The sequence below is a fragment of the Patella vulgata genome, chromosome 8, assembly GCF_932274485.2.
Source record: "Patella vulgata chromosome 8, xgPatVulg1.2, whole genome shotgun sequence".
In the NCBI taxonomy this organism is placed as follows: Eukaryota; Metazoa; Mollusca; class Gastropoda; family Patellidae; genus Patella; species Patella vulgata.
The window spans coordinates 54524733-54596821 of NC_065886.2; the positions used below are offsets into that span (position 1 = coordinate 54524733).

The following is a 72089-nucleotide window of genomic DNA, read 5'->3' on the forward strand; positions in this document are numbered from 1 at the left end:
GGCCGACAATATGATGAATTAAATAAAAAATATTCTAGTAATTCTAAACTTACTTGTTTATTAATGATCTAACTGATTCATATTGTCCGATACTAGAAGCTGTGTGTATATCTATTCTAACTGGTGAGAAATCATCCTTGTCAATTACACTTGGATTCCAACCCCTCCATACTGATAAACTTTTATCCAGAAGTTCATTTTCAGATGCTTCATCGGATGCTTCATAAGCTAATTCTGAAGCCATGTTGCATTTGTCACTTGACTTGATAATTTAACTCCACAATTTCCTAAAAAAACAACAATCTATTAATTAATAATAAATATGAACATTCTACCTAAGACTATTATTCAGCGGGAACTACCCTATCTTCTACTTACGTCTACAGTTATAGATCCAGCAGGCAGCAGATGTAATTGGTTTTGTTTTTGGGGATCCAGGCTCGGCCTGGGGGTCGGGTGTTCGATCCCTGCATTGGTCGAGAAAGTTCATCTAGATTTTCCGGTGTGGTTCCCCCTTGTCAGTGATGCAGGACGGTGGGACTGGCAAGGACAACTTTCTAGTCGTTCGTCGGATGGGACGGAAAACTGAGGTCCTGTGTACACATTGGGGTGCACATAAAAGATCCCTTGGCAGTTGGAATTCGATATAAAAGTTGGCCATAGCGCCACTGCCTGGGCAAATTTTCACTCATCATACATTGTATGGTGTATGCCCGTCTTCATTAGCCCACTCGGAGCAGAACAGTTTAGTTATCCAATCTAGATGATATCTCATCGACTCATCACTTGATATTAGTTATTACTTACAAAAATACAACTCATCAACTGATTACAAATATAACTGGTTTCAAAGGAATCGCAGAAAAACCTATCTCACTCATACCCAATATTTATATCAACCACGATTTTGGAGTAATATTTTAGATTTCAATAATCTTATTTATACAGTAATCAAACTATAATCACCTCAATTATCAAAGATCTGGATGAAATTGACAATTTTAGCCGCCATGACACAACACGGCTGCGGAGATGTTCAAGGGAGAAAACTCTAATTTACCATATTGGGTATTGAGAGTTATCCACCCTCTAACGTGAGATCAAATCAAAATGAAAAACTTGTGTTCTTTCTGTAGAGCATTTCTTGTAAGAAACTACAAAACTTCAAAATTTTATTTACCAAGGTTTGTAAAAGTAAATGCTCAAAATTACGAGAAAGTTAATGGTCAATAAAACAAAAATAACCCGATAAAATGGACATGTAATAAATTTCAAGCCATGTCAGTCTGTGGCACTGTTGGAATAAACTAAAAGCTACCGGGTACTACTTAAACTAGTACTAGTACTTTAGTACTTGTCACTAATGTCACAACTCTTCCCCCCGTGCTCGATTATCAGAATCCCGCATCCCCCACCTCCCCCCACCCCGCACCGTACTTCGAACCTTGCTTGAGCTTTACATATCGTGATTCACAACGACAAGAATTGAAAGAAAACTACTAAATCATACAATTCCTTTTATTAACTTTTATTTAATTCCATGATACAATATTTCTTATTCCTATGTTATTGGAGCTATGGTGGGTAAGACGCTGGCTCGCTAGTCTGGTAGTCACGGGTTGGCCAAGGAAGATCATCAGGATTTTCCGACGTGGTTTCCCCTTGTCATGGGTGCAGGATGGAGGGCCAGACAAGGACAGCTGTCTAGTTATTCAAATGGGACAGAAAACTGAGTTCCTGTGTACCCAATGGCGTGCACATAAAAGATCCCCAGACAGTTGAAATTTGATATAAGAGTAGGCCTCATAGCATTCTGTATGGCGTATGCTTGTCTTCATTAGGGGGGTTGGATGGTTGAATGGTTAGCGTGCGCACGCTGTATCATAAAGTCTGTCATTGAGTCGACTGGCGTGGTTTCGAATCCCCGGTTGTACGTGGTAAGGAGTAGGGTCGCCTGTCCAACCTGGTGGGTTTTCTCCGGGGCCTCCGGTTTCCTCCCACTGCTAAAGACCCCTACGCGCAAGCGAATTATGTAAATAAAATTAAACCATATGTTAGTCCCGAAATGACCTAGTTTGTGTCGAGTGGACGTTAAACCCCATTTCTCTCTCTCTTTTGTCTTCATTAGCCTAGTTCGGAGCAGAACAGTAGGATGTCAAACCCCATTTCATTTTATATTCCATGTTATTTGACATTCCTTGAGATTTGCAGTGTTAAATTTATAGTGTGATCTATTTTATTTCATGCTTGAAATGGGTTAAAATCGCTTGCATTCTACAATCTTCACCAAACATATAGCTCTAGAGGCTAATTGTAACTAAAACTTATCTTCTTATTTTACAGATATAGTTTTAATTGTGATAGATTTTATTCAACGGACAATTTTGGCAGCGGAAGAAAGGTAATACATCTTTATAATATTCAAAAATTATACTATAAGATAATATCGTTAATCTTATGAGTTGGCATTTTTCAAATCTAGTGTACCGGTACTTAACCCGTTAAGCGTGACATTTTTAAAACGTTAACTACCCCCTATTGTGTAATTAATTTGACGAAGTGACGAAGAACTATGTACTATGTTCTAAGAATAGGTTGGGGAAAATACCTCCAAGGTGTTATATTACGCCCTACACACAGTGAGTGGCAGTTGTCCAGGACGTAATATAACATCCTACACATGCTACGATCGTGGGGGAATTCCCCCAAGTGACGAACTATGTTCTAAGAATAGGTTGGGGAAAATACCTCCAATGCGTTATATTACACCCTACACAGTGAGTGGCAGTTGTCCAGGACGTTATATAACGACCTACGCACTTAACGTGTTAATTTAGGTAAATATTAACCAAAGTTTGAAAGACTCCTGACCAGTAAGTGGAAGAGTTTATGGGTAGTTTACAAAAAGAAACTTAGTGAAATTTAATGGTTAGAACAATTAAACTAAGCTTGTTAGAAAATAAACAAAGATTGTTGATTCATCATTTATTTAAAGGAATAAAAATATTCTGTTTCATATTAATTAAAGCTATTCTGTTTCAGATTTCTACAGATTTATCACAATATCCGGTTGAGAGAATCAGGAATTTTAGTATAATAGCACATATAGACCATGGTAAAAGTACACTAGCTGATAGATTACTAGAAATTACAGGTAATTATTAGAGATACTTCTATCTAAGAGATAGAATGGTCTAATTAAAGCCTGTCTTCATTAGCCCAGTAAAGGAGCAGAACAGTAGGACATTAAACCCCATTTCATTAGATTTTGTCTAACTAAAGCGCTACACCTCAGATCTTCTGTTACTTACCCAATAAGTAATAAAATGACAATTGATATAACGAAACATATTATCTAAAGCCTCCACAAGGTAGAAATACTCATACCTATAAAAATATGCTAGTTGTTGGGATGATACAAAAAGCAAGATCTGATAAGAAAGAAGTAGTACCACTGCCAGGACAAAATGTCCCTCGTATCACCCTGCATGTCATCTATCCTTCTGTTTTTATTAGACCAGGTGAGGTAGTTATTTGTTTTATTTTACAGGTACTATACCAAAAGATAAAGGTAATAAACAGGTATTAGATAAACTACAGGTAGAAAGAGAACGTGGTATAACAGTTAAAGCACAGACAGCATCATTAATATATAATTATAAAGGAGAAGATTATTTATTAAATCTTATAGACACACCTGTAAGTAGAATAGGTCTTAAAACAAGTTATCTCCCCATGTGTATTGGCAGATGTTTGACAATGGCTATATCTATTTGTTAAGGCCAGCTCAATTTTTCTCAGTGAGATGTAAATAAGGTTAGGACACGTGATTGTTGGTGAGATTGTAGGCTAGGGTTACGGTAAGCAAGGTCTAGGGTTAGGGTTGGGATTAGCGCTAGCCCTGTTTACATCTCGTGACCTATGTCAAAAAATTGAGCTGGTCCTATCATTTAGCACAAATCGTCTGATAATGGCATCTATCACGACAGGACCTCATTATTTGAACAAATGGTGGTGAGTTACCTTGATCTGGCAATCCCCAATTTCACATACTAGTAGATATACAACCACATAACTTGAGTCATGACATACAAGAAGACTTGATCGAGAGTTGTAATTCGTTGTAGATGTATTATGTCTGTATCCATTTTGCCTGAATTCTGTTTATTAAGCTTGAAGAGTATTGTGGTTCATCAATCGTTCATGAAAATATCAGAATATTCTCATAACATCATTGATTAGTAGAATTTATTTAAGTTTTTTTATTTCAGGGTCATGTTGATTTTAACTATGAGGTATCTAGATCGTTGGCAGCATGTCAAGGTGTGGTATTATTGGTTGATGCCAATCAGGTATGTATGGGCCATTGTCTTATATAGTTTCAATTTCTTTTAGATAATATTAACCTGTTTTGAAATGATGATTAATGTTGAATTATTAATATGATATTATTTTATGTGTTTCATTTATACTTGATTCCTGTTCATCTGTTCAATGGGATTTTCTGACGTGGTTTCTCCTTGTCCAAGGTACAGAACGGAAGACCTGACAAGGACAGCTGTCTAGTCATTCGGATGAGACAAAAACCCATATCCTGTGTATACATTAGCGTGCATGTAAAAGATCTCTTGGCAGTTGGAATTCAATATAAGAGTAGGCCATAGTGCTGCTGCCCGGGTAAAATTTCACTCATAGCACACTGTATGGCATATGGCCGTCTTCATAAGCCCGGTCGGAGCAGAATAACCATGTACCTCATTTCCTGTTCACCTGTGATATGTTCTGTATTTTGTATTGTTGACAACTGACCAGCTATTAATGATTTAATATATTGATATGTTTACAGGGAGTCCAAGCTCAAACAGTGGCTAATTTCTACCTGGCGTTTGAGAGTAATCTAGTTATTATACCTGTATTAAATAAAATAGATTTAAAAGGTGCTCAACCAGATATAGTAACACAACAGATGAAAACATTATTTGATATAGATCCACAAACTGTTCATAAGGTAAGATAGAGAAATGGGATTCAACCTCTACATGACACAAACTATGTCTATAGCAGTGGGAGGACACCGTAGAAAACCCACAAGGTTCGACGAGTGACCCTATTCCTTATCACATACAAGCTTGAAACCATACCATTTGACTCAAGCGCACCAATTAGACAACTAGGCCCCCCCCCACCTCCTATAAAGTAAAAAAGTTAATAATATAGATGGGTGGGGATGAATCTTTCCAACTATTATGGGTTTTGTAAGATTAGTCCATTGTAAAAAGAGAGAGAGATATTATCTGTTTTATTAAAATCATCTGTACATTGCCCTGACAGTAAGTAAACATAGGCCACTATTAAAATCATCTGTACATTCAAGCCTGGAAATAAGGCACCTGTCAGGCACAGATTCAGGCTTTGTCAGACACAAAACCTCTGGTGCCTGTCATTTTGTTTGGCACTGATATGTCTTTTTTATTGATATTATTAAGTTGAAAATATCAGGTACTATTTCATTAGTGTCTGACATTTTGTCAGGTACATCTAAAAGCGTTATTTCCAGGCGTGAGTACATTCCCTTGACAGCAAGTAAACATAGGCCATTATGAATATGTAATAGTGATCTTGTACTAAAGGAATGGCACATTTTTTTGGTTCCAATTTTTACCTTGAAGTTTATGTTAGAAAATATATACTTGGTTGATTTGGCTGGGTAGTTGATGATGATTTATTTGAATGTTTTAGATTTCAGCTAAAGCAGGAACTGGAGTAGAAGAATTATTACATACTGTAATAGAAGATATACCACCGTAGGTAAACAGTATCTTTATCAATAAAATAAATATATTTACATTCTCACAAATTACAATAGTTATGTTTCCTGCAGTTAGGTTTTTCTGGTTCTAGTTTAAGGCAAACAGACAATACATATAGTTAATAGATACACAAGAAAATAAATAAAGGTTTAATATTTATTTGAATATCATTGCAAGTTTTTCTAGACAGGGTTTAGCCTCTCTCTGCCTCCATATAGTCTGGTGTTTGGTATGCTGTCAATAACTTAGTACTATTCAGCTTGTTCTAAGTCGTATGAAAGCGTAGGTCCGATCTTTATATTCGACTGGTTTAGAAACTTTATAATTGTTTTTATTGTAGACCTAATGGTAGTAGAGAAGCTGTAACCAGGGTTTAGGACATTATTATTGTATTGTTTTTATTGTAGACCTAATGGTAGACGCTGTAACCAGGGTCTAGAGTATTATTATTTATTGTTTTTATTGTAGACCTAATGGTAGTAGAGAAGCTGTAACTAGAGCGTTATTATTTGATTCAACATACGATCAATATAAAGGAGTTGTTGGTTATTTCTCATTAATAGATGGTATGGTAACTAAAGGTAAGATAGAGAGTTAATCAACTCTATAAAGCTGCTTATCACTTCAATGTAAGCTAACGTTAAATAAAGCTATTTCACACACTTAGTTGATTACCCTTCCCTTGCATCATACCGTAGTGTACCGTAAGTATATTCAGACGTATGAATTATATTAATGGCTATGATTTATGCGATGGTTAAAGTGATGCTGCAGTATGTACTACAGGAAGCTTTCACAACAATATTCCAGTACGTTTCCAACTGACTAATGTTGTACATAATGTTGATATCTTGTTAATTTGTAGATGTGTACCAAGTTATTCATCTATACTAATAGATGTCTGTCTGTCTGTCTGTCTGTCTGTCTGTTCAAGGTTGGTAGCTGCACTAGGATAGACTGAAGTTTTGTGTATAGGGGTAGTTTGGACCAGAGAGTAGCATAGGCCAAGTGGCGATGCCAACCACTTCCAGTTTTCCTAGTTACATTACATCCGGTTCATGGTTATAACGCCAGGTCAAATGCTAGTTCATTCATAATATTTATCATCTGGTTCCTCTAACCGTATATAATTTACAGTAACAAAGTCTGTTGTTATTTCAAATTCAGTGAATCTGTTGCTATTTCGAATTCAGTATCTCTACGTGGAGTTTTTTTTTTTTTCAGGGAACAAAATAACATCATATCACAATAAAAAAACATATGAGATACAAGATCTAGGTTTTATGCATCCTCTAGAAGAACCAACCAATTCACTGTAAGTTTAATATCATTTATGGTTGTAGACCAGTGTTGTCTGTGTATTATATATTTATATCTATATACCATCTGTTGAGAAAGGTGTTTATATTGATATACAACAGTCTAGTTTGTATTATATACCCTGTTGTACGGGGAGAGGTCGGATGGCTGAATGGTTAGCATGTGTGCGTTGTATCATAAGGTCTGTCATTGAGTCAACTGGCCTGGTTTCAATTCCCCGGTTGTACGTCACATGGAGTAGGGTCGCCTGTCCAACCACATAGGTTTTCTCCGGTTCTTCTAGTTTCCTCCCACTGCTAAAGACTTCTACGTGCAAGCGAATTATTGAAATGAAATTGAACCATGTGTCAGTCCTGAAATGACCTAGTCTGGGTCGAGTGGATGTTAAACTCCACCTCTCTCTCTCTTTCTTTCCAAGGTAAATCGACTCGTTTTTTTTTTTTACATTTTGACTATTACCTGCATAGTTAAATGTGTATAATTATAGATATGCTGGTCAAGTTGGGTATATTATATGTAATATGAGAAATGCTAAAGAAGCACAAGTAGGAGATACGTATTATTTACAGAATACAGAAGTTCAACCTTTACCTGGTTTTAAAGCTTCTAAACCTATGGTACGATTAAATTATTCAATATACCTGTCAATTATTCAATATACCTGTTAATTATTCAATATACCTCTTAATTATTCAATATACCTGTTAATTATTTAATATAAATGGCAATTATACCTGTCAAATATTTAAACAGAGCTAAATCTGTCTATTGCAATTCTTTCTTTAGGCCTGAAATGTTATATAAATTATTAATTAGACATTAATTAATCAACTCTAGATGCCATCGGATGGTTCTGATTTTAAGTGGATTAAAATGATTCAGCCATTTAATAATTTGATTTAAAAATGGAGAAGCAAGGCTAAGACTCGAATGACCAGTACGGTAGTTACGATAATGCAGACATCTTGTCAAAACTACAACCATTGATAACTTGGCTCAAAAAAGAAATAAATTGAGCGAGATTTTCAATATATTCATTTTGCATTATCTATTTTTGAAATATTACAGCGAGAATGGTCAGCTCTTTTTCTAAATCTTACATAATGTATCTTTAACTGAATTAGTCTAGAATTATTTAACAAAATAGTGTTAGAAATTAATTTTGAGGCAAGTAATGTTAGAAATGGTCTTCTATGTTTAAAATTTATTTAAACTGTGTATTTATAGGTTTTTGCTGGTATTTATCCGTCAGATCAATCAGAATTTAGTTCTCTACGTAATGCTATAGAAAAATTAACATTAAACGATGCCAGTGTTTCTGTTCATATAGATAGCAGGTGAGGTATTGTTTATATAGCAGGTGAAGTATTCTCAACAGTTTAAAAATTTGATCCAAGTTGCACTATGGCCTACTTTTTTATCAAATTCCAACTGTCAAGGGATCTTTTATGTGCACGCCAATGTATACATGGTTCAATGGTTTTTCGTCCCATCCTGCATCACTGACAAGGGGAAACCACACCAGAAAATCCTGATGAACTTTCTTGGCCAATGCAGGGATCTAACACGCGACCTCCAGGCTAGCAAGCCAGTGTCTTAGCAACCATGGCTCCCCACATGTAAATGACATTTAGATCACCCTACAATACAATCACTGGTTTCACTGACATAGATCTATATTTACAATCTCTTTATAATTGGTTGGGATGGCCTAGTGGTCTAGAGAGCTACGCTTCGACCTCTAGCTGGCTGGTCACCACTGGCTTGCGGCTGTGTCGATCCCAGGTGTAAGTGTATGTGGCCTGGAGATAGGGGGAGCTTGTGGATTTACTCAGGATACTCTGAAAGACCCCTGCGTGTGTACTAAGATAATAAAGATGAAAATAAGACAACTTGTCTGTGATATCACCCTGTGTATATAGACGACTATTCACACTAGTCTTCATCCGCCAAGAATAAAGTCCTGTAGAGGTGTGGAGTTTTTTCTTTTACAAGCGTTGGAAAATATATTTTATAAAGATAAAGTTTATCAAATAGTTTTTAATTTCTTAAAAATAAGTTTTCACCCCTTGACATAAAATTCATATACTCAACACCTCATTAGAACAGGAAGGCATGAGTTTATATTTATTTAACTTAAATTTATTATTTATTTTAGTCCCGCTTTAGGTCAAGGTTTTCGACTTGGTTATCTAGGTTTATTACATATGGATGTATTTAGTCAGAGATTAGAACAAGAACATAATGCATCAGTTATAACATCTTGTCCTAATGTACCATATAAAAGTAAGTTATATAATATATAATACATCAGTTATAACATCTTGTCCTAATGTACCATATAAAAGTAAGTTATAAAATATAATATACATCAGTTATAACATCTTGTCCTAATGTACCATATAAAAGTAAGTTATATAATATACCATACATCAGTTATAACATCTTGCCCTAATGTACCATATAAAAGTAAGTAACACGTCCATATTCTAAATAACTCATTCTTCATCGCCTCAAACATTGCTGACGTTCTCTGCAACCTCGTGGATTTTATCCGGGTCCTCCGGTTTCCTCCCACTGCTAAAGACGCAAGCAAATTATTGAAATAAAATTGAACCATATGTTAGTCCCGAAATGACCTAGTCTGTGTCGAGTGGACTTAAACTCTCTCTCTCTCTCTAGGTAAAACCAACCAAACTATACTCCTGTTTACTAGTGGAACTATTATTAACAATGGGGTATAAATATCTAAAATTAATACTAAACCGATTAAACCAGATTGAAATAATGGACCATGTTTGTCTCACTGATATATGGAACATACATACAATTGTCTACATTATATTTACAGTAAAGATTAAAGGTGCTAAAAATATTAAAAAATATACAACAGATGAATTAACAATTTTAAATCCATGTCATGTAAGTATGGAAATTATTCTAGAATTATTAGTATATATTATTGTTAGGAACCTAAAGATATAAAGATGGTGGCATAGAATTAATAGAAAGCAGATATAGCTTAATAGTATGTGCAGAAGGACCTCACCAACATAGCAAATAAATTAACTCAAAACAACCTATTTAATAGTAGGAGACTTTGAAACCATTAGCCAACTATGTGCAGAAGGGTCTCACCAAAATAGGAAATGAAATAACTAACCTCAGAAAATCCTATTTAATAATAGGGGACTTTGAAACTGTTAGCCAAAGAAAACTATCAAACAAAGTAATTGGCTATCAGGGTTGACGACTCGGTCTGCAAGAAGTAAAATGTCTAATAGAATATGTTTAAAACACAGATTTTATTTCATTTCTTGTTTTCTGTTTGATTAGCCAATAAAATGGTCTTTTATTCAAACTTTATGTGAGATGTGTATGGAATTGTGGGAGATAATATTGGTTGGTCTATCAGGGCGCTTGTTAAAGCACTGATTCTGATTATGTTCAGCTACATGTACACGGTTCCTGGCTTAAACTGTATTGACAACTTGTTAGATCTGTATCTGTATTTTAATGTAAAATATTTATTATTGTATAGTTACCAGATAAACAGATAATAGATGAAATGAGTGAACCGATTGTAACCGGTACTATATTAATGCCTGATGATTATATTGGAGATGTAACATCTTTATGTTTGGTAAGCTATTTATATCCTAATTATTAACATTTAAAATATATGTGACCCACTCCCACGAGACCCGGCGCTTGTCGAGCAACTTCATTTTGTACTACGGGCACGGAAGCATAAACTGTATGCCTTCTTGTTGCTGTGAATGAGCCGAACTCCAGATGATACGACAAATTTAAAAAGAATTGCAGTTTTTGGAAAGCTTAGGCTGTGGACTATTTAAATATGCTGCCAGCTCTATTTTTATAAAAATGAACTAAAAGTCTGGTGTTGTGGGAGCAGCTCACATACAAGGTTAATCAGATCATCTGTTACTAACTGATTGCTATAGACAAAGTGATTACTGGTAATAAGCTATTTTAATCACACATTTTACAAGAGATTTTTGGTCGTTAGAACACAGTATATACGTGTAGATATATGATAACAAATATTGTTCTCTGTAGTTTTAATATATTTACTAGTGAAGGGTTTTAACCCTATTTTTAATATTTTTGGGGATATATATTAAGTTTATAAAATGCTTGAAATACTCCCCATTAATAGAAGTTTTAAGTAATTTAATATTTTTGTGCCCTTGTTGTTTTGTATATATTTATAATAGGAAAGAAGAGGAGAAATTATAGATCAATCCTATATCGATAATAAAAGAATAATGATCAAACTACAATTACCACTTAATGAAATATTGATAGATTTTTATGATGAATTAAAATCTTTAACTTCAGGTTATGCCAGGTAAATATAGTTTTTATAGACAGGTTTCATACTGGTTCATGCTGTAAATACTCTCATTTCTAACAACTGGGATGATTTCTATGTATGGCCCTGAAGATGATTTTACTGGTCGTCGTGAGAGTGGTAGCTCTCACCTGTCATCATATTGTCGCCCAATTAGCATCATCTTAGAGGGGTGTTGATTGGCTGAATGGTTAGCTTGTGCGCGCTGTATCATGAGTTCTGTCATTGAGTCAACTGGCGTGGTTTTGATTCCCCGGTTGTACGTGACAAGGAGTAGGTTCGCCTGTCCAACCTAGTGGGTTTTCTCCGGGTCCTCCGGTTGTCCTTAAACAATTGTTGACCGTAATTTTGTTTTAATCTTTTTTTAATTCAGTTTTGATTATGAAGATGCAGGGTACAAAGTTTCCACTCTTGTAAAGGTAAAATATAGATATAATTTTATTCGCCCACATTTTCATGTAGACGAATATTGTAGTCGCCTCTGTCCGTCTGTCCACAATTGTTTGTGAACACTCTACAGGTCAATGAAACAGGTCGATTGCAATGAAACTTGAAATATAGGTTTATCACCCTAAGATCTCAGTTCCTTTCGATATTGGCATGTATCGGACTGTAACTTCATGGATTAAGGCCCCTGATTGTATGAAAAATCACGATTTTAGCTTGTGGACTCTATAGAGGTCACAATTTTTATTCGATTTAAAAAAAAAAGTGTGAATATATCACCATTACACACAAAGATCTTGGTTCGAAAAATTGCATTTTTAGCTTGCGGATTCTCTAGAGGTTACATTTTTTTTCTGATTTTAAAAACCGTTTAAATACATCACCATTCCACCATAATGAAGGTTGAATTTGAATTTCAGGAAATCCTCCAGACCAGCATTCGTTATAATAAAAATAGAGAAAATGTGGTCTGGTATGATCAAGACTACATTTCACGTCTAATAATTTGACTATTTCAGGTTGATTTTTTTATCAACAATAAAGCTGTAGATGAATTATCAATAATATGTCATACAAGTCGAGCACGAGTCATAGCTAAAAATGTTTGTATTAAACTAACGGAGTCGATACCCAAACAGTTGTTTACAATCTCAGTACAAGGAGCAGTTGGTGGTAAAATCCTGGCGAGACAAGATATTAAAGCTTTAAGAAAAGATGTTTTAGCTAAATGTGTAAGTAAATAGAAACAATTTTACGTTAGTTTATAGAGGACTTTGACCCTGACATCATCCTCATGGGGAGTCCAGTCTCAGGAAGAATCTAATACTAGAACACTTATAGTTCTAAGGGGGAGGGGCGGATGACCGCATGTGTGTTGCATCATAATAATAATAATAACAATAATGGACATTTATAGAGCGTCACCATCCAGCTAGATTAGTTGCTCTGGTACTCTGTAAGATCTGTCATTGAGTCAACTGGCATGGTTTTGATTCCCCGGTTGTACATGACAAGCAGTAGGGTCGACTGTCCAACCTCGTTGGTTCTCTCCAGGTTCTCCAGTTTCCTCCCACTGCTAAAGACCCCTAAATGCAAGCGAATTATTGAAATAAAAATTAAACCATATGTTAGTCTTGAAATGATTTAGTTTGTGTTGAGTGGAGGTTAAACCCCATCTCTCTGTCTCTCTCTCTCATATGATACTTATATCTATAGGGTTTATTCCCATACACTTAGCTTGTATTTAATTACCTGTGTTGAAGGGGTCTTTCTTATTGTCTGTCCACATTTTATATTTAAGTTCTTTTAAAAAACAAAAAAAACAAATCCAGCCTTAATTTAGCCATATTTTTTCTAATTTTGTTTTTAGACTGTTAATAAGTAGGTATTCTGCAGGAATTTCGAGTCAGTCGAGGCTGATGATCATAAGTTTCCTTGTAATACATGAAAACAAAACCTGTTAAAAAGAATTTACTCAAATATTATTTGTCAAATTATTTTTACAAAAACTGATTTTGGCGTAATTTGGTGTTGAGGTAAAAGATGAAGAAAAATCAGTGGGAAAATGAACCAGTAAATTCTTTCAACATTTTTCTTTGTTCAATTTGTTCACATTTATAAAATGATAGATGTCAAATTAATAAAGTTTTATAATTCTTTTCAGTATGGTGGAGATATTACACGTAAAGAAAAACTTCTTAAAAGACAAGCAGAGGGCAAGAAAAAGATGAGGAAAATTGGAAAAGTAGAAATACCAAAAGATGCATTTATTAAAGCGTTAAAAAGATAGTTTTAACTATTATTGAAAATAGACTTATATCGTGAATACTTATTAATAAGGACAATAAAATACATGTGAAATCACTTATTTTACAATATTTTTTACAGAAATAAATTATTATAAAATATATCTCTGTGATTATGAAATGAAATGAAATGAGGTTTATCGTCCTACTGTTCTGCTCCGAACTGGGCTAATGAAGACGGGTATACGCCATACAGTGTGCTATGAGTGAAATTTTACCTGGGAAGTGGCACTATGGCCTACTCTTATATCGAATTCCAACTGCCAAAAGATCTTTAACGTGCACAATAATGTATACGTTGGACCTCGGTTTTACATCCCATTCAAATGACTAGACAGCTGTCCTTATCAGACCCTCCGTTGGAAAATTCCGATGAATTTCTTGGCCAATGCAGGGATCAAACACACGACCTCCAGACTAGTGACCCAGCGTCTTTTTACCCAATTAGCTGTGTGATTATGAAAATAGTGTTAACTGAATTTCCTTTGATATGGAACAGAATAAATACATTATTACCGGGGGGTGGGGGTGGCCGAATGGTTAGCATGTGCGCGTTGTAACATAATGTTTGTCATTGAGTCAACTGGCGTGGTTTGCGATTCAACGGTTTTACTTCACAAGGAGTATGATTGCCTGTCCAAGAATCAAGGAATTAAACTGATTATCACTTATACACTAAGTTTCATCACTTTTATCATATAGAATCAAGATTATCTCTCACTCTCTCTCACTCAAACACACGCACATTATTACCAGATTTTGATATGGCTTTATTCTTGGTAAAGATAGCGGTGTCTTGAAATTACAGGAAAAAATGAGGAAGGAAAGAGTAATCTGGTCTATTTATATTTTAATGGAATTATTCCATAATAATACACAAATTATAAAAAAATGTGAAAATTTAAACAAATACTAAACATAATTTTAATTCTTCAGTACATGTCATATCGTCCCTTTCCATACTTTACCATGTTTTTTTTTTAAAAATATACTCAATTTAATATTTTCACCACACTTCACTTACAATATTTAATTTAATCTCCACACACCATGTATATGTTTATAATATTTTCAACAGTGAATTTCTTTCAAATCACATCAATAATGATATTCGTCAAGAAATAAACAAAATAGTGGTCTGTTTATATAACTTTCTTTTGTTTCAACTACTGTTTACTGTACAGGATTGATTAGGATTAGGCTACTGTTTACTTCAACCAAGCAATGTACAGGATTGATTAGTATTAAGCTATTAATCAATTATTGAAATGTAGTAGTTACACAATTATTATTTCACGGGTGTAGTAAATCGAGCGTTAACGGTCCAGGACTAGTGGGACAAAATTTTATATGAAAACAAGCACTGCCACCTTGATTCATTTGTGAGAATGGTCAATGTTAAATATCAACTTTAACAAATTAATTTATATTCCCTTGTACATTGTACTATTTTTCATCACTTGTTTTCAATGAATTTTCACATAAATCATATCAATGATTAAATAATGTTGATGGAGATTGTGGAACACCAAACAATCTTACATTGTACTGTAATCAGTTCCTGGACTATCAATAATCATGGTGTCCCACAAGGGTCAGTTTTAGGACCATCACTCATTATAGCCTGATGTCTATCCTTTAATTCACACTTCAGTACCTCCAAAATTATATTTAATCTTGGTTGTGTTTTTTTTGGGGGGGGGGGGGGAGGATATAGTGTGTCATTAGATTCCAGATGCAACAACTATATGATACAAGTTCATCGTGCCTGTACTACCGATATTCTATTTGGTTTTAAAAAAGGTGAAACAGATAAAACCAGGATACACACAAATAAAATAAAGAGGTACGGCCAACTGAAAAAAAAAATTACAAAATTATTACATTTATTTGTTTGTTGGGTTTTTTTTTTACAAATATGCGAGTTTAAATTCCATGACTATGTTTCAATTTGAGTAAATGGTTGATGATTTCCAATTTGTTTCTGTATACATTTATCTTTTACAGCAAAACTTTGGATTTCCCTGTTCTATATGTTGAGACGCTTGGACGAAATCTTGGTAACACTCCCAGACTAAGCGCATTTTTTCTGCACAGCCAAATTAATGATAACGTTTTGACGCCAATCAGCCAAAATAGCAAAATTTTGTTTTCTTGGAAGAATTCAAGAGTTGGCAGCATTTGATTTAAATGGATGATTTATTTATCATATTAAGACATAACTAACATGTTTTAAACACCATAAACTATCATTTTAAACCAAATTTTCCTTGAAAATCACTTTCAATTTGAAAGTAGCTCACAATCCGACCATCTCTCATACACCCACTTTTATAGATGAAATAACCAAAATTGTTTAGACTTTCTCTATAGAGACCTTTAACAATTCCATACATCATATTCATGATTAAGGGTTTGGTATAGTGACCGCGGGGTCAAATGTCAACAAAAGTTACCCTTACCCCTAAAAGTAGTATTGATCTTAATTTGTTAAATTGGCCCAACATTGTATGTAAGTGTGGTATGAAGTTTTGGTATCTATACATGAGTTTTTAATAGCAAGCTATTCAGTGGGACCATATTCAACACCCTTTTATATTGACCTAATTTGCATAATTTCAAAATGGCCACCAAAACCTCCGGAGCATAGACTAACATTATGCAGTCGTTAATTTTTTGTGTCGCAAAGTCGTCCAAAGTCAAGAAAGAAACTTACTATTCCAGCCATTTTATATCTGAATAAGAAATCTCCTGGACGAATATACTGGAGCCATATTCTGAACAACAGTTTCTGTAAGTCTGGTTACCACAGCAATAATAATCATTCTTAGAATAAAGTTTTAATTTTAATGGACAAATAAAACCGGTGTGTAATTTACCACTACTGTCATTATACGGGGGACAATACTCTCCCATCTTGTATAACCTGAAAATATACAAATAAAGTTGTTAACGTCCGCACATCTTGGGACTAACATATGGTATATTATCATAGCTTGATAATGACTAGAGAAGCCTAGTCGAAACGTCGCTCAGTAAAAAGCAGTAATTGTATTCCATAGAATTGTGACCTGTATAATATGGTATATTGTTATAGCAATAAATCACTTAAAAAGTTGGAGAAAGCACGTGGCCTTGGAACATAATATTTCTTACGTTGTAAACGGCGATCAAGTTTTGGATACTTGTATGGTTTCTTCTTACGTTGTGGACGGTGGTCAAGTTTTGGTAACTTGTGTGGGTTTCTTCTTACGTTGTGGACGGTGGTCAAGTCTTGGGAACTTGTATGTTTTTCTTCTTACGTTGTAGACGGTGATCAAGTCTTGGATACAGGTATGGTTTTCTTCTTAGGTTGTGTATGGTGGTCAAGTTTTGGTAACTTGTATGGTTTTCTTCTTAGGTTGTGGACGGTGATCAAGTCTTGGATACAGGTATGGTTTTCTTCTTAGGTTGTGTATGGTGGTCAAGTTTTGGTAACTTGTATGGTTTTCTTCTTACGTTGTGGACGGTGATCAAGTCTTGGAAACTATGGTTTTCTCATATTTTGAAGATTTCCAACAGATCTATAGAGATGTTTAAATATTGACAATATTTTCATTGCGAAGATCGATTATCCACGCAATATTGATTGCTCTGTGTTTATCGATGTGGAAAGGAAGGGGAAATAATCAGTAAATTGAATTATTGATATATCAGATACACCGTCATTAATTCTTGTCACAAGCTCAAGAACCGTGACAAAAATTAAACATTTATCATTCCATTGTTGTATAGTTCCTTTTGAATGGATTTCTATCTTAGTTAAGATGAAGAAAACGGATTTTGATTAAAATTAAAAACTAACAGAGAATAACAGCACATTAATTAAGCTTTGACTGACGTTGTTTGAAAATGGTTATATGTTTGTTTACTAATCATAGCCGTTTTATCGTCGAAATTACTCTCCTCATCCCCTATATGTAATATTGTTTAAAGATAGATTGTCAAGGTAAACAATGATCATAACCCAGGACCGGACTTGTGGGCCAAATTATCAGTGGGCCCCCATATTTATATGAATGTTGGCGTGTTTCAGTAAGTATTTATGTGCCCTATACTTATTGTATAGGGATCCTTGTGGTTTAAAGATACATTATGTGAGATTAGATAAAGAGTTGGAGTTCTCACTATAATAGTTAAAAATCTAGATAATGTAGAGGGAATTTGTTGAAAATTTCAGTCAAATTGATCCACCCTGAACCGAGTATTTAGTGACGGAATTTTGGGCCTAGCCTCGATCATCATTACTAAAGTCGGTACGATAAAAAACAGTCTCGATTATCCAATTTATTTATTTAATCAGAAGCAACAGACCGGGTTCTAATCCAGTAAATATCGCAGGCTAGCGATGACATCGAGAGTTGATTATGGTCTGGATAAGTTAATTAATGTCTAATTAATAATTTAGATAAGATTTCATGCCTAAAGAAAGACCTGCAATAGGCAGATTTACCTCTTGAATAATGTATGTTTAACTTGGAATATTATATAACGAAACGATGTACACTTCGAACAAGGTTGGTTATACGCTGAGCGACATATTAGTTTCAGTGAGCCCCCAGAACCCTAATATAATACCCTACGATGCGTATTAGTGACCCAGTTCTAATATTTCTGTCAGTTATATAATCAGGTACTCTTTAAGTCCAATTGCAATATGTTCCTTATTTTGCTTATTTGCGAACGATGCATACAAATGTCATGTAGACCGACCATTTCTAACATGGGTAAAAATTCTGAAAAGTATTATCGACTGAAAATCATTGGATTCAAGTCCATTTTGAAAAATAGATTCAATTTGATATATTCTTGGTGAGTAACACAAGTTAAATGAAATAGAATTAATGGAAATGTTGAACTTTTTTATACGCCCACATTTTCATGTGGACGTATATTGTCTTCGCCCCTGTCCGTCCGTCCGTCCGTCCGTCCTCAATTTGTTTGTGGACTCTCTACAGGTCACAATTCTTGTCCGATTTTGACGAAACTTGAAATATAGGTTTATCCCCAAAAGATCTCGGCTGTTTTCGATATTGACATGTATCGGATCGAAACTTCATGGATTATGGCCCCTGTTTGTACGAAAAATCACGTTTTTAGCTTGTGGACCCTATAGAGGTCACAATTGTTATCCGATTTTTTTGAAACTTGAAATGTCAGTTTATAACCCACAGATCCCAGTTCCTTTCGATATTCGCGCATATCGGACTGTAACTTCCTGAATTATGGCCCCTGATTGAACGAAAAATCGCGTGGACCCTATAGAGGTCACAATTTTTATCTGATTTAAAAAAAACCGTATTACTATATCACCGTTACACTCTAAGGAAGGTTGAGTTCGAATTTCGTGAAAATCGGACCAAAATTGCCGGACAAAATGGCCTCCGTTTGTACGCGAATAGTGTAAAAAAAATATGGTAAATCAAGGCTGTGGACCCTGTATAGGTCGCAATTTTAATATTTTAATTCAATTTTGATGAAACTTGAAATGCATGTTTATAACCCAAAGATCTTGGTTCCTTTCGATATTTGCGCATATCGAATTGTAACTTCATGAATTATGGCCCTTGATTGTAGGAAAAATCACTCTCTTTTTAGTTTGTTCTCTATCCATCTCTCGAAAATGTGGGCGTATCCTGCCTGGCAGCCGCTGTTTTTTTTTTCGTATTAGAACAAAAGCCAGTCCTTTTTAAAGACATACAGTCACTGATGTACAAGCTCCGGCTTGTTTTCAGATCCCACAACTATATCGTGTACTTTTATAATATGTAACTTACCAACGGAGCCCTTTTTGATGAAGTGGTCCTGCAACAGCATTGAGTTAAACGGGATCCCCGATTGTGGACCGAATGAAGGCCCAGGGGATGACCTTTATCTCTCGGCCATCCAATGAAACTTTTGAAAGTGAGGGGGCCCCCTCAAATGTGTGTGTGGTTGGGGGGGGGGGGCTTTGTCCTACTTTTACCCCGCCCTAGACCCGGTACTGAAACTAGAGAGCGAGAGAGAAATGGGGTTTAACGTCCACTCGACACAAACTAGATCATTTCGGTACCAGCACATGGTTCAATTTTATTTCAATAATTCGCTTGTGCGTAGGGGTCTTTAGCAGTGGGAGGACCCGGAGAAAACCCACGAGGTTGGACAGGCGACCTTACTCCTTGTCACGTAACCGGGGAATCGAAACCACGCCAGTTGACTCAATGACAGACCTTATGATACAGCGCGCACGTGCTAACCATTCGGTCATCCAACGCTCCTGGTAGTGATAAGATTTAATATAATATTAAGCTCACTAATTATTAAAATGATCAATGGAATTATTCTGGACTATAATCTTACCTGTTTTAGTTGACTTCCAGAATATCTAATCAAATGTTACAAATTGACTCTAACACAAATCTCTTACTACGTTACAGCATACAACTAAAATCCCCACTGCTTCATGACGTAGCCTTCTGACTATATTTGAACTTCTGCATTTCTTATAAAATAACTCTTGATGAAGAAAAGAAAGCCCTTGTTATCCCCTGACCATTGATCTTCAAATAAATTTCGAGTGTTATTATACACGGTTATCAAACATAACAAGCACCGGCCATGTTTGATGGTTCCGACCAAGGCTACATTACCGGCAAGTTAGATCGATTCCTTTTCAAGGTACTATCAATTGTAAATTCTATCTATATTTTGATATTACTTAGGAACAATAAAATATAGATTAACGAACAAAATATATATTTACGTTGTGCCGTTCTTCAATCAATCAATAGTCACGTGTTTATGAAGAATGTGCATTTAAAAATAATAATGGAATTAAAGATGCAGTTTGTAAAATTAAATGGCTGATGATTGATTATATAAGTATTACGGTTTGAAAACAATTTTGATTTACATTGTTTTTTTTATTTGTTTGGTATTTCGCTGGTTTCATTTTCTTCATTTAAACGGGAGTATACGCCCACATTAAATAACTCCCACGGTTATTTATTGTTGATAATGAAGCCATGTATTGATATTTGGAATTTTTCTATCGCAAATCGCGGAAGCACTGGCAGTGTGAAGTTGAATCGTTTTTCGTTATTCGTTATTCACCAATAACGAATAACGAGGTGGATCACCTCGATCGTTATTCGCGAATAACAAGGGATACGCCACCTCGTTATTCGTTATTCAGCTTTTTATTCGTGATTCAAATATGCAGCTAGCCATGACTAGAATGATGCATGTCAAGTATCCCCCAGTAGTATAAAAGACAGCAAAACGACTTCTAGACGAAAACAATAAACATTGTTATTCAAGCAGCGAATAACGGAGTTGTTTGTTATTCGTTTTTCACCTCGTTATTCGGGCTTCACATATGAAGGGGTTCACGCATCTTTAATGAGGAAAATTCAGGATTTAATTTAAAACGATCACTATACAACAATAGAATAATGGATTGTAAAGTATCCCCTAGCAGTAGAAAACATATTAGAACACGTATAGTCGGTAAATAAACCAGATTGTTATTCAAGCGGTGAATAACGAATAACGAACTGTTTGTTATTCGTTTTTCACCTCGTTATTCGGGATTCACATATAAGGTATTCATGTATCTTTAATGAAGATATTTCAGGATTTAATTCTAAACGATCATTAGACAACAATAGAATAAAGTATTCCCTAGCAGTAGAAAACATATTAAATGACGCATAGTCGATAAATAAACCAGATTGTTACTCAAGTGGTGAATAACGAGCTGTTTGTTAATCGTTTTTCACCTCGTTATTCGGGATTCACATATGAAGGTGTTCATGCATCTTAAATGAGGATAATTCAGGATTTAATTGGTGAATAACGAATAACGAAAAACGATCCAACTTCACACTGCCGGAAGCACTCCGTCTTTACGTTCAAATTTATCCAATCTTGTGATACAGAACATATAGTTACGGTGGAATTTATGTAAACTTTGTGAGATTGTTCATTGGAGTAAAGTCGAGAATTTCAATTTTTTGGAAACCCTATCGAGGAACCCTATCGAAATTTATCCTTCCGTTGTCGGTCGTGGAGTTGTCCATTGGGGCATAAAGAACACCGTTATCGAATTTCGGATCGTAAACTTTAACTTTAATTCTCGATTGAATTGTAAAATCCGAGACATTTCCCGGTTCCTTTGATCTTTTAAATTTTTAAAATTTTTCCTTAAATCTGGTAGGAAAGTTGATTGATTCATAAAAAAAACAATGTAATACAGGACATAGATAGATTTAAAACAAAAACACACACACAAAAAAAATTACTCTATTAGCGCGGGCGACTTTGTTGCTGGTGGGATCTGACAAGCTCAACCTCTATCCAAATATTATTCATAATATTGGAAATTTAAAACACGAATTAGAATTTAATATTGATCCATTTCAACCAATAATTATGTTATTATCTTCCCGAGAAAATATGTGGTGATCATAATATCCAATATTTAAAACACAATGAACATTTTTAAATAACTACGCGACTCGCGCATTCTACAATCTGATCTATATTTCGTTTCGTTTTTTTTATACTTTCGATGGGCTACACCAAGTGTAGTTAAGACAAGTAAAATGAAATTTTGAACTATAAAAACGAAACGAAATAGGATCTGTGTTTTAACCAGATTGCGCATTCTATGGACATGATGATTTAGACCGCCATTTCTAAATCATAAGCCAGGCGGCAATACGGAGTTAATTACAGGGGAATTAGGGAAGATTAGATACACAGGCTTGACAGTTCTCGCTATGATAGTTAAAACAATCGATTATGAAAACAATTTATGTTTGAAATTTCAGTCAAATTACTTCACTCTGAACTGAGATATTACTCATTGAAATTTACTGTAGTTAGTAGGATAACAAACAAAGTCTCGATTATCCATTTTTATGTTAAATTATCCATCATAAAACGTATTCAAATCCAGTAAATATCGTATGTTAACAATGACATCGAGAGTTGATTAGGCTCTGGATAAGTTAATTAATGTCCAATTAATAATTTATATAACATTTCAGGCACAAAGAAAGACTTGTAATAGGCAGATTTAGCTCTTGCATAATGCACGTTTAACAGAACGGCTGATACACAATCCAAAAAACTTAAATCGTATAGTATGGTTATATCTATTGTAAAGTAATTATTTGCTGAATATCATTTTAAAAAAAACACATATTTCATAATAAAAGAAAAGAAAAATTATTAATATTGTTATTCTCTTTTCTGGGTCGAAATAATAAAATCACAATAAACTATTTATATGATTATTCAAAATAAATATACAGTGATAGATGTAGTACTGAAATGTTTCTGTTGTCATTGTCCATGATTCAAATATTCATGGGTTCTAAAACCAGTGCCATTATTAATTCTATACTGACAAAGAAAGTGATCGGGTAGGCGACCTAATTCTAACATGTTCGCCCGTTAATATCCCAAACACTTCGAGTTTATTTTGATCAGATCAGCTCGAAGCATGAACACTATGTTTTTAAAGATCGAAGATATAAAAGCAGAATATTCAGAGAGAGAGAGAGAGAGATGGGGTTTAACGTCCACTCGACACAAACTAGGTCATTTCGGGACTAACATATGGTTTAATTTTATTTACATAATTCGGTTGCGCGTAGGGGTCTTTAGCAGTGGGAGGAAACCGGAGGACCCGGAGAAAACCCACGAGGTTGGACAGGCGACCCTACTCCTTGCCACGTACAACCGGGGATTCGAAACCACGCCAGTCGACTCAATGACAGACTTTGTGATACAGCGCGCGCACGCTAATCATTCAGCCATCCAACACCCCCCCCCCCCGAATATTCAGAAAAATGTGTAACGTATGTATCGGTGGTATCGTGGCTACCGAATTTCTATTACCAATAAGTGTTTATGATCTCGATTTAGGTTATACCTCTTCACCTCTTCGATCCCCGAGGCAGATTAACAACTGTGAAACTTCTGGAGACTAGGGTTATAGATGTATTCCAATAAAAGTATGAACATTTTGGTATATGTCATAATATGGAAAGTATAGACTCATCCAATCTTGATAGAAAAATACCGGATTCATCGAAAAAACAGTCATGGGGCGGGTACATGAGAAAAATAAAGAGTTTCACAAACTGGCAGGAAGTACGCTTGTTATCTGCTATAATGGCTTAGTGCGAGCAAAGTGCGCTTTGTATGAATGGCTTAGTGCATGCAGGGGCGCTTTGTATATGAATAGCTAGCGACTGTGAAAACATATGCTTAAAACGTACAACAGATTCTACGATTAAACAATGGGTGCAATTGGACTGAGGAAAATCCAAGAATTTAATTCGGCTTTGACATCTATGGTAAATGGACAGCGAGTACAGACAAATACCAACTGAAATGGGTCTTTCCTAAACTTGGTTGGTTATTTCCTAGCGATTTAATTTAAATTAATCCACAGAGAGAAACAATAAGCTTATCAAGGTTCGTTAGACAACGCCTCGCTCACTTTGTAACACCATGTAAGTTATGCATGACATTTACTGCGGTTGTTACATTGTGGACTTTTATTAGCTGACATAGGCTGCATTGCAAACTAGCAGATAAAACAAAAATGTTGTCCCGTGGAAAAAGAGCTCATTTGAAGAAGTTCAATTCACCTTTGTAGTAGAAAATGGGAATTTTGTAGTCTGGGGCCAACCATGTTGAGGCTCCCTCGTGTTGTAAAAACAGCCCACCACCATTTTGTCGAATTTTTATTTTGAATGGTTTTATTATGCTGGTTTGTTTTCATGCTATTGAAGTCTTATGGTTGATAGTTAGTGCTAAATGATACGGCCAGGTCAATTTTTCGTCATAGGTCACGATATGTAAACAGGGCCAGCGCTAATCCTTAACCCTGGATTTAGCCCCAATGTTTACCCTAACGCTAACCTACAATCTCGCCAACAATCACGTGCCCTAAACCTTATTTACATCTCAGCGACCGTGACAAAAATTGAGCTGGTCTTAACATATAGATTTAGCCGACTAACGATTTGGTCGACTTTTTATTTTGAATGGTTTTATTTTGCTGGTTTTTTTTTATGGTTGATGTTACATAATCCCCAGGGTAAAATTGTTAATGATTCCCCGTCCATTGTATGCGAACGTTTTAATATAGATCGTTATTGAAGATCTAACCGGTTATCTAATAAATTACAAAACAAGCTTTCAATATTTTATGGAAAGCGAGGGCATTTTAAATATTTACACTACACTTTGTTATCTCTTCCCTGTCTTTCCAGATAATGTTTGAAAAATTAAAATCTATGTCATCTTGATAAATATGCTGACATTTATCAAATATTTGTTATTCCGTTTTAGCATTTTAAACGCACATAAAAACATTTTGAAATCATCGATTTTACTGCATTACCATTATATTCCTCTATGACACTTTCCGTTGACTGCTTTAAAAAAAATATAATATTCTGCATGTCTAATCGATAAAATCGAATAAAATTCAAACACAAGTATTATTACAGACCTCCTGCCTGTATTTATCGGCTGAATCAAAAATGTTTTAAAGAGACATTGGTGCTTTCAAGGTCTTTGTCGGTTGAAATAACAAAAAATTAATATTCGGTTTGTTATGATTTGGGCTACATGGGGGTGTTTAAATTAGATTGCATACAAAATTTGATTTCAGAAAATGACCGATGAAACTCTCGATTTACTCACATTAGGTTAGATTTTCAACAACTAAGTCAATTCTATTTACATGTATTAATATTACATTTATTTACCGGCTGAATGTATCACATGTCTGTGATAAAGAGAGATAACTACCTAAAAGTTTGGGAATTGCTGACTAATCTAGCAACGGCTAGATGTTGTAAAAATCGCAATATTTGCTTCTTGAATGAAAAGGAGATGAATGAAAGGTGATTTAAAGTTCTACTGTTCTGTACATCCGGGCTATATAATGAAGATGGTCATACGCCATACAGTGGGTCTACGGGCTATTCTTATGTCACATGTTCTTTTACGAGCATGCTAACATGTATATTGGACCTCAGGTTATCGTCCCATCCCAAGATACTTTCCTGGTCAACACCTGGATTGAATGCTCATTAATTCCAATTTTTTTAGGAAAAAAAAAATCAAAATTTGTGTGATTGTTCAGGTAATTTTGTTCAGAGATATAGCTCCTGTCAGCAAACCATGTAAATGCTTTAAATCTTTTAGAACTTACTGGAATTGTTTGGCTAGTTATAAGAATCTTATTAAAAAATGAAAAAATGTCTGTCTGGTAATATTAAAACAGTTCCATTTTTTCTCAAGTTAAAATATTTTCAAAAATCTTTACCAGGTATATATATATATATATATATATATATGACTGAAAACCGAACCTATGTTATATATATGTATGTAACTGAAAGTAACTGAAAACCAAACTTGTGTTTTATCATAGCCTTTCCGCAAAAACGAAAAAAACCATTGTATATACCGGTAAGCCTATTTTTCCTATTTTTCGGGTGTGCAAAATGACCCATGGGTCAGATCTAGTTACGGTAATTTTCCACAGCCCACGGTCTTGACCGGCATATATGGTCGTCGTGGAACCCATGCCGGTAACTCTGGATTCCTCAGTAGTCTCGGTCACCCAGAACCTCCTAGTCTTCAACATAGTCTTCTGGATGATAGAGACTTTATTCCTCGGTAGTGCCTTAAAGCTAATAAACATACTCAGGTTATATGTTTGATGTATAATCATTAAACTATTTAATGATATAAAATATTGTTTTATTTACTCTATTCCTATATATAACATTATATTAATAATTAATTAAATGAATAACATTTGACCAGTATTTAATCTTTAATCTTAAGAATACTTCGTTTCTCCAAGTCCTCCATTTCTTTCAGTATAAAAGCTACATTATACCGTAACTCGTGGAACTTTGAAGTTGGAACCTGAAATTAACATCAATCATAATAGTAAAATATGATCAAACAAATTCTTTAATCTTAAACATACATTATGCAATAGCTAAATCTGCCTATTGCAGGTCTTTCTTTAGGTCTGAAATGTTTTCTAAATTATTAATTAGACATTTATTAACCTATCCAGGCCATAATCAACTCTCGATAGCATCAGATTTCTCCGATATTAAATAGATAGATTAGAACAGTTCAGCCATATTTTGATTTAAGCTAAAAATGGAGCAGCGTGACTTAGCTTCGAACAAACAGTACAGTGGTTGAAATCAATAAATCATTGCACAAGTCTTGTCAAACCTTCAAAGGCTAATATCTTCGCTCACAATAGAGTAATTTGAATGAAATTTTCAAATTATTCATTTTACATTATCTATTTTCGAACTATTATATCAAGAATGACTAGCTCTTTAACTAAATCTTAAATAATGTATCTTTAATAATAAAAACAAGCCAACAGTGAGGTTGATATCCCCATAAAAACAAGTCAACAGTGAGGTTAATGTCCCCATAAAAACAAGTCAAGGGTGAGGATGATGTCGCCATAAAAAATGATAAAGTAATCAGATGACACACCTATTTTATAGTCAAGATATTGATGGAAATACGAATTATCCATCTTAGTCAGAGTGAAAATGAAATAAAATGGGGTTTAACGTCCTACTGTTCTGCTCCAACTGGGCTATTGAAGACGTGCATACGCCATACAGTGTGCTATGAGGGAAATTTTGCTCAGCAGCGGCACTATGGCCTTCTCTTATATCACATTCCAACTACCACAGGATCTTTTACATGCACGCTCATGTATACACAGGACCTTGGTTTTTCATGTCATAAAAACGACTAGACAGCTGCCCTTCCTGCACCACTGACAAGGGGAAACCACCTTAGTCAAGGTATTGATTTAACAATATATGCCAAGTTTAACCATTCTCACTCGATTAGAATCAAAGTTCTCAAGCTCCAAAGTCTCGACCAATCAAATTGCTCATCATTGAACTTAGTCAAGGTATTGATGTTATGATATACATATGCCAAATTTTACCATTCTCACTCAATTAGAATTGTTGTCTAAAAGTCTCGACCAATCAAATTGCTTATCACTCAGCTTAACCTAAGCCAAAAATGCTTCTTTATTGAACTTAATAGTATGCTCTGTTTTCTACAAAACGTTATCTGTTGATCTTCATGTTTAAAATCAATATTCATCGACATTTCTTTAATAGAGTTTACTAACCTCAAACGTTTTAATTGATCCATCACTTAACGTCATTTCCATTTGAACTGATGGCTCTAGTACTCTGTTTAGGACACTGAAACAATATATATATATATATATATATATATACTTTTAATGTAACCGCAATGCAAAGAAGGAGAATTTGTCCCAGGCAGTGTAAATTCTTCTCTGAATTCCAACTTATTTTTCTTCCAATTGGAATAACTAGACACAATTTGTTTTTTTAATAATAATACTCATGACAGAGTTATAAAATTGATATATATATAGAGAGAAACAGGGTTAAACGTCCACTCAACACAAACTAGGTCATTTCAGGACTAACCTATGGTTCAATTTTATTTCAATAATTCGCTTGCGCGAAGGGGTCTTTAGCAGTGGGAGGAAATCAGAGGGCCCGGGGAAAACCCACAAGGATTTACAGGTGACCCTACTCCTTGTTACGTACAACCAGGAAAACGAAACCACATCAACTAACTCAATGACAGACCTAATGATACAACACGATGCACGCGCTAGCCATTCGGCCATCAAACCCCCAAGAAATTGATATACATGTACATGTAAATAACACAGAGTTTTTGAGCATTGAGTAATAATGATATTCTGCCTAACATTCAACCAAAGAATTCATTTTTTTCAGAAACCTTTATTGGTTTTTAGTTTGTTATAACATGATATATTTGGGAAAGAAATTCATCATTCTCGACAATCTAGCTTGCTAACCTGAAATCTGTATACCCACGGAGTCAGATTATAATATGTTTAATTTATTGAATAACAGACAAGATAGACAAACTGCAGAATAAAAAATATAACAAGCAGTACATAAATAAAACACAGACAAAATGCTAAAGTGAACAAGCTGTTTAAAATACGAACTGGACACATCTCTCTCACCGATGAGAGCAGAGGTAAGTAAGTGTTATGCATTGTTCAAGAAAGATTAGCATGCCCTGCCCCAAGCACAACAAAACTACTGTTGTATTGTGGTGTGTTTTACCTGGTTGTATTGTGATGTGTTTTACCTGGTTGTATTGCGGTGTGTTTTACCTGGTTGTATTGCAGTGTGTTTTACCTGGTTGTATTGTGATGTGTTTTACCTGGTTGTATTGTGATGTGTTTTACCTGGTTGTATTGTGATGTGTTTTACCTGGATGTGTTTTACCTGGTTGTATTGTGGTGTGTTTTACCTGGTTGTATTGTGATGTGTTTTACCTGGTTGTATTGTGGTGTGTTTTACCTGGTTGTATTGTGATGTGTTTTACCTGGTTGTATTGTAATGTGCTTTACCTGGTTGAAATAGCTACATCTACTCTCCATTTTAAATTTTCTAATCGAGCGAATCTCGGCCGACTATCATTGGAATGTGAATCAATCTTTGGTCTCCTGAAAGAACAAGAATAAAGTTCAAGGTACTCCTCTTTGTCTTCAAAGCACCAACATTCATCTTATTTAAAAAGTCTTGTAGAACCCTGAACTACCAGCAGTAACAACTTCTAAAATCTCCAGCCATTAACTTACAACTTGAAAAACGTGCCTTTTCTTATGCTGGCCTTTTCTATGAAATAAACTACCACAGTCATTGGGCCATTTTAAATCTCAACTTAATACATTCTTGTTTTAAAACCCTGATCTGTAAATAATCAGTGAATATAAAAACCAACAGCGCCTTACAAACTTTTCTTTGGTATTAACGCGCTTTATAAATGACGATGTTATTATTATGTAAGAGTGCCCAGGCTAATTTTTAGGGAAATATAAGATTTGTTGAACACTAATCATGCGATTTCTGAACTAACAGGTTTTATTTCAATAATTCGCTTCCATACAAGATATATTAGAAGTGAAGGGAAACCCGATAATGTGGTAAAACCTATGAGTTAGACAGGTGACACTATTCCTTGTAATGTTCGAACCTCAGATAATCTGGTAAAACCGCAGATCAAAACAATGACTGCCACAGATAACTGGTCTTATGATCAACAGTGGAAGCATAAAACAACTCACCTGCGCACTAATGTCATATCCAAATGTTTAAAATCGGTTTGCAAATGTTTCTTATTAACATTTTTTTTCTATTAAGGACCAAGGTGTTAAAAAAGTAAGAACAAAATAAAGAGAAAAGGGGGATAACTTCTATCAGCTGGTTTCAAATTTGTGAAAATTCAGTGCAAGAAAAATCTTAATGAATTATCACCTGTATGAGGTTACAAAAATAGATGTATTCAGACACCTGGTTAATTACCTTGATCCAAATACAACACTAGTTAAATCATCATGGAAAACTTTTGGTATTCTGTAATACAAATAAAGAAATAATAATACAGGCGGAGAGATTGGACAATAATCACCGCTCAACAGATGGTAGCAGATCCCCACAACAAAAATAACACATTTTACGACTGGCACCAGTATCAGGGATTTTTCAGGAAGTGGGAATATTGTTGTTCAGTATTCATGGATAAATTTGAATAAATAATTTACAGACCCTGTACATGTACTTCTTAATGAAATAAAATGGGGTTTAACGTCCTACTGTTCTGCTCCGACTGGGCTAATGGAGATGGGCACTTCTTAATCCATATGTGATTCCATATGTAATGGTTGTGTATGCCTACATGTCTTGTCATCCACACTGGACACGTAATACCTTTATATTATCTTTGTTACAGACCAGTATAGTTTACTTTCATATACTCTTGTTATCAAATATAACAGGTATATAATTACAGGTACATGTATATATATATATATATTACAGGTATACATATTACTCATTCTCACATTCAAATATTACAGGTATATATATATACAGGTAATATATATCTTACTCATACTCACATTCAAATAAAATACTAAATATTATATAAATATGTACTTACTGCAATTCAACTAAATCATCTTTAAACATCTGAAGAATAGAAAATAATACAAGATTATCATAATCTGACAACATATACCACTCTAGTTCTGACAACATCCTTGTTAGCACCACATGTACCACTCTAGATCTGACAACATATACCACTCTAGATCTGACAACATCCTTGTTAGCACCACATGTACTACTCTAGATCTGACAAACATCCTTGTTAGCACCACATATACCACTCTGGAGACCCTGGCTTTGACAAATCTGAACATAACATCATGTCTAGCCCACATTTTAACCATGACTGTACATAATCCTTGAGTGGCATTTAGCGATTGAACACATTAAAAACACAACACAGTTTATATGGAAATACAATCACTGGTTTATATAAACCAGTGATTGTATTTCCATATAAACCAGTTTATATGGAAATACAATCACTGGTTTATATAAACCAGTGATTGTATTTCCATATAAACTGTGTTGTGTTTTTAATGACTGTACATGTAGTATTCATACCATAATTCCCTAGTCTACAATCTTTGAGCAAATCCCTATGGCTCCGTTTCATATAGGGGATCACGTGGCTAAGTGGGTAAGACGCTGGCTCGCTAGCCTGGAGGTCGGGTGTTCGATCCCTGCATTGGCCGAGAAAGTTCATCCAGATTTTCCGGCGTGGTTCCCCCTTGTCAGTGATACAGGACGGAGGGCCGGACAAGGACAGCTGTCTAGTCCTTCAGATGAAACGAAAAACCGAGGTCCCGTGTATATATTGGAATGCACATAAAAGATCCCCTGGCAATTGGAATTCGATATAAGAGTAGGCGATAGTGCTGCTGCCCGGGCAAAATTTCCCTAATAGCACACTGTATGCGATAGCGTATGCCCCTGTTCATTAGGCCAGCTCAAGCAGAACAGTAGGACGTTAAACCCCATTTCATTTCATTTCTGTTTCATATATTCTGATTAAACGTATTTGTGTAGGTAATTATTTTTATACCTGTGGTTGATATTGTATGAAATTTAAAATATATTTTTAACGATCTTACCTCTTGTTTTAAAGACGAAGTAGAGTGTTTAAGGGCTGATTTTAACAGAGTTGTCAACCCTGTAAAAAATACAACTAATATTTCTTCTGTTAGACTGTTTGTTTCTAACTGTTTTATATCATCATATTCAACCGGATTGCCTTCTAATGAGGCTACAATCACTGAAGTACAAAAATAACAAACAAAAAATACAATTAAAATGAAATAAATGGAAATGGGGTTATAACATCCTACTCTTCTGCTCCAGCTGGCCTAATGAACAGGGGCTAAATAAAAAGAGAGAGAGAGAAATGGGGTTTAACGTCCCCTTAACACAAACTTGGTCATTTTGGGACTAACATATGGTTCAATTTTATGTCAATGATGGGTAGGGTTCTTTAGCTGTGGGAGGAAACTGGAGGACCCAGAGAAAACCCACAAGGCTGGAGAGGCGAACCTACTCCTTGTCACATACAATGATACAACCAGGGAAACGAGACCACGCCAGCTGACTCAATGACAGACCTTATGATACAACGCGCACATGCTTTTTTCTTTGAAATATTTTAAGGGATGTTAAAGTAGCTAAGTCTCTAACTCAATATCGTCCAAAGTCTTCCACATTGAAAACATAAATTATTTGTCAATTTAAATCAACATTGATGTTGTGATCTTACCGGGAAAGATGGGCTTCTAATATCCAATATTTTACCATTGGTACACGAATCGTGTACCATAATGTGTTTCAGCGTCATTAGTAACAAGGGACTCAAAGAACGAGGCAAGACATATTCCACAAATTATAGTCAAACGGTGACGTCATATTCTTATCTGACAAGCTTGCGAAATAAATACAATCGGTGTAGACTGGATTAACCAGACTCTAGAGATTGCCATTCGATTGAGACTTTTGACGTATTTCACCTGACATAACGGATTATAAATTATAGTAAAATCAGAAACGATTGAATGTAAATCAGTTTATATACATTCGTATTACATTATTATATGCGTTGCGACCCATTTGTGTCCATTTCTAGGTCCCAAAATTTAGCGATTTTGCTCCTTTAAGTACATGCTAACCATTCGGCCATTAAACCCCCCAAGTTATTAAATGGAAAATGTATTCTAAGCCATACAATATCACAGCGCATCCAATGGTCGAGGGAATTGATATGGGCTTGCCATGTACAGGATTTATTAACATATGCTTCCACCCAAGGCACATGTATCACAGGTCAGAGAGTTTATAATACCAACACTGTCACAGAAAAAAATAAATCTAGTTCTTACATTTTAATATTTTTCTGAAAACATCTTGGTCTAATTTATTAATTGGTTTAATAATTGATTTTATTTCACTTGGAACTCGTGCTCCATAAAATGGTGTTCTGTCAGGTGCCACACTTTTACCAGTGCCAGTCACTTGTATAATCGACATGATTGTGTCTATGTTTTATTTTGTCTGACTAAAAATAAAATCTTATTTTTGTTTTAGATCGTCAATGTTAAGAAATTCACTAAAATAAAATATAAATATTCCTCTTTTATTTGTTATCTTTCATAAGCCCAACAGCAAAACCAATATCAGTAGATCTAATCCCGTTTAGTTACTGTAAAATATACACACGAGACTTGAGTCATTGAATTCACATTAGCTTTAACATCTACATGTATCTTCAATCTTTATGACAGTCTCGGTGACAATCATCACAAAATCATTAATGATTAGGTTAGGACTAGGGGAACAGTAGGCCTATCACAATCTAAATCTGCCAGATAGATGCCGCAATTGTCGTTCTTTGAACTTTGAACTGTAAATGAGTAACCAAGAATTAATTAAATGACATCGTAATCTATATGAATAATTATGTACATTCTGTCACCCGGCAAAAACCACTTTTTCATAACTGAAAGGCACAGCCCACTTTATTTCACCGGAAGTTTACATTTTCTATCATTATTCTCTGCAGCAACTGGTGTCACGCGCTTTATATTTTCTCCTTTTTTTGTAAAGAATTTTGTTTGCTTGATAAAAATGATAGTTACTATCTAAGTTGTAAACCAGTTATTTACAGGATATGTCTTCAAATTATTGCAAAGTGTAATTGTATTTCCTTAGAGTTAGAACAATTTCAAGATGGCGGACTCCGGGCAGCTTGGCAGGTGCGTGTTGGCTATTTTCGTGATTATGCTTTACATATTTTGTGTAATGTCACGATTGTTGTCGCGTTATACATGAATGTATTCAGGTTTTCACGTTAATTAAGCATTCTAGTTTTAGGAACACAGAATAAATAAATATTTGCGTGACAATATTTATTAAAGGGAGATTACTCTTATTTGTTACGGTGATGAACAATAACGGTCCAATAATTTGGTGAAAACGGCCAAACATTTTGGTCATAAAGGCATCAAAACGGTTTATATAATATTTGTGATTAATTATCAATCCAAGGCAATGATATTTATAATTTTTTTGGGCGATCATGTTTGATCCTATTCCCTTTTCGTTTTCCATCACTTCAACAACAATGAAATGAAATATTGACTCTGTTGAGACACAAAAATGGGAGTCACATCAAACATGAATGCCTTTTTTTTAAACATCACAATGTCTACGAATGACATACCTTCTGTGAAATGGATTAAAGTATTGGATTAATAATAGAATCTTCAGAGACCATCAGAACCAAATCCAGGGGCGTAAATCTGGGAGGTGGCTCGCAAAATCAGTGCAGTCGGTCGCAAAATAAGAGCAGTCGGTATCAAAATAAGTGCTCACTGCACACGTCACGCTACTCACGCAAAACTTTAGTATAAAATAACCTTGTCAACTTATCATGTTTGAAAAAAAAATGATGTGTTTCACTCTTATTCTGTTGTGAGTATGTAGGTCTCAGAACAAAATTTCCTCCAGTCGTGGGTCAAAAGACTGTAGAATTGTTAGTTCTACTCTCACAAAACAGGTGACATTGACAGATAGGCCCGAAGATTCTGTCCCATTTCTTATCCTCTCGTTAACGAGAATTTGGATCCATTTGCCATGACATTGACTAAAATTGTCAGGCCCACTCCCAAAAATTAAAAGCTCGGTTACACATCTGAAATTTTTTCGCGCCTGCGGCGCTTGATTCCATTATAACATCATCTTCCACTCTGTTGGCTTACACTGTCTCAGCACTATCATATTCACGGTTATACTGAACTGCCTAGTTATGTTAGTAGTACCACTGGCACTGGTGTGTGGGTCGTTGGCCGTCAGACTATACAAAAGTTCTGTCAACTCTTGCAAAACAGGCGGAGATTTTGTCTAATTGACTCACATTTCTGGTCCTCTCGTCCACAAGAATTTCTCCCAGCAATGACCTCAAATGCCAAGATATTGACTCAATTTTTCAAAATTTTCTCAGGTTGCTCTGTGTTATAGGCACAATTATATAATATGACATAAACTTTATGTCAACTTAAATAAAACTGCTTTCCAGCGAGACAACGATCGGCAAACAACTATATAATTATACAATACCATCTATGTTCTACCGGGACGCTTAATGTTATAGCCAGTATTTTGTTGACATTCATTGTGGGGTGGGATTGTGGCTGGGGTGGCGCCCTAGATTTGGACCCACCCCCACCCCTATCTAGATCCGCTACTGCACATGGCCCCTAGAAAACTCGCACCTGTGGTGCTCGGCTCCTGACTGCATCACTCGTACTAGGGGTATGGGCATCAGTCGGTCGCATTTTGGCTAAACACCCCCCCAAACAAAATCGTAATGTACGCCCCTGACCAAATCAAATCTATACCACTACCACCAGATACCATTCCTAGAATTACACCCACGGTCACATACAAATTGTTACCCCCAATTCGAAATAAAATATTTAACTGTAATTTATTGACATTTACAATAATACATCTTGTCGATGCTCTGTGTGGCTAAGTGGGTGAGAAGCTGCCTCGCTAGCCTGGAGGTCGGGTGTTCGATCCCTGCATTGGCCGAGAAAGTGCATCCAGATTTTCCGGCGTGGTTCTCCCCTGTCAGTGATGCAGGACGGAGGAGCTGACAAGGAAAGCTGTCGAAAACCTAGGTCCCGTGTACACATTGGCATGCACGTAAAAGATCCCTTGACATTTGGAATTCGATATAAGAGCAGGCCGTAGTGCCGCTGTCCGGGCAAAATTTCCCTCATAGCTGTATGGCGTATGCCTGTCTTCATTAGCCCAGTTCGGAGCAAAACAGTAGGACGTTAAACCCCCTTTCATTTCATTTCATTTCGATGCTCTGTACATCATACAGGTTAATTTGAGTAGTGGTGGACAGCTGCTAAAGTCAATCTAAGTTTTCTTCTGACGTGGGGAACGGTTTGGAAATGGCAAAAGATCCATGCATTGATTCTATTTTTGTATTTTCAGAATAACAATGACAGATAGTTCTGGTAGTGTCATGAAGACTATGGTAGTATTTTCAATAGCAATGTGTATACTTCCGATATCTTCATATTTTATTACAAAAAGTTTTGTATTTGAAGGTAAGAAAGATAACGTTTCAGAATTCCCTAAGCATATTGAGATTGAGGCTAAAAACAGTCATGATGATATTGTCCGAAAAATACAAATGGTAATGATCATCACCTTTAATAATATTCAAGATTGCACAGTTAATTTTTTAAAACTAATTTTTAGCACTTGTCCTTTTGTAATGAATTTGTGTTGATAGTAATGTAGATGTGGGCCCTTAGCCCGACTCCCAATTCACTCTAGTTTATCCGGCATGGCTTCTCCTTGTCAGTGGTGCAGGACGGAGGGCCTGACAAGTACTGCTGTCTAGTCATTCAGATGGGATGAAAAACCGAGGTCCTGTGTATTAATTGGCGTGCATATAAAAGATCCCTTGGCAGTTTGAATTCAATATAAGAGTAGGTCTTAGCACTGCTGTCTGGGCAAAATGTCCCTCATAGCACACTGTATGGCAAATGCCCGTCTTCATTAGCCCATTCGGAGCAGGACGTTAAACCCCATTTCATTTCATTCTGGTTACCTCCAACTTTTAAAGATGCATACTTTCCCCCTACCAAATTATTGAAATAAATAAGTACCATGTGTTAATAATGACCTACCATAGATTGTGTGCACATTAATCCCCATTTACCCCTCTCTCTCAGGAAGTATTTCTGTATTTGCAATAACGTAAATTAATGTTTTGCCATTTTGTTCCAGGTATATTTGGTATGGGTCACCAGAATAGTTATTTTTATGCTGCAATTTCATCAATAGTGGTAGTGCATATTATACTTGGATTATTTATATATGTAGCCTGGACGGAAGATTCGAAACCTATTCCACAGTTTAAGAGAGACTAAATAAGATGTGTGTATGAGAGAATGAGTGGTTCGATGAATGTATTGTATATAATCTTGTATATTATTTTATACATGTGCTCACTATTTATAGCCTTTTTTTATGAACAATCTCTTTTCATCTTTCTTCAGTATTTTATACACAAATTGATCAAGTGTAGAAAGGGTAACAATTCTGACACTTGTCTCTGTGTTGTAGTAAACTTTAGGCAACTCTTAGGACATCAGTTTTTTTTAAACATCAGTCATTAGAACATTATGGATCTTGGGACAATGGCTTCAGTATGGTCTAGATCTAGTGTTCCATATTGGTGCATACATTATATATATAAAAAAAAATAATCTGAGTTTTAAACATGAGGTGGGGATTCAGACCTCAATATTTATTTAGTATACATACATGTACTGGTGCTAGGCTAAGGATATTAATATTTTTCTTTAAATTAATAACTTCATTAAATCTTTATGAAAAATTGACAGTGGCTATAATATGGATTTATGCATTTTCAAGGAGATTTGAGTAAATAATTTTATTTTCAATTCATCCAATCATTATAGATGGTTATGAAATGTGGACAGACATTTAGTCCCGTATGTATGACCATACACTGTTTGTCTAGGCATACCCATTGCCATTTTTATTTCTAAAATTTCCATATTATATAATACATATATTTTTATTTATAATAAACCAAGTACAAACTACTGTTTTATAGTTTATAATTTATTAAACTATACAGCTTGGTCATAAATTAATTGACAGTGCCTATTTTCTGGTAGAAATTAAAACAAAACAAAACAAAACATCTAAAACGGGCCCTAGTTTTGTGTCGTCCCTTATTAAAACTTACTATCCAATGTTTTAAAAAATTCAATACTCAGACAGTTAACTCGATATTCTTCCAACCTGGGATACTGATCTTCATCTCTAGAATATATAGCGAGTCTATGTCAAGAATCAGCTAGTTTTACTTTAGAATGTCCGACGCCCTCTCTGCACCCTGTTTATAGAGCCACTTTGAAATGTGGTCGTATATTGTCGTCGCCCCGCCCGCCCGGCGGCCACAGAGGCTAAAGTTAATATCCGATTTTCTATACAGTTACACCGGACGAAAAAGCCTATTGATTAGAGACTTTTGGCAAGCGGAATTTTTCCATCCGTATCACGTATCCGTATCGTATATCCGTATCGTATACGTGATACGTTGTGTCAATGTAGTTTTAGAGTTTTGGCAGATTTTCGCGTCGCATACATGTGCGTCGATCAGCTGAGCCTAGTTCTATTACAGCATGATGGCAGATATCTACCAAGATCACCATCAGTACTAGTCAAGTGCCTATTAGAGCTGGGCTATTAAAAAAAAAATAATGTCGAATCTTATTTAAAATCTTCGATTTCGACTCGACTGCAATTGTTGGTTTCACTTAATGTATCATTTCAGAAAGTTTATACCTCTTTACCAGATTTGCAAGGTTCCGCCTCCCTAAATCACATCAAATATACAACTTCGTGTTCTAGAATACACAAAGATTCATGAAAACGCTACTATACAACATTTCCGCGTCTAAAAGTAGCCAAAAAGACGGTAAAAGGACACGACAATGTTATCCGGACCTTTTCCGTATGAAAGCTGTTCAAAACGTGCTGCCGTATCACGTATGAGAAATACACGCACATTAATGGCGTCACACGCAAATCCATACAGATACGCGATACGGACCAGAAATTTACGCTTGCCAAAAGTCTCTATTTTCAACGATGCCAGACGTATGGGTCATTGATTACTTTGAAAAGCTCGTGGACGGCCTAGTTGTCATTTTGTCAGACCTTCAAATGTTCGGATTATTAGAGACTTTTGGTAAGCGTAAATTCTTGGTCCGTATCGCGTATCCGTATGGATTTTGCGTGTGACGTCACCAATGTGTGTGTATTTCTCATACGTGATACGGGACACGGATACGGCAGCACGTATCGAACAGCTTTCATACGGAAAAGGTCCGTATAACATTGTCGTCTTTTTACTGTCTTTTTTTGCTACTTTTATACGCTGAAATGTTGTATCATAGCGTTTTTATGAATCTCTGTGTATCCTAGAACACGAAGGTGTATATTTGATGTGATTTAACCATGATAAAGACTGGAATTTAATCATTATTTTTGATGGGGGTTTTCTCGGGATTTTCATACTTTTCTGCATGCTGGTTGATCTACGGGCTAAATTTAGGGGGGTGGGACCTTACAAATTTAAACTTTCTGAAATGATACATAAGTGAAACCAAAGTCGACATTAATTATTTTTAATATCGAGCGACTTCACTCCCACCGAGAAATTGTAGGCTAGGCACTTGACTAGTACTGATGGTGATCTTGGTAGATATCTGCCATCATGCTGTAATAGAACTAAGTTGAACTCAGCTACTCATACGTACGCGACGCAAAAATCTGCCAAAACTCTAAAACTACTTTGACGCAATGTATCACGTATACGATACGGATACGTGATACGGATGGTAAAAATTCCGCTTGCCAAAAGTCTCTACTATCACGATTCGTGCTGCGATTGAGGTCGTGGTTTTAATCATGGTGATCCTATCAGGACTTATCATATACTGAGGTCAGTCGTAGCAATCATGTTGATCGTATCGAAACGTATCCGAACGTATCTGCACGTACCAGATGGTGGACTCAATAGGGAGAACCCTATCGTCATAGGCGTACGTTCTCGATGACAGTTAGGGGGGCAGAACCCGAAATGTCCGAAAACATTTCGGGTTTACAGACAGCGGCGTCGAGAGCTTACCTTGCATGGCACCCCCCCCCCCCCCCCCCCCAAAGAAAATTTTGGAATATTTGACGGCTGCAAACACGTTTTCCTGCTATTTCAGTCCTTGAACAAAGTGGTCTATTATAGTCTAATTAAGATGGCTGACTCGAATTCCAATCAAAAGATCAATCGTTTACAGTCCACGAAGACGGGGCCGTTAGCAGAAAATTTTGAAAATTTAACAGCCGCAAACGCGTTTTCCTGCTATTCCATCCTCTGAATACAGCAACTTCAATTTGGTCCAATATAGCCCACCTGGCTGAACCGAATTCCAACCAACCAATCAATCGTCGCGGAGAATGGAGGCCTCACCCTCCCGGAGAAAATTTTGAAAATTTAACCACCGCATATGCGTTTTCTGCTATTCTAGCCCGTGTAAGCAACTCCAACAGTATCCAATGGTTTTGTAACCTAAATCCCATTTTGAATTCCAACCATTCAATCAGACTGTTGCAGCTGCATTCACAAATAATAATCGATGCCCGAAAAATGTCGCACAAAGTAGAGTGGCTACAGACAAAATGTTTTAATCCATAGTCAACTCAGTACAAATTCGTGGTATTCAATTAAAAGATAAGTAAAATTAGTGTTTTATTAGGGCTCGGTGACAGGGAAGCAAAACTAGAAATGCCCGAAAAAATTTCAGGTTTACAGACATCGGCGCCGGTTTTCTTCGAAAGGCGAAGAAGCGGAGATGACCTTGTAATGACCCCCCCCCCCCCCAAGAAAAATTTTGGAATATTTGACGGCCGCAAACGCGTTTTACTGCTATTCCAGCCCGTAAAATTAATGTTTTATTAGATTTCAGGCACTTTATTTTGCCAAGTAGATGAAATAAATTTTTTTTTTCACTTTACCCGTCTGCCCGAAAAGTCAGCTTGCCCTGCCCCCCCCCCCCGGCTCGTACGCCTATGCCTATCGTAACACATTGCACGACAGTGGGAACCTAGCTTAAGGTGTGCAAGTGATGGATATCGTTGGAATATCTTCAACACCCCCATAATCTTTAATATAAAATCTCAAAGATTTCACTGAAGCAGCTGTATCTTTATTTTTGTAAGTTATTTTTCCAAATTTGTAGAAGAATGGGAGTTGATAAGCATACGACGTTAGAATAAACAGGTTTTTCAACACTCGGCAGATTCCGTTACTCTACATCTAGCCTCGGCTGATATAATAACGTTAAGTGATATGTACCTGCGCCTATACAATTGCTTAGAAAAACTTGCCGCCTTTAAAAAGAAGTTATCAAAATTGCGTCGTTCGATGCGTGTGTAGATTTTTCAGTGCCAAGTTGTCCTTGTTTGAAGAAAATCGGATAAACTTGAAAGAAAAACAGCCTCAGACTTTGAAATATTTGTACAGTACGATAAAACATTCTTCAAAGGCAACGTTGTTGATAATCCGGGAACTTGAAAGTAGTTCAAATGGCGGATTTCGTTATACAGCCGAGGCTATTAAGGTCCTGGAATCTGCTGAGGTTTGCCGAGTGGTTTTTCAAACCATCCTGTCCTTGGAAGTAACGGAACGTAACTCGATATCTGAACTAACGCCTCTACTGTGATTGCTCGATTTCCTCTCTGAATCACAATGATCACACTGAGAACTAGAACAATCTTCAGAACAACCTGAGGCACCACTTATACCAACTCGGCGTTTAAACAACCTAGCTTTCATGTCATTAAATCGTCGCAGTCTCTTCTTGGCAATTTCTCTGTAAATTAAGAATGTTAGTCCACCGACCAATGCAGTTAAAACCACAACACTGAGGAAAATGAGAATATAATTAACTGTGGTATAATAGGGCCTTGTCTCCATTACCCAGACCTGAAAATACAATAAAAATAATAAACGATAAATTATCGATATATTGATTGATTTTAACTTCTTTATTATAGATAATGAGATGTAATAAAACCAAAATATTGCGTTCTTTGTTACATGCAACCCAAACGGAAATAGGCTATCATATTTTCTGTATTATGAATATAATTATCTGAAATTTTCATGGAGTAGAGATTAAAATCATACAGATCAAAATGGGGTTTAACGTCCTACTGTTCTGCTCCGACTGGGCTAATAAAGACGAACATACGCCATACAGTGTGCTATGAGGGAAATTTTGCCCGGACAGCGGCACTACGGCATACTCTTACATAGAATTTCAACTGTGTACACGGGACATCGGGTTTTCGCCCCACCCGAACGCCTAGACAGCTGCCATGCTAGGCCCTCCACCTTCCATCACTGACAAGGGGTAACCATGCCTGAAAATCTGGATGAACTTTCTCGACTAATGCAGGGATCGAACACCCGACCTCCAGGCTATCGAGCCAGCGTCTTACGCACTTAGCCGCCGTGACCTCCCAGGTCAAAAACAGAAGTCACATATAATTTAGTGGATAAAACTTGTTAATTATATCCGAAACTTACTTGTATAATGAAGGTTTTTTTTATACGTTTTCGAAGAAATATATTCACACAGTTTCAGTGTGGGTATTAAATTCCTTAAATAGATTACCTAATTCCGTTAATCAAATTTATCGAAAATTACCGAATGGCTGATTATTTTGATTTGAACCTTTCAGAATATGTAAACGGGCGTTTGATTTAAACCCAATTTGTACTGGGCTATTAAGTTTTGTACTATGCTATATTCGTCATTCCATGTCGATTAAGACTATTGGAATCTGATCTCCTATGGGAACCAATATTCAAAAATAAAAAACATTGGAAACTATTAATTTCCTCATTTATAGTTTCTAGAAATCTATTATTGCATGGAAACGGTGATAATTTCAGTGGGTTCTAATAATCATTTAGATAGTAAAACCGGCATTCGCTGTTATAACTTTTTAACACAGAATTATATAAAGTCATGAAATAAAGCATAGCATCAAGATACATCAGTTCTTTGACTGTGGTTTCGAATCCCCGGTTGTACGTGACAAGGAATAGGGTTGCCTGTCCAACTTCGTGGGTTTTCTCCGGGTCCTCCGGTTGTCTCCCACTGCTAAAGACCGCTACTCGCAAGCGAATCATTGAAATAAAATTAAACCATATGTTAGTCCCGAGTGGACATTAAGTCCCATTTCTCTCTCTCTGGGGAATTAGGTAGCATGAAACATAACTATTCAAGTGCCGTGCGAAAGGGGTTGCAAAAGCATAGACATAAAAATATTTTGTATTAAGCTGACCAAAGGATTATGTTAAAAAGACGTTAAACCCTATTACATATTTTCTGCATCCTAGATTAAATAAATATACGATTGAAAGAAAAAAATGTCAGTACTTACGATTGGATTCTCTTCATATAACAAAATGTCTTATACCCTCATCGCTAATGTCAAATAACGTGGGCCGTTTACCACAAATAAAAACACACCAGTGATTCTTTCAACCACTTTCCAAATACTGAATATAACTAAAATATATCATTGCTGTTGTTCTGTCTGAAATATTCTCAAATTCTTCATATCGTTAAACTATACAATACATACTTCGGTGGAAGCGGACATTAGTTAAAGCTATTCACACACACGCATACTAAGCGATGATTAGATTAAAACCAAAAAGAAATAAAAAACGTAATAAAAGTATAGTCCAGATTGTGCGTTGTTAATTCAGACCTGGCCTAGCTATCAGTAATATAATAACGAGATTAGACCGGCAAATAACGGAAACACTTGACATTCTTTATCCGTATCAGTTATTAAAGAGCCAAGCCATTCTGTCGATAACAATTACCGTTTGGTTATTGTGTGCTTTGTACTCAACGTTCACCATAAAAATATAATATGGAAACCTGGTTATAGAAGCTAATTTGTTGTAGAATCTAACCTTAAAATCACGTCTCCTTCAAGAGAGTGAGAGAGAGAGAGAGAGAGATGGGGTTTAACCTCCACTTGACACAAACTGATCATTTCGAGACTAACACATGGTTCAATTTCAGTTCAATAATTCGCTTGCGTGTAGGGGTCTTTAGCCGTGGGAGGAAACCGGAACGTCTCCTTCAAATATATATAACGTTCTTTTTAAGAGATATTTGAACCTAAAAATTTAATTAATTAGTTATATGAGATATATTAGGGTTTTAAATCCTTTTAAAGGATTATCGACAGAGGACACTATTTATTGTATTAAATGTAGATATTTTCTGGTTTAAGGTCCGGTTTAAGACTTTTTAGATAGTGCAATTCATTTCCTTTATATGGTCCTAATAAACTGAGAACATTATTATGGGTAATATAAATGATTATAGTTATTAAGAGAGTCACGGTGGCTAAGTGGGTAAGACGCTAGTTCGTTAGCCTTGAGGTCGCGTGTTCGATACCTGCATTGGCCGAGAAAGTTCATCCAGATTTTCCGACGTGGTTTGTTTCCCCTTGTCAGTGATGCAGGATGGAGGGCCTGACAAGGACAACTGTCTAGTAGTTCGGAGGTACACAAAACCGAGATCCCATGTATACATTGACATATACATTGACATGCACGTAAAAGATCCCTTGGAGTAGCCCAGGCAAAATTTCCCTCATAGCACACTGTATAGCGTATGCCCGTCTTCATTATCCCAGTTCGGAGCAGAACAGTAGGACGTTATATCCAGTTCATTTTATAGTTAATAAGTGTAATGTTGATGGGTGGTGTGAAGCTGTATGTACTTCTAGCTACATTTAGATATATATTTTTCTCTCTCTTTTTTTCTGCCATGGTGCATGATTATCTGTGTTGACTTTTTGGTGTCGAGACATCGAATTTCTGGCTGGTTTGATGTCAGATTGAGACTTTTAAGGCGGAAGAATAACATGAGTAAAGAGGTTGTGTTTTGTTTCAGCACTAACACGGAAATGAATCATGATATTCTGACCCATGCACAAAATATATATAAAAACATCTGTGTTTTAAGAGACATATGGGGGCGTGGGTTCTGACCCAAGCCTACTATGAATTTCAGTGAATTGAAATTTTGTTGGCCAGCCTCATACAAATGTATTACTCTGATGATCACACGAGGTCATACTTGCTGTGCTGTAAATGGGCGTTTTCAACAAACCTTAGCGAATGGGATACAGCATGTAGAACACCGCTGATTTAACATTATACGTAGTTAATGGAAAATAAATTGTGGTCTGCATCCAGTTCGGTGTATGTAACAGTTGCTCCCCTTTATACAATTGACAAAGGTTTATTGTAAAAAATATTTAATAACTAGAACTGCGAAGCAGTAATGACGGGTTTCACCGGTGCCACGTTACCCTTGAACTTATGTCACTTCCGGTACCAATGAAACCGTTAAACAGGTTTCCACATAAGCATTGCACACATGAAATAAAATGGACGCAGAAACAACCAAATCCAGCAATCAATTCATTTGCTACATGTCAGTGATCCTGTCAAAATTACATTACTTCCGGTGATAATGAAAATGTTAAATTGGTTTATGAAATCAGAAATAGCATCATCACATGTTGAAAATTTTATGTAAATCCTATAATAATTGCCACCTTTATAGACCAAAAACCTTGAAAAATGACTTGTAGAAAATCGCCTATTTCTCTGCAACCGTACAAGTTAGAAACCATTTTGAGGTATCTGTATGATCGAATGAGTTCATTCTATTTGTTGATTGGAATCAAATATCATAATTTTAAAAACATTACAAATCTGATTCATTTGAATAAAATATCTGTTTTGAAGGCTAAAAATACAGTTTTTGCCAAAATGACGTTACTTCCGGTGATAATGAAAATCTTAAATTACTTGTATGATATCGTAAATGGCATTATGTATCACACAGTGAAAATTTCATGAAAATCGAATAATAATTGACACTTTTTTTGACAAAAAAACCTTAAAAAGTGACCTGTTGAAAATTGCCTATTTCTCCGCAACTGAACAAGTTAGAAACCATTTTGTGATATCTATATGATCGTAAGGGTTCATTGTATTAGTTGATTTGAATCAAATATCAAAATTTTAAACAAATAACAAATATGACTCATTTGAATAAATTACTGGTTTCGAAGGCTATAAATACAATTTTGCCCAAATTACGTCATTTCCGGTGATATTGAAAATGTTAAATTGGTTTGACCTAGTTAAAATTGACATTACACATCAAATGGTGTCACTTTTATGAAAATCGAATAATAATTGACTCTTTTACAGGCAAACTAGCGTAAAAAGTGACTCATGCAAAATTGCCCATTTCTCGGCAACTGCGCATATTACAAATTAATTTTCACATACATTCTCTCCGTATAGATTATTGCTACGAGTTTATGAAAGTTACGAAGTAATATTTTAAAATATGAAAACGCTGAATGGGTTGTAAATAGCTTAATTTTACACCTTTTTTCACCTTTTAATCGAAATAGCCCGAAAACGGAATCGAAATTAAAAAAAATGGTCCCAACATTTTGTGCGCCTTTAAAGGGCGCACAATTTCAGTTATACCAGATTTGAAAAAAATAATATTTGCTTTCGAAAAATGGTACCTAACTGTCAAAATTGTAGTTTTTTGTCAATTTACGCCACTTCCGGTGCCGACAGATAACACTATTGGTAACAAAAAAAATGACAATTGAGACAACGGGGCATATGAACTTTGTTTTATACAAATCGAACAATAAATAATTAATCTAGGACTGAAAAACTGAATTAGCCAATGGGGGCCAAGGAAAATTACCGAGACAAAAAATTTTCACATTTTTGCCCAAGTCAGAGGACTCGTTATATTTGTGTAAAACACGATTAAAAAATATTCATAAATAAAAAAGTTTTTTGTAAAAATTTAAATTTTCTAAATTTAGCGCCTAATATCTGCGAAGATTTGCCGAAAATCAAAAATCAAAAGTAGCGTAGCTATGTGCCCCGTCTCCGGCTATGCCAAAATGCATCGAAAGTTAAAATCCAATGATTATTGTTAAAATTACTGCAATATTTCTAAAAACGATAGCTTCGGTGATTTCGGACATTTCGCATTGTCGCAGAACGTTCAAAATAGCTTTATCCTCTAAGTCACACCCACTTTCCCAGTAAAACCGAAGAAATCGTAACGATGCGACAAGTAGTTGCTGAGATCTACTCAAAACAAAAGAAGAATAATAATAATAAGAATAATAATTTTAACAAAAACAATAGTGTTTCACACAAGCTTCGCAGTGTGAAACCCTAATTACATCGAAAATTCTTTTATGAAAAACGAATTGCTTTTAGTAAGTGGCTGATAATATTGGTTCTTTTTGTAGACGACGACACAGAAGATGATATTCCATGCAAAAACAGACAATGTATAGGCAATGGTACAATGCTTATTTTGTTCCCTGAACTAAATTAAATTTTGTTTATACATGTATATCCTAAAAATATACCCAAAATTTAATAGACTTAACAATACCTGTAATACTCCACATTTTAATTACTACTCATTAATTCAAGCGAGGTCCATTATTTATACGAACATTCTTAATGTTGCAGGAAACAACAGTCTGGCTCGAATCAGCACTTGACCAAATTCAGATAAGGCGATATCAGCAACAATATAATGTCAAGTTGCCAGATACATGTAAAGTTAACTTCTGACAAGTCATCATTTGATATGAATTGAAACTAACCCGACAAGCGGTCGATTCGCCTCATCAATATTTTGTTTAGGTTTGCATTAGTATTACGATGGAGATAAATTTGCAAAAATTATTCACATGAATAAATATATCAAGGGTGGATACACTTAACGTATATTTATTCATCGGTACTTCCAACAAAATCAGGGCGGCTATGTTAGTTGGGCCCCGGGCAACTGTCAGTGTGGTCAGATAACCCGATCTAACCAGACCCGTAACTTCGCCCCCCCCCCCCGTGAAAAAATTGCCGACCATAAAAACAATAGATATACATTGTCCGTCAATTTTACAGCACCCATGAGAACACTTCCCGTCCCCCTGAGCTAGTTAAACGGCCCTGGATCCAACGACTATTCGAAAAGGGTCACAAAGACAATTTCTTTTGTAATACCTGATAATAAAATGTGGCAGATCTTCTACAAAAATACCAGATGTGCGATATAAATAACAAATATACATTTAAATATATATAAATGTACAGGCTTTATTATGGTCAGTGTATTCAGACATTATCGAGTTGATTTATTATTGCTTACAAACTTAACAAATCTATATACAAATATATACTAATGTACAGGCTTTATTGTGACCAGTGTATTCAGACATTATCCAGTTGATTTATTATTGCTTACAAAACTTACAAGTCTATAGCCAACTGACTGGCCAGATTGTTCCGACCATGTATATTCAATGAACAGCTCGTATAGCTATAGCCAACTGGACAGATTATTCAGATCAAGTATAGTCAATGAACCACTGTTATAACGATATGTATTATTTGATCTCGTTTTACGTCCCATTGTCTATTTCTATATTGTCCCTCCAAGGTTAAAATATGTTATAATTATTTTATTAAAGGAATACCGTTTCTTTGATGATGTCTAGGAGGACCCCAATCAAACCAATCTATTTTTTCTAAATTTTTAAACAATCTAGAATACAGAAGAAGATAGATTAAGAAAATAAAACAAATACATGTAGATGGTTCACGAATTCTGATGTTAAAGGAGCTAAATGGCTAATATTTTGGACCTAGAAATTGACATAAATGGGTCGCAACGCATACAATAATGTAATATGAATGTATATAAACTGATTTACATTCAATCGTTTCTGTTTTTACTGCGCATGCTCTCCAGATAAGAATTGACTTGTGAAATATATGTCTAGCCCCGTTCTTCGAGTCCCTTGTTACAAATGGCACTGAAAGGCATTTGTCTTTAATATTGGATATACATGTGGTAAGATCACAACATCAATGTTGATTTCAATTGACAATTGACAAATAAATCGTGTTTTCAATGTCGAAGACTTCGGATGATATTGAGTTAGAGACTTAGAGCTACTTTAAGGTGAATAACACCATTACGATGGGTGGGCTGAGGCCTTAGATGTCCCAAACACTGAAAATATTTTCAAAACAAGAACGATACATAACCTAAGAATAAAGTTTTATCTTTCGAAATGAAACAGATCTTATAAAGCAGGTGTGAAAAACTCATTTCAATTCAGGGACCACATGAACCAAAATTTTACATCCAGTGGGCTGGAGATATACAAAATTATCAAGATAAAACCAAACATCCTTGAACCTTACTGAATTCTAAAAACAAAGCCAAGCGTCCTTGACACAGGTAGTTTTTTTTTTTTGACTGGTTTCTAAATTGTCGAGATAATACTGAACACACACAGAGAGAGAGAAATGGGGTTTAACGTCCACTCGACACAAACTAGGTCATTTCGGGACTAACATATGGTTTATACTTTTATTTCAACAATTCGCTTGCGCATAGAATACTGAACACAACGTTCTCTTGTATTATATACAACTTAGATATCTATGACATACAGTACAGAAGGCAGAGTTGTACTGAAACCGGAAAACAATATATAATAAATGATTTCCACTGCTAGTTTCTAAGAATTATCGATACATAAGGTTGTAGAAATTTGTTCCACGGGTCACATTTAAACCCTTGGCGGACCGCATGTTTGAAACTCCTGTTATAAAGGGCGCTAAAATTAAAACAGACTTTTAAATAAATCGTTATTGATATTCCTGTTGTATAATGTACGTTGTTATATATTTGTCTATTTTCTTTCTGTCATTTATTGAGGGGGGGGGGGCTTTTTGTTTGCCCTGATACAACTGTACGTTTGGCACCGGTGACAACCACTGGCAAAACCTATTTAAAGCAATATATTTTATTATATCACTAAAAATAACAAACTCTGTTCATACCAAATCAAGTGGTCAAGAAAACATGTAAAGGTCAATACATACCGTCATAGTAACACGTGCTATTGTTCTCAATATAAATATACATATCCACTATTAATACTTGTCAATCCATGTAAACAAACAACGTCATACGTCAACAATCGTAGCGCTAATTTCATTGGAATATGACGTCATAAAACTTCTACTTCCATTGTAAAGAAACTGAAATGTAGCTGGTCGTAGGAAACATCTAGAAGAGACAATAAAGGAATAATGGAAATGTTCTTTTTAATATATTGTATGGGGATATCTATATTGTGCTTTCTGGAAAAAGGTAAATATGGAATTGGTAATTTTAATAAAAACTATTTATAAAACATACTTATTTGGGGATTACTTGATCTCTTAGGTTTGGGACAAAAATATAATTAACGATTTCTTTGGATTTATTTATATTGATTAGTTTTGTGGGATGCCAGTCTGTCTGGTTTGCATACAAAATATGTTAAAATTATCAGTACTTTTATGAACCCAGATGCATGAATATGGAGGTTTTAAATCAACAGAAACCAATGAAGACTTTAAAAGACCAGAATATAATATGTTAGACTTGATCGATTTGAATACTTTTTAGAGTAAAATGTTTTATGTAATTTGTAAATATACACTATTTAAACATACATTATACAAGAGCTAAATCTACCTATTGCAGGTCTTACTTTAGGACTGAAATGTTATCTAAATTATTGATTAGACATTTATTAACAAAACAAGACCATAATCAACTCTCTATGCCATCGAATACTCAAGATTTTAACTAGATTAGAATGGTTCGCCATTTAAAAATTTAAATTAAAACTGGGAAAGCGAGGCTAAGTCTCGAATATACCAGTGCCCTGGTTACCACAATGCACACATCTTGTTAAAACTACAAACAATGATAACTTGGCTCAGAATGAGGAAAGTGAATATAATTTTCAATATTTTTATTTTACATTATCTATTTTTAAACTATTATAGCAAGAATGGTCAGTTCTTTATCTAAATCTTACATAATGTATCTTTAACTTTTAATCGTAATGCTGCTTCCAAATTAACTCTGTTTTAGCATCGACACAGTGCCAGTTTCCGGCCAATCTACGAGGAGATTGGTTGAGATCACGGGATGGGTTAACTCTGTCCTTCACATCATCATCTGTCAGTGGTTTTAACTACGAATCTAAAAATCAAATAGTCGACAATTTTAATTGTTTAATACAAGATGGCTCAAGATATATACTCAGGTAGGTGTTCGCTCAAATATCAATTATTGAATGAACATTTTTCTATATTGACAAACTAAAATTTACAAATATGTTCTTTAGACAACCAGAGCTGTAATTATATTAATCTGATTAAAACACAGATGCTATTTCGTTTCGTTTTTTTTATAGTTCAAAATTTCGTTTTACTTGTCTTTACTACACTAGGATCTGGAAAAGTTGTTATATATATACTCTTCAAAAAAAGTAGGGGATATTGAAATGCAAATACCTATGCAGGTGGTGATATGATAAATAGTCATGGACACTTGACATGCTTTGAGAGTATGTTCACAGATGAAGAACATATCGCCCCAACAGAACCATTGAGCTGCATGTGCGACACGCAATAGCGCCATACACGTGGGAGGGGTCCATTGTCAAATTTGACACTTCAAGGAAGGGTTGATGAAAACTGCCGCTTGCTGGTTTATTCTATCCATGTTTGCTTTCCTATCGGTTCTTGCATAAGATTTACTGTTTAGCGTATCTTTGCTTTAGTGTGTTACGTTTAATTTGATCGGGAGACTTGTTCGTCGACGTCAACATCAACCGACAAAACTGCAAGAATTGGCCGTGGCAGTGCAAGAGGAGTGGGTCAGAATACCCCAAATCGTGATTGGACGGTTGATTAGGAGCATGTCAAGACGAATTGCTGAATGTCTGAGGATTGATGGAGCAATTACTCATTATTAAGACAAAAATCAAAAACGTCCATTATCACTTTTGACAGTGTATCTCTTTGCGGGTGAAAAAGGGCCGTCAGATAAGCCGCCCATATGAACTGTTTATGTTCATGTGTAGGCTATTGACTTGTTATTAACATACACTGGTTACCTCTAATACAAACAGCAGTGCATTTCCCAGTTTTGTATTGTTTCTGAATATCCCCTACCTTTTTTAAAAAGTATATGTTAAGAATGTGCCAGAACAAACTCTTGAAATAGTATTAGTTTATTGAATAATGTATCATCTACGTCGGAGGTAAAAACTTTCTCCAACCTGTACGTAGATGATCTCTGAGTTTATTTCTGATAGTCACATAGTTTGGATCATCAGCACGATTATAATTTTCCTCCGGATCAGTATCGTGATCATAAAGTTCAACTCCGAACATATTTTCCCATTCTGGTTTATAAGCTGGAGGTCCGCTGAAACCTGGCCACTCCGTATATCGATATTGATCAGTACGAATTGAATACCCCATTATACTTAATCCATTTTTACTTCTTGGATACTGTGAGAATGCTGCTTCCTTCCATTCCATTGTTGGATCCCGCATTAACGGCATCAAACTCGTACCTTCCCGACACAAACCTATTTCATCTGAATTTTCAGGACAAAGGGGTAACGGTTCTAATTCCGCAGCTTCAACCAATGTAGGAAACAAATCAACAAATTCCGTGAGACTCTAGGTAACGAGTCCTTTGTCGGTGACTCCAGGCACATGAATCATCATTGGTGCGTGAACAGCATCCTCAAAGTTGGTATGTTTGCACCACTCACCATGTTCTCCCAGTTGCCAACCATGATCTCCCCAGAAAGATACAATAGTATCATTTTGCTAAACCAAGATTCTCAAGTTCCTGTAAAACTCGTCCCAATTCATTGTCTGTATGAGACAGAGCACTATAATAAGCCCGGTGTAAATTTATAACAACATCATTAGGAAGTGAAGTATTGGGATTTCCTGAAGCATTCAAACGGCCAATATCATGATATGACCTTAATTCACCGTAACTAACCCAAGCTATTTCAGGCATATTGACAGGTGTATAGATTCAATAGGATAGGCTGACAGGAACTCTTCAGGGAAGACAAAAGGAAGATGGGGTTTTTGGAATCCTACAGCAACGAAGAAATTCTTGTCACCACTACGAGCTGCAGGAGCAACATCCCTTAAAACCTTGATGGCATTATCGGCGACTTGGGTATCTGGAAGAGGTAGCGCCTCGTATTCACTTCTTGGAACAGCTCGCCAGCTATTGTTAAGAACCGTATATCGCCCAAGATTAGGGGCATGGAAGTATGGTTCGGTCCAGGAAATTGGATCGTCATTTCCAGATGCTCCCCCAGGATGGAAAATCTTCCCCATTCCAATACTTCTGTAACCATTTTGTTTAAAATATTCTGGAATAGTAGTGAAGTTACCGCCGACATTACGGAAATATTTTACCAAGTCGTAAACGTGGGTCGTATCTGGTCGTCGTCCAGTCAGCAAAGACGTTCTACTGGGTGAGCAGACAGCTTGTTGTACGTAGGCTCTCTTCAACAATAAACTTTTGCTTGCCAACATATCCAAATTAGGAGAATGCATTGGTGGATGAACCGGTTTTGGGAAATCAGGTCCATAGTAGACCGGTAATTGTGGGCGCATATCATCGGAAACTAAGAATAGAACATTTCTTCTACAATGAACTAGAATCACTGAAAGCGAAAGTAGCAAACAAGTAGAAGGATACCAAATCTTCATAGCTATTAGACTGTTGGATTAATCCCTGAAAAATGTTTAAATGAAATGATTGTAAACGGGGCCTTGACCTTGACCTTATTTATAAAGAGATAAGTTATCAAACCGCTCTTATTATAGCGACACCATTTGTCATCCATTATGTCGCTATTTATACTCACAAGGGGGCCACGGTGGTTAAGTGGGTAAGACGCTGGCTCGCTAGCCTGGAGGTCGCGTGTTCGATCCCTGCATTGGTCGAGAAAGTTCACCGGGATTTTCCGACGTGGTTTCCCCTTGTCAGTGGTACAGGACGGAGGGTCTGACAAGATCCCTTGTCAATGGCGCAGGACGGAGGGCCTGAAAAGGACAGCTGTCTAGTCGTTCGGCTGGGACGAAGTACCGAGGTCCTCTGTATACATTGACGTGCACGTAAAAGATCCGTTGGCAGTTGGAATTCGATATAAGAGTAGGCGATAGTGCCGCTGCCCGGGCGAAATTTCCCTCATAGAGCACTGTATGGCGTATGCCCGTCTTCATTAGCCCAGTATAGAAGCAGAACAGTTGGACATTAAAGCCTATTTCATTTCACTTCTATAGTCACAAGTTATGCAAATCAGCCAGTTTAATGAATAAACAAAACAATTTATTTGAAAACTTTCAATCAGAGGCAAATGTTTAAGTCAGATTCCATTCCTCTATTGTAGGGATTTTAGTGGTTTTCAACAATCTAACTAGGTCATCGCCTTAGTTGTTATTAATTATAAGACTTTATTTTAAATCAGATAACTATTCAAAATAATTATGTTTGAGATAATAACAAAGGCACTTTAATATACCGTGTGCTAAAAATGTATCGTTTATTGCATTTATGATTTAACACGACTTGTTGACTTAACTCGTCAGACCATATCTGAATTAGGAGAATGCATCGGTGGATGAACCGGTGTTGGGAAATCGGGTCCATAATAGACTGGTCATTCAGGACGCATGTCACCGGAAACTGAAAATAGAACGTTTCTTCTACAATGAACTAAAATCAACGTAAACAAAAGTAAACTTGTAAAGAAGGGTGTCAAATCGTCGTTGCTATTAGACAGCACAGCAAGTTTAATTAATTAATGTAAAAGTTTGAAGAAAGATGAACGTACCTCGTATACAGGCCTTATATATTCATATTGTACCTGGTATACAGGCCCTCTATATTAATAGTGTGCCTGGTATACAGGCTAAATATATTCATAACATGCAGACCCTGACCGGGTTGGTAAAAAGATAAGTAACTAAATTACCACTGATCACCTGCACATATGATATGTATGAACAAACTATTAAATTACCTTTAGCTGTACATTTGATCAACTGCACGTGTGATATGTATGCAGAAAACTATTAATGTCTCATTGAATCAAGATATATTTGATCTGAACGCAGCCTTATAATAATTTTAGTCACTACACTATTAACAAGTGATTGCTATGTAAGATACGCCCACATCTTGCAAGAAATGGACAGGGGGCATAATTCAGGAAGTTACGATCCGAAATGCGCGAATATCGAAAGAATTCGAAATCTTTAGGATATAAACATATTTGTTTTAAGTTTCATCAAATATGCGGCATCATCAGCGCGATTGTAATTTCTTTTCTTCTGGGTCAGCACGATAATCATAAAGTTCAACTCCAAATAGAGTTTTCCATTTTGATTTATAAGCTGGGGGGGGGGGGTCCGCTGAAACCTGGCCACTCTTGACTCTTTGTATTTTTATTAGTCAGCTGTTTCAACCAACGTAGGAAAGAAATCAACAAATGCAGTGAGTTTCTCGGAAACGAGTCCTTTGTCAGTAATTCTAGGCGCATGAATCATCATTGGTGCGTGAACAGCATCCTCAACTGTCTACCATGATCTCTACAGAGGGGGACAATGGTATCTTGGTGGCTGCACGGGAATCTGGTCCATAATAGACTGGCAACTCTAGACGCATATCATCACATACCATAAATAGAACAGCGATCAGTGATAAGGAAGTCTGGTCGCATATGATCATACACCACACCAGAAATAAAACAGCGATCATTGATAAGGAAGGCACGATAAGGGCCCAAAAAAAAAAAACCAAGAGCATAAACTACATTATTGCTAAGCGCAGTGCCATATAAAGCCGAAATAACTTTTTCTCTCGGACTAACCGCCCTTATCAAAATAATGTTTTACCTTGGCCCAATTGATAATTAATCTTGTCACCTGTATTGACACCTTGTATTAATATGGATAAATCACCTGTGGGATAGATACTACTATTATAGTATATACCTGGTATCAAATTCCATTTTAGGAATTGTCTCATGTAGCAAGTATTTTTCTTGTTAATGTTTGACGTTGGATTGTGTATCACTGGTTGGGATTGATTGATTTGTTATTTTATCTATTTAATTGGACGCGCTGCTATCAGATTTATAACCAGATTCTCTTCAACCGTACTAAAGGTCATCCACCAGATGAACTGACCACCAACAATGTTTGATTGAACCATTTATTTTCAACCTGTTAGTTAAATTTATTTTTCTAGGGGTGGTAAACTATTTCTCCAACCCTTGTGAAGTGTAACTCGGTGGTCATGGTACTCAGGTTCGTTAGCACGGTTAGGGGAAACCACGCCAAACACGAAGAAATATTAAAAATACAGTGCCGGAATTAGATGAAGGGCGGTTCTTGGCTTTTCCCCCGTCTTCATTTTCCCAGTCGGAGCAGAACAGTAGGACGTTAAACCCCATTTCTTTTTTTTGGCATTTATGGGGCCGTCATCCGAACTACTAGAGTGTTTAAAACACGATTGGGCAAAGGGTTCTTTACGTGCACGGAACCTCGGTTTTTCGTCTTATCCGAACAACTAGACACAAGTACCCCTTTTCGCGAGACAACTTCTTACTCACTGAGCCACAGCAAAAATAATAATACTGCTGTCATGAATATCAATTGTAGTTTGATATTTATACAAAATGGCAGATATTCTCCAGGGAGGCCATTGTTATAGTGCATTCATTATGTGACAATGTTTTGTTATCTGACTACTTACAAACTAAATTATTGGCGCTAAAATCCATTGATGGATATATCCATAAACATCTTACTTATTTCGTTTTTTATAGTTCAAAACATCGTTTTATATACGTGTCTTTACTACACTAGGATCCGAAGAGTTGTTGTATAGAGAGAGAAAAATGGGGTTTAACGTCCACTCGACACAAACTAGATCATTTCGGGACTAACATATGGTTTAATTTTATTTCAATAATTCGCTTGCGCGTAGGGGTCTTTAGCAGTGGGGGGGAAACTGGAGGACCCGAAGAAAACTCACGAGGCTGGACAGGCGTCCCTACTCCTTGTCACGTAGAGTTGTTATATAACCAGCGTTCTGGTTAATGTGTGGGATTAACCAATGGAACGGTCTGTTACGGTGGGCAAACCTCAAGACACGTCAACGCCGTTTGATTATTCAATGTCTGACGTCATATGGTCAAAAGCCGCTTGTATGACCCCTGGCGCGACATCCCAGTAAAACCGATCGGATCTTCATGTAGTGTAGGCCATCGAAAGTATAAAAAACGAAACGAAATATAGATCTGTATTTAAATCAGATTGTACTTATTTAAAACCAAGAGAGAAATTCGCCTACTGTCATATCTGTCCACGATGAATTACCAGTGTTAATGCCCATGTTTATTTTTTTTTCAGATCAGATAAATATAACAACATTATACCCAATAGTTATATTTATATCTATATGTGTTATGATATGCTAGCTGTAGGGGATAACTCGTTTTATATCTACGAATTAACAGGTACGATAACTCGTTTTATATCTACGAATTAACAGGTGCGCTTTTTTTTTTTTTATTAAACTGGAACTTTCTAAACTATAATTATATGATGTATGAATGTAATCTAAAATATCACATCGTCAAATAATAAAAACAAACCTTCCAGACTAACTAGTAATAATAAAATTCATAATTTTAAATCCAGGGGACATCACAGACCCCAGGCCACCTATGTCCGTATAATATACTCTAACATATTTGTTACATCTTTATACAAAATTCGCATATATACATGTATGTCTTAATGAACATATTTTGAAGCAATCTGTTTCACAGAGAATTACGAGTCAGAGATGACTGCCTTAACACGTGCCGTCACAGCACGCGGGGTCAATCATTGGCTGAATGGCGCGTGCATTGTTTACATAAGACGTTACTGCTTTGGGCGGAATGCTGCCTTTTAGTCATTTTAATACCCATTTACACTAAATAGGAAATAATTTTTACCTACAAATACGTCAAACGCCTTTATTTATTTTTCCAATACATAAAAAAAAATGTTTTAGAATTTAATTTGTCGCAGGAAAAAAGTTAATTTTTCTGGCTCATTAAGTCGCATTGATGTCATCCTTATAAGTGATTGTAGCGGCCTAGCGCAAATTCACTGCTGATCAGTGTGATTTTGAAGTTACGATGAACGCTGATCACCTCGACACAGTCACCTGAACGTCAAGTAGTGTTATTATAGAAGTAACGGGTATCTTGTGTGGGGCAGAGTATGCTTACCTTTCCCCCGTCAATACCCGATATTATTTCGTTATTCACATTGTATTTGTCATTCTGCACACAGAGACCATCTACGTCATACTTCGAGAATAGATCTCTGCTCTAAATGGCCACCATATCCCCAAATCAGTAAACTGTTTTGTAATGCGTTTCTACCCCGTTTCACATCTGGCATACACACACACAGGCTAAATAAACTTTTTTTCAGAATTATTAAATACTCAACAAAAATCCGAAATATACTTAATGTTTCCGACTAAAATCGCCGATTTCGGACTTAAAATGTCGGCCAACTAGCTTAGTGTCCGTTCTTAAGCGGAGCTAACTGTAGACAGACAGTCTAAGTTTAGTATGTGTATTTGATTGCTGTCTCGAATCAGTGGTAGTTTTCATTCATTCATTCTATGAATCATTAATAATATAAACGTGTATTTTATTTATATGTAGAGAAATCAGGTGAAATAAAGAATAATGAACGAGGAGGTGTATTTGCTGATACCATACAAGTTAATATAACTGATGTTTGTACTATTACACGTAATGCTGTTCAATATACAACTCTAGTTAAAACAGGTTCGTTATTTTACACGTATACAGCTCTAGAGTGAAAACAGGTTTGTTATTCAAATATTTACTCGTAACGCTGTACAGTATACAACTCTAGTTAAAACAGGTTCGTTATTCTACACTCACTGGTGTATACTCTACATCATTGAAAATAGTTACGTTACGTAAACATTTACAGGTACAGAAATAATACACAACAGAAATGAAATGAAATGGGGTTTAACGTCCTACTGTTCTGCTCCTATAATGGGATAAAGACGACGGGGATACGCCATACAGTGTGCTATGAGGTACATTGGCCTACTCATTTATCGAATTCCAACTGCAAAGGGATCTTTTACGTGCATGCCACATGTATACACGGGACCTCGGTTTTTCGTCCCATCCCAACGACTAGACAGCTGTCCTTGTCAGGTCCCCCGTCCTGCACAATACACAACAGAGGAACAGTTTCGTCATATAAACTATTACTAGTAATGCCATACATTACTATAGGCTGTTCACTTTAAAAGGCACAGCACACTTAAAAATTTACAATTTACAATGTCTGTAGTAGAAACTATTCTAAAAGGTGCATAAACAGATTTGTCATTAAACATGTAGTGAAACCAATTTAATGACACCAATAGACACAGGTTCCGGACATGTTGTACATCATATTAACATCTGTACACCAATAGACACAGGTTCCGGACATGTTGTACATCATATTAACATCTGTACACCAATAGACACAGGTTCCGGGCATGTTGTACATATCATATTAATATCTGTAGTGTGTTTTGGAATTTTCAGCTGTCCTTGATAGTAAAGTCAACTTTTGTCCCGATATATTACTAGCAACGTTCAACTACACACAGAATTCTCTGAATGGATGTACTGGAAATTCAAGTCTTACTGCTTGTAACGACCAGTCTTCTATATCTGTTGCTCCTACAAATTGTACCAACGAATATTTTGGCTATTCAGGTATTTATTTATCAGTTTTCTGTCTAAAATTACACTTACAAAAAATATTTGATGGGAGAAATGGCATTGGTTTTAATTTCAAAACGAACAAATTAAGAACATCGATGAAATGTTGGACAGACGTTATAGTGAACTTAGGCGGATTTAATCTATTTGATTTTGGTGCAAAACAAAATTAGTTTTGTTTTAAGAAGTAGCTATCTGACTACATTTAATATATGAGTTTCCTAGATAGAGAGCTTATTTTGAGATAAAGCTGATTTTGTTTCCAACAGTTGGAAGTTAAGCCAACAACCAAACCAAGATTAGTAAATAAACCATCTTCTGTCAATTCGTTCGGTGGAGAGAGAGAGAGAGAGAGAGAGAGAGAGGGGGGGGGGTTAACGTCCACTCGACACAATTCGTTGGAACCCGACATTTAACCCGTAGAGATCTTGTCACATAATTAATGGAAAAAGACACGAGTTGAACAGAATGAATCACCATATTCTGATATTTGTTTCAGTCAACGGTAATTTACTCTGTACAACGTTTCTACAGTTCAGTACAATAACCTATATAACATTATATAATAAAGACGCCATTGTTGATAACAGCATCAGTTACAGGTTCACTTGTCTTGTAAGTACATACAATCTGATTAAAACACAGATCCTATTTCGTTTCGTTTTTTATAGTTCAAAATTTCGTTTTACTTGTCTTCACAACACTATATGATCTGGAAGAGTTGTTATATCACAGGCGTTCTAGTTGATGTGAGGAATTGGTCAATGAAACGGTCAGATTGGTCTTTAAGAAGATTCGCCTCAGGCATATGTAGTGAATGAGAATTTCTGACCCTGACTGCGGGTCTCCTAAACACCCCTAACCCGATAGGACGCATGCGTGTTTAGATTAGATAGACATGTTTATCAGGTCATTAACTGAAGTAACAAAACTGAATTTAGTCCTTAATCCCCTATAACACTCGATCATTACCGAACCGTCAAAATTTGAGTTGAAACATACCAACGCAGACAATCAGAATTCTCTTAATATTTTGAGTAATTTCTTCGGAACATATTATACCCTTTCATTTAATTTTATTCACTAAATTCAATGTAACTGTCAATTATTGTAGAAAAGGGTCTTTCTAGGAATTCCTTACTGGCAATACCAGCGTTTCCAGGGAACTGATCCTTACCGACAATATTGTACCATGGTCAATCGGCTCATTATAAGCAGCACTTCTTACCTAGAAAAAGTTTCGAACATGCAGTTCAGAGGGTTTTTTTAGACTTTGTTATGAAAACAATTTGAAATCAAGATGATGAAATGTCTTTCTGTTTATTAAAGGCTATAGAAAGCAGTAATGGTGGAGAGTTATTGATAACACAACATCCAACAGATTGTACTTTAGGACAAACAGGAACAACGGTACCCAGTCCTGGTTATTCATTTATTTTACAACCTTCAGGTATTAAAACTACCCCTTCTCCTTTACAATCTACAAGTTGTTATCATTTACATTACAATCTTCAAGTTGTTATCGTTTCATATCATTTATATTACAATCTTCAAGTTGTTATCATTTCATATCATTTATATTACAATCTTCAAGTTGTTATCATTTCATATCATTTATATTACAATCTTCAAGTTGTTATCATTTCATAACATTTACATTACAATCTTCAAGTTGTTATCATTTCATAACATTTACATTACAATCTTCCAGTTGTTATCGTTTCATAACATTTACATTACAATCTTCCAGTTGTTATCGTTTCATAACATTTACATTACAATCTTCAAGTTGTAATCATTTCATAACATTTACATTACAATCTTCAAGTTGTTATCGTTTCATAACATGTTTATAATTGATGTATTTTATTTTACAACATTCAGTTATTAATACAAACTGTTCTTTCTCATTTCATAAAATTTTGTAATTGGTATGTAGGTGGGGCATGATAATCGAGTGTCACCAAACAAATTGCAAAAGAAACCAATGCAGTTGGGTTTAATCATACATATATTATATAGGCAACATCATATTTAAATTGGGTTGATGTCGTCCCAAGTGAAATGACACAATTAACATAATTCAACTACCCGTCTGTATGAATTATATACTGTTACACTATAGATCATCCCAAGACGCTTCTCAATATGAGCTGCCAGGCAACGAAGCTTGGGACCGGGCTACTTTCTTTTTTCTTTTGATCTGGTCGCTAACTGCTACTCATCTTGTTTTTCTTGTTCTTGGGGTGACACTCTTCTTCGAAAAAGCGTAAGGCTCTGTCAATTCAAGTCCGATCGACATAAAAATTTGCATGCTTGTTTTTTGAAAAAACGTGCATCGATTTGGTGAATGAGATTTTTGAATTTCATCCAACAACACGGCCAGTTTCTGGTCCATAGTATGATTATACTTCTTAATACAAATGTATAATCGTTTTCTGAATAAATTATAATTGTTTGTTTTCTTAACTTTTCAGTTCTGTGCCGTAAGTACCATATTTAAATGTTTAAAATAATGGAATAGGGCCTGTTGACAATTTATGGCCAGTAAATAAACTCAAAACATGAAACTGTTTATTACGCAATTAGTAATATTATTACTTGAATAAAAAAAAAAGCCGTATGCCTTTGGCCAATTAACTTCAAATTTTGATGAAATGAAATGAATGAGATTTAACGTCCTACTGTTCTGCTCCAACTGGGCTAATGAAGACGGGCATACGCCATACAGGCTGCTATGAGAGAAATTTTGTCCGGGCAGCGGCACCATGTCCTATCCGAGACAGCGCCTGCTCACACCTTTTAGAACGGTTACTCCCATCCTTAGTTTAAATGTAATGTGAAACTATTGTATTGTTTCAGCACTACCAGATGATGTAGATGAATCAAGTGATAATATAGCTCTTATTGTTGGTATTGTGATGGCTGTTATTATTATCCTGGCCTTGATAATCATAATTATTCTACTCATCAGATGCAAGAAATCCAAAGAAAGAAAAGTAGTCCACTGTCCAGAAAAAGGTTCAATTATCTGTACGTACCTTGACCTTTTCTACTTTCCGTAAAAAACAAAATCACAATCAAGTTTATATCCCAGAATTACTGTCTTACCATAAATGCAAATTTTGTAAATTTGGGTTGGTTCAAGCCGTTTCCGGTCATGGTCACACCCCAATCTGATTAAAATATAGATCTATATTTCGTTTTGTTTGTTTTATTGATACGATGTTCAACACTACATGAAGATCTTATAGTTGTAGAGGAAGGTCGCGTCAGAGGTTGTACAAACGGATTTTGACCCTATGACGTCAGACATTCATTAATCAATCTGCGTTGACGTTTCTAGTGGTTTACCCACATTTCCGCGCATAGCACGCCAAGAAGTCGCCGTAACAGATGGTTTCATTGGCTAATCCCTCACGCCACCCAGAACGCAAGTTATATAACAACTTTTTCAGATCCTAGTGTAGTACAGACAAATAAAACGAAATTTTGAACTATAAAAAACGAAACGAAATAGGATCTGTGTTTTAATCAGATTCTCAAGCACCCAAACTTCTGTTGTATTTATAGCTTGCTATTTGAGAATTATTTATTTCTTTACAGCTAACAATGGAATGGAAGATCATAATATTTTCCGGGCAAAGTGTGGAGAATCAGCGAGTAATCTATCCGCCGTGAACATAGAAAACATGGATGCAAATAGCACGATCAAGCCAGTTATTTTACCAACTTCTTTTGTTGCTGGTACAAATAAAACAAATAAGCAAGAAGACCCAAATAAAGGGGCGGGATATCGAAAAGGATCAAAACCAGGAATAGTGACGCCACCGGCTCCTCATGTTCCAAATCATGTGTTTTTAGGTGCAAATTCGAACAAAACTACCCAGTACGCACAAGGAAATAATTCCACGAAAGTTTTAGGAAATCCACCAGCTTTTGCAGCTGATAAAAAGAAACCCAGTGAATCTTCTCGGCATTTTAATGGAAATAAATCTAATATCAAGGAGGGATCTGAAGTACCAAATCCTGATTCTACCAACAAATCAAGATCAGGGTTGTCAAATAAAACCTTACAGAAAGTTGATGGGAATGACACAAGTGTTGCAGTGATAGCTAACAAGAACCCACATTCCGAATCTTCGTTGCACACAGAATTATCTAAAACGAATGCTAAAACAGCGCAGGTCGCCCCAGTTGTCACACCTTCAATTGTGGGTGCTCATAGAGATAAAACTACACCCCTAGAATCCAATGGGACCAGAGCATCAACCAAGAAAGACAACGGGTCTATTAGTGGCACACACGTATCTACCACCTCACAAATGAATTCATCAGCCCCTGGTGGGATAAAGATGCCTTCCGAACCCACCAAGACAGCAGATATGGGTACTAATTCAAATAAATCTAACCCAAGTACCAAGAAAGTGTCCTTAAGCTCCAAGGATTCGGTGCCTGAAAATTCTACCAAAAAACATGACGTGGGCCCAAATGATCCTAATGTATCTAAAAGGAAATCTTCGACTAGTGTCCAGCCCCAAAATTCAAAAGAATCAAGAAAAGTGAGCTCTTCTAAAACACCAAGCAAATCCACGGACGACAAAAATAAAAAAGGTCAGCAATCAAAGTCACGACGATCTACTCCATCACCAGATGATGCTTCTCCAGAACCTTTCGTCGGCAGTCACAGAGTTTCTGTTATTTCGTCTGTGGGTCCAGCATCTTCGGAGTTATTTCCTTTCAAAAAGACATCCGTAGTTTCAGTGTCATCAAACATTTACTCGGACAATGGATCGATTTATAATGATGCGAAGCACCTTATAGAATCAAACACGGGCACGAAGAAATCAAAGAATAAAGCCACGAAAAAGGGGAATAAGACGAAAACGACTAAAAAGTGATAATTGAATATATTTCAACTATTGTATTTTTGATCTTTACATACAAGACTATATATATAATAATTTTTAAAATCTAAAATGCTGATCTTGCTCAGAAACATTTATTTAATGGATATTAAGTTTGAAATAGTCGGTATTAGAGTAGCTTATTTATTTATATCTGGTCAAATATGAAGTTTAAACTGACATAACACAAACCAACCAACGCTATGGCCAGTGGTTTTCCCCCCAACTCGTCGCCCCAAAAAACTTTCTCGGTCAATATCCGGATTCAGTCCAGAACATCCGGGTTAGTGAGCCGTAACCCTGTACAAACACGGTAAATAAATCGAATATTTTTCGCAAACCTTATCAGAAATTGAGAAATTGAAAGTCGTTCTAGTAATACATAGATTAAAACATGTCCAGACTACAACTAGATCCCCCCCCCCATTACATGTTTTCTGATGAAAGATTATACATATTATACCAGCTGTTTGGCTCAGATACTGAAAATAAATTCACAACAACACCGGAGATAGTTTAATCATTAGGGATGGATATTATTTATTCCTTGTGATCGTCAATAAAAAAAACCCATTTACTGCGATTTCAACCCCTTCTTACGTGACGGTTCTATTCGGACTTTACATTATAGTCAAAATGTAAATAACATATTTTATTGTATTGTGGAATCTATAAATTAGAAATGACCATAAATTATACTGATCTATATTACGTTTCGTTTTTTAATACTTTCGTTGACCCACAGTTCCGTGTATCGCACACCAAGAACTCGCCGTAACAGACCGTTTCATTGGGCTAATCAGTCACATTAACCAGAACGCCGGTAAAATAACAACTCTTCTAGATCCTAGTGTAGTAAAGACAAGTAAAACGAAATTTTAAACTATAAAAAACGAAACGAAATAGGATCTATATTTTAATCAGATTGTCTTATGTTCTATTGTGAGACGTGTTAGTGTATATGATTTTTTGTTTTGTTTTTGGCATTGGATATTAAAATATCCTGTCCCAGTCAAAGTGCGACCTGTCCGAATTGTTCTTGTTCTGTAAAGAAACATTTTTTGGACAGATTTGAGCTAATTTCAGGTTTCGGTGGGGACTTTTAACCCTTTCCAACCTACAAATATCGGGGGTGGGGGTGGGGGGGGGGGGGTGATGGCCCAATGGTTAGCTGTATCATAAGACCTGTCAATTAGTCAACTGGCGGGGTTTCGAATCCCCGGTTGTACGTGACAAGGAGTAGCGTTTCCTATCCAACCTCGTGGGTTTTCTCCGGGTCCTCCGGTTTCCTCCCACTGTTAAAGACCCCTACGCGCAAGTGAATTAATGAAATAAAATCAAACCATATGTTAGTCCCGAAATGACCTAGTTTGTGTCAAGTGGACATTAAACACCATCTCTCTCCACCTACAAATACCTAGTCGGGACAATGTGCATTTACGAAATCCGAGTATATTATTTGACTAGGCTAATGGAAACCGATGCATAGTCGCGTGTTTTTGGGTTCGGAGGTGGGGGGGGGGGGTGAGTGGGGTATTTAACGGGATATTGTCAAATATGGTGGGAAAAAATACGATTTATAGTGGAGGCAAATTCGGATGTTGTCGACTGCCATTGACCTAGTCAAGCATGCCAATGACCCAGGCAAGCATGCCAGTGATCCAGTCAGTTATCATTATGCGTGTTGTGAGTCAGTCCCGTTGTTCGGTTAATCTAGATAACTGTATTACCTCCCTTGCACGACTACGATCGGCCTGAAATATCCAGGTAATAATAATTTTAAAACATGGCTGATCGAACTGTGTTAATTTACCTATTAATTCTTTTGTCGATAACCTTTGAAAGAGATTTCGTGTCACAAATTAATTTCACTTATTTTCCTGTCAAATGTGATTGAAACGAAAATTGATGTTTATACAACACTTGTGTTAATTTACCCATTAATTCTTATGTCGATAACCTTTGAAAACCACATAACATCTATTTATTTAACGCAATAACCAATTCAAGATGGTTAACTTCCTTCAATATGTGTTTTAAATGCCTGTTACATGAACGAATTATTTGTCTTTTTAAAAAAAAATCGACCGTCGTTATAAAGATATAAAAATTTAACACCTGAATGTGGAGAGAATTACTGGCCTATGTCTATACACTTATGTTATTTTCATTATACTATATATTTCACCTGAAATCAATAGTGACAAAATTCGTAAATTAATCTGAGTCTCTCAACCAACAATGGCTATCAGAATCCCTATATATTTAGTCTCAGACAGGGGAGGGGGTTGGATGGCTGAATGGTTAGCGTGCGCGCGCTGTATCATAAAGTCTGTCATTGAGTCGACTGGCGTGGTTTCGAATCCCCGGTTGTACGTGACAAGGAGTAGGGTCGCCTGTCCAACCTCGTGGGTTTTCTCCGGGTCCTCCGGTTTCCTCCCACTGCTAAAGAACCCTACGCGCAAGCTAATTATTGAAATAAAATTAAACCATATGTTAGTCCCGAAATGACCTAGTTTGTGTCGAGTGGACGTTAAACCCCATTCCACCCCTCCCTCTCTCTCTCTCTCTATCTCTATCTCTCAGACAGGTCTCACGAGAAGAGGGTGCAGCCGATGCGCCGCCCCAGGGCCCATAAGAGTGCATGGGACCCATCAATATCAAAGTTCAAAATTGAAATGGGCAATTATGCATGAATATTTTTTATTGTTTGAAGCTTATATAAGTATGTACACAATGTTTCGCTTTATCGCAATCTGCTAGTGAATCATCTAGATATGACTAGCCATGTAGACTCTCGGAAATTAATTTCACTTATTTTTTATGTCCAAAGTGATTAAAACGGAAATTGATGTTTAGACTACACTTGTAGAAAGATCCACTTTAAATATAAACAAACAAGATGGCTAACACGTGTCAAGTGAGTAATGTCGTTTATGTGTGACATCTATAAAAACAATGTAGTAAATAGACATTATCATATGGTTATAGGATTAACATGTAAATAAAACTTAATGTAAACTTAACGACCTTTATTTTAACACATATGTATAAATATGTCATATATGCAAATACACAATCATGATATATCAAATAAATTAAAACCACCGTGTTGTAACTTGGCTCAAATTATATGTGATATGGGTAAAATCGAAAAACAGGTAACATTTAATGAGGGGTTAGAAATCCTGGCTTTTTAGATGGGTGGTGTGAAGGGGGGGGGGGGGTCCACCTTCGGGGTTTAGAGCCCCAAGCATTTAAGTGGGTGGTGTGATGGGAGGGGTGGCATCCCATCTCCGGGGGCAAGCTTCCCACCACCGAGAGAATGGGCTTAATGCGCGCTAGAGCAATATACTGCGTCCGCCACTGATTATCGCCACAAGAAAGACTCGTCTGGGTTTTAGTTGTACGGATTGTAATCTCCACCAAAAATGTAAAATCATAGAAAGATGTATTCTATTAAACTGTTTAGTCGCAGCGGTGGAGGAAATGTCGGGATCAGTTTTATATTTAGCCCCATCGATGTCTGTGTATACGATTGAAATCTGGGTAACTTTTTAATCAATTCTAGACATTACTAAAATATCTACTTTATTGGGACTTTATTGTTGACACAGTTTTTAAGTGTTATAAACTTCGTCTGTAAAGGAGGAAAGGATTAATCTAATGAGCTTTAAGAATACTCAAGGTTAAAGAAACCGCTATATGTAAGGATGATTTTAATGTTAACACATTGTTAAACTAAGAATAATGAGGAAAGTTTTACGGCCAGTGGTTTTATTTCTCCTTGTAAATTGCTTGCAAGCAAAAAGCAGGAAAAATATTCTTTTCTTAGTAGCAGATGACATGAGACCGGATTTAGGTGTATATCGATCAGGCGATCCGGTTATACACACGCCTAATTTGGACGCACTTGCTGGTAAAAGTTTGTTACTCAAAAAAGCCTACGTCCAACAAGCTTATTGTTCACCCAGCAGGACCTCCTTACTGACAGGTCGAAGGCCGGATACAACGCATGTGTACGATTTGATTCACTATTTTAGAAAGTCTGGAGGTAATTTCACAACGATTCCACAATATTTCAAAGATCGTGGTTACAACAGTATCGGCATGGGTAAAATATTCCACCCTGGACAGAAAGCTTCGGACTTCGATGATCCCATATCGTGGTCACGTCCTTACTTCCATCCGGACGAAAATGAAGCCTACCGAGGGAGAAGTCACAGCTGGCGAGCTGTTAGCAAAGATGAGTACAACGATAAACCCTTACCAGATATTCAGCTGGCGAATAAGGCTATAGAGGTATTACGTCAAGTAGGACCTGCGGCTAAACGTGGTGAACAACCCTTTTTTCTGGCAGTTGGTTTCTATAAACCTCACTTACCATTTGTTTTCCCAGAAGAATTTCTTTCGCTGTATCCACCCGAGAATATAAACCTTCCTAAAAATGGTTACATTCCCGCACATATGCCACCAATAGCTTGGAGCAAATACTGGGAACTTTTAATTTATAAGGATATTTCAGAGCTACAGGTCAGTGGTCAGCCGAACACGTCTCTTCCCAGGGATGTGGTGAGGAGCCTTCGTCGTGCTTATTACAGTTCTATATCTTACATCGACAACGAAGTCGGACGGGTGCTGCAGGAGCTCAAGATGCTCGGTCTGGAGGATAATACCATTGTGTCTTTCATGGGAGATCATGGTTGGCAGCTTGGGGAACATGGTGAATGGTGTAAACATACAAACTTTGAGGATGCGCTTCACGCACCAATGATGATTCATGTTCCCGGAATCACTGATAGAGGAATTATAACGGAAAGACTCACTGAATTCGTGGATTTATTCCCCACGTTAGTTGAATCCGCAGGGTTTACACCCTTATCTCTCTGCTCCGAAGTGAATTCCACGCAAACGATTCTTTGTCGAGAAGGAACAAGCTTAATGCCTTTAATGAAAAACCCAACTAGAAAATGGAAATCTGCAGCATTTTCGCAATATCCTCGTTACTTAAATGGTCTGTTGGTCATGGGTTACTCCGTTCGGAATGAAAGATTCCGATACACGGAATGGGTACAATTTAACAGAAAGCCATCTTTTAAACCTAAGTGGAATATTTTATACGGGGCTGAACTTTATGATCATACGACTGATCCCGGAGAAAATTATAACCGTGCTAACGAACCCGAGTACCATGACCACCGAGTTACACTAATGAGTTTACTTCACAAGGGTTGGAGAAATAGTTTACCACCCCCCTAGAAAAATAAATTTAATGAAAACAACATAATTTTGTTTGTGTTATATGGAAAATATGGAAAGCATGATTTATAAATGTCGTATTAATTGACCAACATGCTTGCAACGACGGATGTATTGTCTCAGTCTAGTTAATTGGAAAAAAGTTGAAAACAAATAGTTCAATCAAACATTGCTGGTGGTCATTTCATCTGGTGGATGACCTTTAGTACGGTTGAAGAGAATTTGGTTAAAATCTGATAGCAGGGCGCCCAATTTAATAGATAAAATTACAAAATCTATCCCAACCAGTGATACACAGCCAAGCAGATGATTTGTGCTAAAACATTAAACATGAAAAATACTTGCTACATGAGACAATTCCTAAAATCAAGCACGATCAATCCCAACCAGTGCTACACAATCCAGCAGATGATTTGTGCTAAAACATTAAACAATAAATGTATTTTCTACATGAGCCCATTCCTAAAATGGAAGGTGAAAACCAGGTATATGCTATACTACTAGTATCTATCCCACAGTGTTTGTGATTTATCTATGTTAATACAAGGTACCAGTACAGGTGAACAGATTAATTATCAATTGGGCCAAGGTAAAACATTATTTTGATAAGGGTGGTTAGTCCTGGAGAAAAGTTATTTCGGCTTTATATGGCACTGAGCTTTGCAATAATGAAGTTTATGCTCTCGGTTTGTTGCACCCTTATCACTGATCGCTGTTCTATTTCTAGTAAGTGATGATATGCGTCTAGAGTTACCAATCTATTATGGCCCAGACCCCCATGCAACCACCAAGATACCATTGTCTCCCTCTGTAGAGATCATGGTAGGCAGTTGTGGATGCTGATCACCCACCAATGATGATTCATGCACCTAGAATTACTGACAAAGGACTCGTTTCCGAGAAACTCGCTGAATTTGTTGATTTCTTTCCTACCTTGGTTGAAACAGCTGACTAATAAAAATACAAAGAGTCAAGAGTGGCCAGGTTTCAGCGGACCTCCAGCTGATAAATCAAAATGGAAAACCCTATTTGGAGTTGAACTTTATGATCATCGTGCTGACCCAGAAGAAAAGAAATTACAATCGCGATGATGATGCAACATATTTGATGAAACTTAAAACAAATATGTTTATATCCTAAAGATTTCGAATTCTTCGATATTCACGCATTTCGGACCGTAACTTCCTGGTTTATGCCCCCTATCCATTTCTTGCAAAATTATTAAAACCTTTAAAAAGTTTTATGGCCGTCATATTGATATGATTGGTAAATATAACATGTCTCTATCGGCTATTATTCTAGATATATTTAATTGACGCGTATAATTTAATTGACGCGTATACTATCGCCCTGATAATGTCTGTCTACTACATCGTTAACACTGTTCATCACGTGCATTTTGCATACCGATAGTCCATTGACCAAACACGCTATTTTACCGATATTTCGCATAATAGTTTGGATGCAGCTATGGCGGGTGTGGCGCCCGGCAGGGTAAGCTTACTCTTCCTGACACCTGTTACCACTGTTTGTCGTGTATTTTGTACACGGTGAACAATCCATATGCTGATTACACTATTTTGCCTTAATTACACTATTTTGCCTATATCGTTTTTGTTAGGACTTCGAATTTCGTCAAATGGTTTGGATTGTTCGTACTTGGTTTTATTTTATGGCAATCACTTATTATAAGGCTGCGTTCAAATCACATATATCTTGATTCAAGATCTATATTTTCACGTCTAAAACTAGTAACTACTATTAATGCGACATTAATAGTTTTCTGTATACATATCACACGTACAGCTGATCAATGTACAGCTATAGGTAATTTAATAGTGTTATGCATATCATATGACACGTGCAGCCGATCAATGTACAGCTAAAGGTAATTTAATAGTTTGTTCATACATATCATATGTGCAGGTGATCAATGCTAATTTATTTACTTATCTTTTTATCAATGAGGTCAGGGTCTGCATGTTATGATAATATATAGGTTCCGTATACCAGACACGTTATGAATATATAGGGCCTGTATACCAATCACGTTATGAATATATTGGGCCTGTATA

The 72089-nt window shown here is 36.1% G+C and overlaps 4 protein-coding genes and 2 long non-coding RNA genes across 6 annotated transcripts in view; 4 read left to right on the forward strand and 2 right to left on the reverse strand.

The window, feature by feature from the left end:
* The window catches only part of LOC126830286 (ankyrin repeat and SAM domain-containing protein 3), a 12291-nt gene extending 11267 nt beyond the window's left edge, over positions 1 to 1024 (reverse strand). Inside the window, exons 1-2 of the mRNA XM_050560646.2 lie at positions 967 to 1024; positions 54 to 287 (exon numbers count right to left, since the gene is read on the reverse strand). Coding sequence (XP_050416603.2) covers positions 54 to 244 — 191 coding nt within the window. The 5' untranslated portion in view covers positions 245 to 287; positions 967 to 1024. The remainder of the gene's footprint in view (positions 1 to 53; positions 288 to 966) is intronic.
* Positions 1025 to 4939: 3915 nt separating this feature from the next.
* On the forward strand, positions 4940 to 6177 carry LOC130014126 (uncharacterized). The gene is made up of 3 exons (XR_008789118.1): positions 4940 to 5008; positions 5740 to 5804; positions 6151 to 6177. It is a non-coding gene; the product is annotated as an uncharacterized LOC130014126 (long non-coding RNA).
* A 3398-nt stretch (positions 6178 to 9575) lies between these two features.
* Positions 9576 to 13859, forward strand: LOC126830274 (translation factor GUF1, mitochondrial). Its single transcript, XM_056103043.1, has 7 exons — positions 9576 to 9599; positions 9982 to 10052; positions 10672 to 10773; positions 11369 to 11502; positions 11879 to 11924; positions 12471 to 12683; positions 13616 to 13859. The coding sequence occupies exons 3-7, from the start codon at positions 10699 to 10701 to the stop codon at positions 13739 to 13741; spliced, it is 594 nt and encodes a 197-aa protein (XP_055959018.1). The 5' UTR covers positions 9576 to 9599; positions 9982 to 10052; positions 10672 to 10698; the 3' UTR covers positions 13742 to 13859.
* Positions 13860 to 26562: 12703 nt separating this feature from the next.
* LOC126829895 (COMM domain-containing protein 5) lies at positions 26563 to 33843 on the reverse strand. The gene is made up of 7 exons (XM_056103036.1): positions 33208 to 33843; positions 31936 to 32096; positions 30894 to 30922; positions 30257 to 30307; positions 29302 to 29397; positions 28006 to 28081; positions 26563 to 26744 (listed from the first exon to the last, which is right to left on the reverse strand). Exons 1-7 carry the CDS (start codon positions 33353 to 33355, stop codon positions 26643 to 26645), a joined length of 663 nt encoding a protein of 220 aa, XP_055959011.1. The 5' UTR covers positions 33356 to 33843; the 3' UTR covers positions 26563 to 26642.
* A 93-nt stretch (positions 33844 to 33936) lies between these two features.
* Positions 33937 to 37171, forward strand: LOC126829896 (uncharacterized). Its single transcript, XR_007683574.2, has 3 exons — positions 33937 to 34080; positions 36335 to 36450; positions 37139 to 37171. It is a non-coding gene; the product is annotated as an uncharacterized LOC126829896 (long non-coding RNA).
* A 31301-nt stretch (positions 37172 to 68472) lies between these two features.
* On the forward strand, positions 68473 to 70042 carry LOC126830115 (iduronate 2-sulfatase). Its single transcript, XM_050560386.2, has one exon. It carries the CDS (start codon positions 68506 to 68508, stop codon positions 70012 to 70014), a length of 1509 nt encoding a protein of 502 aa, XP_050416343.2. The 5' UTR covers positions 68473 to 68505; the 3' UTR covers positions 70015 to 70042.
* Positions 70043 to 72089: the final 2047 nt, after the last annotated feature.

Bases quoted from the DNA above. Each gene is read 5' to 3' on its own strand.
- LOC126830274 (XM_056103043.1), top strand. From the start codon at position 10,699: ATGAGTGAACCGATTGTAACCGGTACTATATTAATGCCTGATGATTAT. The intron at 11,503-11,878 runs GTAAATATAGTT...TTTTTAATTCAG, and splicing joins TTAACTTCAGGTTATGCCAG to TTTTGATTATGAAGATGCAG. The intron at 12,684-13,615 runs GTAAGTAAATAG...AATTCTTTTCAG, and splicing joins AAGATGTTTTAGCTAAATGT to TATGGTGGAGATATTACACG.
- LOC126829895 (XM_056103036.1), bottom strand. From the start codon at position 33,355: ATGTCGATTATACAAGTGACTGGCACTGGTAAAAGTGTGGCACCTGAC. The intron at 32,097-33,207 runs GTAAGAACTAGA...TTTGTACTTCAG, and splicing joins TTTCAGAAAAATATTAAAAT to TGATTGTAGCCTCATTAGAA. The intron at 30,308-30,893 runs GTAAGTACATAT...TTTGTATTACAG, and splicing joins GATGATTTAGTTGAATTGCA to AATACCAAAAGTTTTCCATG.
- LOC126830115 (XM_050560386.2), top strand. From the start codon at position 68,506: ATGAGGAAAGTTTTACGGCCAGTGGTTTTATTTCTCCTTGTAAATTGC.